We start from the raw sequence: 72,089 nt of genomic DNA, 5'->3' as shown, positions 1-72,089 counted from the left end.
TTTTTTAATTGACTAATACACTGAAAGCAATACATTTTTTGTTAAATACATTAATTTCTGGAACCCTGGTATGGGGCGGATTTTTTTTAAGGAAAGGTGAGAGAAGTGAACCAGCAAATTATAGACCAATTAGGTTAATAGATCACCTGCAAAAAATATTTGACAGACAGTTACTTGTTAAGCTATTAGAGTGGATGCCCAGGTTTTGTCACCTTATCTAGCAGGATTCAGGAGTAAAACCAGCACTATTGACCAGGTATTTAGATTGTCTTAATATGTTGGGAGTATTTCACATTTTAAAAAGGCACCTTTGTATGAGGCCTTAGTTGATTTTTGGGCTTCCTTCGATCTTGTACCCATGAACAGAATTTAAAACAGCCGCAAGTCAATGGGCATCCCAGCAAATATCTTAGATATCAAAATCGTCCCCATGAAAACGTTAGTGCTCAAGTGCATTGGGGCATGCATTTAACTGACATTATTCCCCTAGACCGTGGTGTAAGACAGGGCGTGTCTTAGCCCCAACCTCATTTTCTCTTTATATCAATGAAGCTATTGGCTTTTTAAACAACTGTGTCCATTATGCTTCTAAATTTAACCCCTTCTGTGCCACGCCCTTTTCCCCTCCTGTGCCGGGCGTTACATTAGTGGGTGGGGTTCATGACGAGATAGTCTCGTCATGGGCACAGCGCGACCGTGCCCCATGACGAGACTATCTCGTCATGGGCACTGAAGAGGTTAATGGCAAACCTGTACTTACGTTTATTTGCGGATGATACTCTTCTCATATCACGTGCCCCATTTACTAGATAAATTTACTGTCTTCCGTGCTCTAAAAGGGTTGGAAATGAACGTCAACAAAACTAAATACAAACACAAATACTTTAGGAGGAGAGTGAGGATGGGTGGATAAGTGTTAGACAGGGTTGATAAGTTTGATTATTTGGGGAATATGATTGATAACTCATTCCTGTGGAGTGCCAAAGTGCAGAAGAGTAGAGCATTGGTGAGAATCTGACTATAGGCAAGGACCATACGTTGCTGTGGAGTGCCCACGTTAAATCTTGGATGAACGTTTTCGGTCTGGTAACAGTCCGGTATGATCGGTCATTGATTACAGGAGGACTGAGGGGATTGTATTTGCTGCCTTTTGGAATGATGAAGTCCTTTGTTGCCACTGTTTAGTGATGAGCGTCAGTTTAACTAATACATTTTGGGTCAATAAACCAATCCCATGTTTTGAAAACTTTATGGATGACATCTTTCGAGAACAGTCCAAATTTTTCGTTAAGTTTGGATTTGGGCCTTCATCAATATAAAACAAAAAACGGCTTAAACCAAACATATTTTTGCCCTCAAAAAGCATGTACTGTCATAGTAGTGCCTGGCACTACTTTGTTTGTGGACGTGCTCCTTCTAAAAGAGCTAAATGCTGTCACTGACAGTGAAGTTAACCAACAGCTGAAGCGGGCTGACCCCCTGTCCCAGTCTGTATCCTATAGTGGACAGACGAAACATGTAAAGGATACAACAGCACGCTAATGGTAGAAGAGGGCCGGATGAAAGCCTCTATAGGAAGGGCCACAGGAATTATGCGATTCTACGGCCTCTGCGTTTTCTGCATAATTAGGATTTGCTGCATTTTTTGCATAATGACACATGTTTTGAATAATGATCTGCTGCATAATCTGCAGATTTTAACAAAATATTTGTTTCTAACTCAATGGGAGCCAAAGTTACAAAAAATGAGGCAACACGTGCGGCCGTGCAGTGAAAACCTCTTTGTAAAAATGGACTGGTCACCTTTCAGTTGATTATTGCTGTGTTTGGATGTTAAACTGATGCTAATTATGTGAAACATTTGCCCAAACAATGTTAACATGTGTAAAAATGGCAAAATGTTGATGAGGCTGAGGTTCCACCTATAATTTACTCTGGAACACTCTCTGGAGGATGGACCATTGGTTACTGCTTGGTAGTGTAGAGGGAAGAGATATACTAAAATCACTATTTACAACACAATTCGCGGGCCCAATAATTCATGACTCCTAAGGATCACAGACTCCAATTTCCAAGTTAGTTGATTTATTACAAAACCAAAAATAGTTGGACAAACAGACACCTCAAGACAAGGCTGTAGAAATATATCGGAACCAATACAAAGCCAAAGCTACGCGCAAAGTTGACTCGATGAAGTATAAACAGAATGACAACTTCTACAAACAGAACACAGACAATAAGTGCCTCCACGTCTATGTCAGACTTCATCAAAGGTTCATAAGTGAAAAGCATTAATCTAGCCATTCTCTATCACTAAGGTGACTTCCCTACTTAACATTTCCCCCAGCAAATTAGGAAAAAGACAAAGGTGTCAGCGCGTGAAGACTTCCTAATAAGTACACTCACGTTGTATGGGTCAAGTAGCATAAGCTACGGAGCTCGTTCTAGGATGCTCCTCTTCGTCTAGTGTTTCCTGCTCTTCCACTCACTCAACCCCCGGGACTCTGTCCCTAATTCAAACTTCAAGATCACAAAACACGCCCATTCGGTTCTCCTCATCGACCCATCCCAGTGGGTACCTTCTCATAGGTGAATTTCCACTCCACCTCTGCTCTGCCAGCTCCTGGCATGATGACCTTGCTTCCCAGGCCTGTTCCAGCGAAAAAGAACACCGTCTCCTGATATGAGCTTCTCATATGCTCATGGTATCCACTGCTCTCCAAGCCCAACTCCTAAACAAAAGCATTATTCTAACTAACAATGATGAATTCACCAACTGTAAATTGATACTTGTATAGCGCACTACTCACCCGCAAGGGTCTCAAGGCGCTTGTACGAATACCGCTGTGGAACCCATCCTGGCTTTCGCTGTGAGGCGTCCACTCCTGGGTACCCCCAAGGTGGAGGCCAGGCATCCTTAGCGTTGTGGGGGCCGTTGTGCAAGGGAAAATGGTGAGAAAGAACAAACTCAACATGCACATAAGATTTAAACCTACACGTCAAATCCCTCTAGAGAGCTACCAGGGTAAAATACATTTTCAGGCCTACAGAAATCGGCCTCATGAAATTACACATAAATGGATGCTTGCTAAGCACTTTTAATTCACCACCTTACATTGGCAGATCAAATACGTGAATAACTGTAAGTAGGCATACAGGATTCTCTGCACATTAGGCTTTCAGCTGAGCACAACTTTTATAATGCAACATCTTTCACGTTCATGTAAATACAATTGTAACACAACACTTTTTCATGTTATTACGGTACATTTCTAATACAATTTTTTTAATACGACAAAAGGAATAATTGCAGGTGCACCCTACTCGTGATTATAATGCACCCCTACAAATTAAACAGCATATCTGCGCTCTGTCAATGACAAAATAATGAAGTAATATTATCACAAGATGTGCCACATTATGCCACATAATTTGCTTTTTCTTGCTGTTTCAATTAGTCAGCTCTGCCATATAATTTGGTCCTCCTCTCCCATGAAATGCCAGCGTCTCTGCTTATACATAAGCACATTATACATATAATTTCAGTCAAATCAAATGTTCTAGGTTAATGCCACACCTAAAAATAAATCCTGGCTGGGCGTTCACGTACAGAAAAATGCTTTGGTGTCAAATCTATCTACAGTGCTGTGTTAAGGAAATTTGAAAGAAGAGCTGTACTATTGTACATTTGTCAAAATGACTGTGACCCCTGCGGGTCCTCTTTCAAAACACATGCAACCCTCCAACCATGTGCTCCACTGCAACGAGAAACATTCTCTAATCAAAAAACCATCCAACGCTCTCCTTTCAAAAGGATTTAAGCCCATCTATGTTTGATGCTGAATATTTATGAGCTAGAAGAGGAAGTCATAGGGGCTACACATAATTCATATTGCACAAAATCTTAATGGAAAATGCTAAGGGCACAGAGTCCCCATTGACTATCCAGGTGACGTCCCCTGCTGGCTCTGGTGGCCAGCCGTGTGGGCCTGAATACTGGGTGTAACCAAAAGTCACACCCTGTGCCCTAAGCCCTCTGGGCATGGCTAAAGGACTTTACCTGCTTGATTTTAGTGGAGTGTACTTTGCACAGATTATGGCTGTGGCAGTCATGGATCAGAAAACCAGGTGCAGATCATAGCAAAAGGCAACATGGGCTATCACTATGGGGCTATTTACAGTAGACAATGAGGACTGAAGAACTTGGCTTTGCCCGAGAAGTCACATCTTATGCCCAGAGGCCACTGAACAGTGCCATAGACCATATCCACTGGACCCTGAGATACAGAGACTGGGTGCACTCAAGGCCACACGATTCGCAAAGAACCTGCTGGGCATGACTGAAGAGTATGAAGAAAATGTGCCTACAATCTGCTACATAAAACCTTAAGGCTGTTGCTTGCTGCCTTTGGTGGCAGTTGGACTGGGCAGATGGCATGGCCAAAGTCCAGGGCCTGTGCCCAGAGCATTTTGTTCATGGCAGTGGTACTCGCATTATGGGCTATGAACTCATTGGAATAGGTCAGATGTTTTTCCAAAGGGCACGCTCTGTGCCAAAGTCTGCTGTGCATTGATGTAGGCCAGATGCAGTGGGGTTTTGGGGAAGGCACTGTGCTCCCAGTGCACAGTGGCTTCTTGGATTATGGGCACTAGACATGCCACGCCCTGCTCCAAGAGCCTTGGATATTCAAATAGGGGCAAAGTATAGCATTCCAACATCTAATAAACTAACTAAAACAAGTTTGTCTAAGAGAATCGGTGGCCATTTACACATATTGTAAAACAACGCTCATTATTAAAACACATTGAGCCCGGTTCACAAACTGCACTTTGTAATAACTTACACTTTTATAGTAAGCACCTACCTCCATTATTTTTTATGGGAGGGTGTTGCAGAACCAGTGGCTGGCACTGTAGTGCTAGTCTTACTACAAATGTCTAAGTTACTCCAAAGGTGCAGTTTGAGAATCTTGAAAAGTAGTAAACTTACTCAAAAGTGTAAACTTGCTCAATAGTGTAAGTTACCTTTGTGAATCAAGCACATAGAAATTCCAGTAAAAATGTTCAGTAGAACAACTTTATGGTTGCAATGGAAAACAAACCTAAATGTCACCTGCTATGATTAGCTATCCCCCTTAATGCACCACTCTTGGATTCACAAAATAACATTATGAATGACACTGACAACGAGAGATAACATTTGTAACACAAAATGTACAACAACCACGGCAGCCAACTAGAGAGCCTGACTTGCATTATATCAAGAGTGAAGGCGGATATTCCACCAAACAGATATCCTCGAGGAGGGGAAGGGGGGCAAAGCGAATAAAGCCCGGTTCACAATTGTATTATTCATTTGTACTAGATAATGTATTAATATTTAATACAAATACCAGAAGTAAATTACTTTTCTGGTACATAGTGCACACACACACTACGTACCTAAATTGTGGCTCATATTTCCTTTATGGTTGATGTTACACAAGAAGATATTTTTCAAGGAACTATTTTGTAGTGTACGTATTCCACGATCTAGTTTGAGCATACTTTAGTGCACCTCTAATAATGAGTAGGGTTCTACTCTAGCCGCGCTACTCGCCGGGATAAAAACGAGGCATAGAGAAATGGAGCTAATAGGTACGGTGGCCCTTGGGGGTCATGTCTTGTGATGAAACGTCCCCTGGGCCGCGAGGGCGCCCACCCCCTGCTTCGCCTGGTGCGCGTGAGGTAAGCGCAGCGCTTGGGCAGTTTGCGAAGGCATGCGCGGATTACAATGAGAAAGGGCTGGTCGCGTGGCTCAGCTGGCGCGAGGGGGGCAGATGATGGATAAGCAGCTCCCTCCCTGCCTTTAAAAATACACAGAGAGAAAGAGTGGGGAGAAAAAGGATCGCAGATCATCTGCCCGACCCTGATCTCCATGAGAAAAGGAGCTGTTTACCTGGCCGGCACCGGCGGGGCATGCCTTTGTCTCGGATCAGATTACTGCTCCCAGCTGCTCCCGAGCAGACCGGCCCGCGGCCCAAGGGGAGACTGCACGCCAAGCGCGCTCGGTTTCACGTGTCCTGCGTCCAGGGTCTTTTAAACATACCAAGAACAGGGACACTGGCTGGAAAGTACGTACATAGATTTTTGGGCCAACTGTGGAATTCAAATAATATAGGAGCTACGCAACTCTTTATTTCTTGTATTTTATGTCAAATGAGCAGCGGTAGTGAATGCATGTGCCCTTGTATATAATTGGGCTTGCGTAAGTATAGGCGGATCATGCGGTTGAGCCTGTAAACACGTGTGTGGTGAGCCTGTGAAAGGATAGTGTGCACGTGGGAGAGTTAGAGTCGACTGTGTGCGTCAGTGTGCCTGTGCACTATATGTGTTAGTGTGTGCCAGTGTGGATTGTGTATTACGGTGTACAGTTTTGTTTACGAGTACGCGTGCAAGCAAGAGTGCGTGTGTGTTTTGTAGGCGCGACTGTGTGTGTATCTATGTGTGCCATTGTATACCTGTGTGCTTTAGTTTTTGTGTCGGTTGTGGTTTGTTTCCGCACGAAGTTTCTGTCTCCGGGTCTGTTTCTGTGAGAGAGTTCATATGCACCATTAAGTGCGTCAACGGTTATGTATAAACACTCATTATAAATAAAAAAAATTCTATTGGAGTCTGTGTGCTTTTGTGACTGTGCGTTTCTGTGTGTTTGAGTGCGTGCAGGCATGGGTATATGAGTGATTGTGTTTGTGTGGCTTACGTGTGTGTGTATGTGCATACATATACATCGTGAGTGCGTCTGGCTGAGGGTCCATTGATTATTCCTGCTAGGGTGGAGGTCAGTCGCGTGCCGATGTCTGCCAGGGAACATCTGTCGGCCCCTGGGGGCACACGCAAGCAGTGTGATGCGCAGGATTACAAATACCTCCGGGCCACGGAGAGAACAAAACCCGATGCCCCCTGCTCCCCGCACACAAAGCCGCCATGACAATGGGCTGGCCGAGCTGCTGCGCCCTCCGCGCCCCCTCCGCAGCCGCTAACAGATTGCCATCGACTTTAGGGAGGGCGGATGGAGTGTGAGCCGCCCGGGACGGCTTTCACACGCCGTGTGTGCACGCTCCCCCGCTGCGGGACATACCTCCACTCCACACAGCCCTCCTTAGGGACGCACTGCAGGGCCTTTTCAAACAGCCGAGAGCGATGGAAAATCGCTAACCAAGCAGCTTCACTTAAAGTGCGTGTACAGGGCCAGAGCTGACGACTTTGGAACTGGAGAACCACGTTCGAGTCTTGTAGTAGCTCAACATGATGTGATTCTGGGCAAACCGTTTAAGCTCTCCGTGCCCACACAAAAAACAAGCATTGACAAAGCCAATGGTTTTCGTCTAGTGAGAGCTATTTTCTTTGCCACTGTCTATTCACCATCTTGTACAGCAGTGAGGAGTGTAGTAGAGTGGTGTGGCGTACAGTGGAGTCACATAGAGTAGAGTGGTATGGTGTAGAGTGGAGTGGACTGACATAGAGTGGTGTAGAGTTGAGAAGAGTGGGGTAAATTAGAGTGGACCGAAGCTGCATGGTATAGATTGAAGTAGAGTAGAGTAAAGTGGCACCGTGTGGAGTGGCATTGTGAGGCGAGGGGTAGAGTGGCATGGCGTGGAGGGGCGTAGAGTAGCACAGAGTGGAGTGCCGTGGCATAGAATAGAGTGGGATGGAGTGGCATAGAGTGAAGTGGAATACAGTGCAGTAGTGTATCCAGGCCGTGCTCCAGAGTTTAGGATCAGGGAGTGCCATGGAGAAGCACGGGTGGGCCAGAGTCTCCCAGGTGTCTGAGAGCTGGGTCTGGGCATGCAGGATGGTCTTATACGGATGTGAGCTGCATACCATACCAACTGCAAGGTTCGGTCTGATAGTTTTAACTGTGTATTTTTGGAGGTTTAAACCTACAGGCTTCATCTCTTCTCCTCGCTCCACCCCACCCTTCTTTCTCTCCTGATTTCAACCAGCTGTCCTTTACTTCCTCCAAACTTCCTCTTTTCCTCTCATGCTAGTCTCTTTCCAATGAATCCACTTGTTTCGCTACTGTGCCTTACTCTTTCTCCACTTTACCTCATATTCCTCTCACCTCAACGCCTCTTTCCACCTCAACACGAGTATCACTCTCTCCTGACTTCGCCATCCTCTCACTGTGCGTCAGCTTACTATCACTCCACTGCCCCTTCTATTTCCACCTCACCCTTCTCTCTTTTCCTATTTGTCCTCGCTTCCTAGTCTTTTCTCGCTTCTTCACCCTCCTCTCACACTTGCTCACACTCCTCTGTCTTTGACCCACCTTCTCTCTCTCGCCATTCCCTTTATTTCCTTACTATCCTCTCTGCCTCAGCTTCTACCCTAATACCCTCCTGTCTCTCTGCTTTACCCTCCTCTCTCTTCACCTCACCCTTCAATCCCTCCACCTCACTTTGCCCGTTCTGCCTCAACCCCTTCAGTCAGCCTCACCTTCAATGCTGCTGCTTAGGGGCTATGATTTTGTGTATGTGAAGGATGGGCATTTTGATAAAAAGGTCTCTTGTAGCTTGTCGTGTCCCTGAAGTCATATAGAAGGTCAGCCAATAGATCATTGTAGTGCAGTTCTTTGTCCTGGATAAAGGGGAGCCGCTCTAGTCCTACAAGGCTCCTCTAAGGTCACAGACAGCAGGTCCAGTCCTCTTCTGATCTTCTACCGGTACAGTTTTCTGAGGAGGGTGTCTTGGGGTGACACATTTATGATTGGCTCTAGCTAGTGGGTGGGGGTTACTCCTGGGTGAGGTAAAAGTTGCCAGGTGTTGGCCTATCTACTTGTTTCAGTAGTTCCTGTTTTCCTTACTGCAAACACGGCCAAAATTGTATCAGGGTAATTCTACAGCAAGTAAGTCTACAGCACATTAAGCTTGGGCACCGATAGCTGTGTGTGGAGTGTGCTATGGAAATGACTATTGTCCTCCCACATATGACACCGTTTAAAAAAAGGCTCTGCACCCACAACAAAACATGGGACAGAAGCCTGGTAAGACAAAGAATGGTCCTTCAGCAATCAGACAGCGGACACACAAGCAATATGATCTGATCCTTTTTGATCGCTGTCAAGGGCGCAACATGTTTACATGTGACTCGGATAGGCTCCCAGGCAGGATGTAACACTGTGTACCAACAGAAGGAGCAGTAGCCTTCACCCTGAATGTCCAGCTGAGCTCAGAGAAGTCATAACTGCCCCTTCAGGTGGACCTGTCTGTCAAAGGGGTCTGATGTTTGGCTCCTTGAAGGAATTTCACACCTCATTAAAAGCAGAGCACCGGGTAGGCAGCTGAAAGAGAGCTAATGCAAATTAGCCTCCAGGAGCTCCAGACATGGTAAATGTAGTTTCAAGAAGTAACCTTTCCTTAATACTTATTAAAAATCCAACTTTACAGTTAAATTGGAGTTTTAATAACTATCTGTTTAGGACAGCCAGGCCTGCCAAAGTGAAAATAGCTTTTTGGGCCTTGTTACTTCCTATGAACATGGTGACATTAATTTGTTAGGTATCCCGTTTTCAGAAATTAATGTACTCGACCTTGTGAGCTACTAGGCTTACATAGAGGAGACTCTTTCCCATTTAAAGGGAGACCTTTGCCTGTCAAAAAGGGTTATTTTAACAGGTTGCATCGCAGGTTTTACTCTGCAGCAGTCAGGCTGCAATGGTAGGTTTGAAGCCATGTTTTGCAGGCCCACTCTATGGATTGCACCATAGGTGATGTTGTCCACAAGTGACATTTAACTGACAGTTAACTTCCAGGCCCTAGGTGGATTTTCTAGACCATATAGTACAGACTTGTAGGCAATTTAAATGGGTCAATTAGAAATAAGCTAATTTAGCCATGTTTAAAAGGAGATCACAGACACTTTACTCCTGCTTAGCAAGGTACGGTGTACAGAGTTCAAAAAACACAAAATAGTTTCCTGAAAAAGGTACAAAAATTTGAAGTGACCATGCAGAATAGGCAGATTCTCAACACTGTTGCATTCTTTTTTTCTTCCAGAAATGGAAGGCTGACTTGCAAGGTTTGACCTATTGAAACCACAGATTGTAGAAAGATCTCCACAGCAAGTGCATGATCCCACTATATTATCTTATCAGTTTAGGACCCGACGGGTAACAGCTGCACTCAAGGCCATTGGAATTATGCAGGGGGAGGACCACCCTATATAGCAGGGTTGACTACGTTATGTAACGTAATGTGGGGTCGTTTTTCATTATTATTTTGTCATTTTTTACACGTTAAACTGTGTGGAGCAAAGTTTAATTTCATTAGTACTAGTTTAAAACACAACTACAGCAATAAGCAACTAAAAGATGAAGAGTAAGTAAACATTTGTGAAGGGAGTTCACTGTGCAGCAACTTGTCATTGCGTTTTTAGTAGCTTTTGATCTGCTAATTGTGGCTTTTTCTTAAAATCTGTAAATTATGAAGCAGATGACAGATTATGTCACAAATGTGACCATCCATATTTAGGCATAAAAAGCTGCATCTGCAAATTACATAATTTTAGTGGCCCTGACTGTAATCCATTTCTGTCTATTTATGTGACAAAATGAGAGAATCTTGTGGGAGAGAATAAAAGCGCAGTCACCCGCACCCCAAAGTGTGGTGTCTGTTCTTTAAATGTGTTCTATTTATATCAGAGAAATCTGCCTTCTGCGAGCACTTAGGGTGTCTCAGGTACCCCTTCAGTTTATACGCGCACATTAATAGCAGCCACCCTCCTGTGACCCCACTCCTCTCTCCAGGCACTTAAAGTAGCCCTAGACATTAGCGCTGTAGATTAAAGTTGCACAATTACACTTTGATTGCAAGTCTGATGGTCCGTGTGATTTTTTTTTTAACTAACAAAAAGAACAGAAGACGTTTTCTGCTTGTGCATGGGCCTTGGGGCTATCTTAGGTCGGCCTGGCCCACCCTCTTGAACCGGGCCTGAGTGTAGAGTGCAGTGTTGGGGTTTGCAGTGGTGAAGAGAAGAGTGGTGTTTAGTGCACCAGGGAAGAGAGGCATGGTGTAGAGTAGAGTGTGGTAGAATGCACTGGAATAGAGCGCAGTGGTGCAGAGTAGAGTGGTGCAGCAGCATAGAGTTCAGTGGTGCAGAGAAAAGCAGAGTGTCATAGAGTGCAGTAGTACGAGTACAGTTGCGTAGAATGGTACAGAGAAGAGTAGTTGCATGGAGTGCAGTGGTGTAGAGTAGAGGGCCATAGAGTGGCTTAGAGTGCAGTGGCATATAGTGGTGCAGAGTAGAGAGCATTGGCCTAGAGTGCAGTGGCATAGAGGGGCCCAGAGGTGTCTAGTGCAGTTGTATAGTATAGTACAGTGTGCAGTGGTGTAGAATAGAGTCCAGTGGCATAGAGTGAAGAGGCTTAGAGTGGTACAGAGAAGAGCAGAGTGGTGTAGAGTTCAGTGGTATAGAGTGGTGCAGAGTAGAGTGCAGTGGTGTGTAGTGCAGTGGCATAGAATAGAGTCCAGTGGCCTATAGTTCAGTAGAGTAGAGTAGAGTGGTGTAGAGTGCAGTGGCATAGAGTAGAGTGGTGAGTAGATTAGAGTGGCATAGAGTGCTGTGCTGTAAGAAGTGGAGTAGAGTGGTGCAGAGTAGAGTGGAGTTGAGTGCAGTGGCACAGAGTGCAGTGCCGTAGAGTAGTGCAGAGAAGAGTGCAGTGGCGAAAAATGCAGTTTAATACAGTAGAGTGGTGCAGAGTAGAGTGGCAAGGAGTGCAGTGGCACAGATTAGATTAGTGCAGAGTCATAGAGGGGTGCAGCAGAGTAGAGTGCAGTGGTATAGAGAAGAGCAGAGTAATGTAGAGTGCAGTTGCTTAGAGTGAAGGGGCGGTGAATGGTGCAGAGTAGAGTGCAGTGGTGTGTAGTGCAGTGGCACAGAAAAGAGTGCAGTGACGTAGAGTGGTTCAGAGAAGAGCAGAGTAGCATAGAGTGCAGTGGCATAGAGAGAAGTGGCATAGACAGCAGTGGCGTAGAGTAGAATGGAACAGAGTAAAGTGGTGCAGATTAGAGCGGTGCCGAGTAGAGTTGTTCAGAAGCGTAGAGTGGTGTGACCGCATAGAGTACAGTGGCGTAGCGTGGTACAGAAAAGAGCATAGTGGAGTGTAATGGTGTGGAGTGGCATAGAGTGGCGCAGAGAAGAGCAGAGTTGCATACAGTGTAGTAGTGTAAAGTGGAGTGGAGTGGCGTAGAGTGCAGTGGTATAAACAGCAATAGAGTAGAGTGGACTGGCGTAAAGTAGTGCAGAGTAGAGTGCAGTGGTGCAGAGTACAGTGCAGTGGCATGGAATGCAGTGGCAGAGTGCTGTGGCATAGAGTGGTGCAGAGAAGATCAGAGTGGCGTAGAGAGCAGTGGCCTAAAGAGCAGTGACGTAGAGTAGAGTGGCGTGGCATAAAGTGGTGCAGAGTAGAATGTATTGGCGTGTAGTGCTTTGGCATTGAATAGAGTGCAAGGGTACAGAGCAGAGTTCAGTGGTGCAGAGTAGAGTGCAGTGGCATAGAGTACAGGGTAGGGGGTGGGAGGGAAAAGAAGCTGCACAGAAGGGGATTTGAGAGATGGACTGAAAATAAAAGCACTCACACGGAGTGCTTTAACACAAAGAAAAAAGTAGCCCCAAAAACGATATCAGTGGATGTACACAAGTACTTTGTCCTAACTCCAATGGAGGGCCAATCGTAAGAAGAAGACGTGATGCCCGCATGCCATGAAAAATTGGGACAAAGGAAATTAGAGCGATGCTGCAGCTAACAAATGGTAAAAGCAAATGGGTGGGCTGGAATCCCACTGTGTGTAACAACATGTCTCGTAGAGACAGCGCCTGCACTGTCTAGGTAAAACCTAAAAGTGAATGAGTCCTTGTGTAATGTAAGTGTGGCTCGTGTAAAGCGCTCCAAATCCTTCAGGCCGAGTTTGCACTATGTAAAATTGCAAACAAAAAACTATGTTTGCATAGTTTGGCATGTACCTGAAACCCAATTCATCACATAGTGAGATATACCTCTTTCTGTTTTGTTTCTCTGCATCCGCTCAAAGACTGAATAGACAACTGTGTCACATGTTTGTGCAATGAAAACTGTTTGAGCGGTTCCAGCTCTGGAGCTAATGGGGAACACTCCACACCACTCCTTTCCATGAAAAGAAACACTTTAAAGAACCAAGCCCTCATGACTGAAGTCTCCTATACCTAACTGAGGTAATTAAGTGCTTGCCTACATAGGTAGCAAGCTACAAGTTGCGTGTGGTTGGGAAGGTGTTGTCTCAGTTTTGATCCTTTGTGAAAAGTGTTTTTATGCCATACATAATGACTGGCGGGGTGTTGTTATCATGTTATAGGCTGCAGCGCTTAACAATGTGATGGATTAAAGACATATGAGCGATGGGCACACAGATTATGGTTTTCAGTAAGCTGACAGGCTTGATCAGCTCTGCAAGTCCCTTTATGGTATTTTTTATGATCATAGTACAATAGCTTGTTACCTAAAGGGTTTTCAATTCTGGGCCTGAGCAGGCACATGTTGGAGGGGAACATGATGGGGAGATTTGCTGGGATGGAGTTCATCGCAATCATTCATTTGATGATTGTCATGCAAGGTGTCACAGCATGACGATTCTCCAATTAATATGCAAAGAGAATCTTGATTTTATTAAAGACAGGCGGAGGCTAACATTATGCAAATACTTTTATTTGCTGCCCAAACATGCAGCCCTTTAAAGAATGTTAATACATCATAAAACAAAGAACGTTCATAACATCATAAGAAGACAGTGCACACTTCCATCTCCCTTATGGGCTGCGATGACACCAAAGAATGGACACAGCCTGGCATTCTGATTGCTCCTAAGCATTATTATCTGAGGACCAAAGGAAAAAAACACTGTATAGTAAAGATATAAGGAAAGGCTATACTAAAGCAGTAATAGAAAAGTAATTAACACAATTTTCATCAAAAGTAAAAATCTGTCTATATATCCAAGTCAGAGAAAAGAACAATTTCAGTGAGTATTACATTAACATAAGATAAAAAGTAATACCAAGCCCATACTCCTCAGGGAGAGGAGGGTGGAATAATGTTAGCATCCGTCTGTCTTTAATAAAATCAAGATTCTCTCTTCATATTAATTGGAGAATCGTCATTTCATTACAAGACCGGAGGCTACCATTATGAATGTTTAAAGCCATGAAAGGCCACACTACTAACATGCTCTATTGGTTTCAAATAAAACTTAGAGAAGGTACTTGAATTTGACCAATTAGCAGCTTTAAGTATTTCAGGTAAGGATCCACCCGCCCAGAATACTTTACTAGCCATTGCGCCCCTAGAGGTCACGTGAGCGGAGCTCAGAGCAGAGCAACAGCGGGAGCGGAGGAGAGCTGGGGGTTGATCTGAGCTGCGGTACTGGGATTGGTTTGAGCCGACAAACACCGGCAAGCACACCCGGCAAGCACACCCGGCGCCGGAATTGAGCTGCGCCGAGTTCTGCAGTTGCCGCGTGTGTCCCCTATTGACGGCACCGCCAGTGGCAGGCGGGTACGGCGGTTGCCGCGGACTGTCCTTAGCGGCAGGGAGCGGTGGCCGGGTTCTATCCTGCAGCTTGTATCCCCCCGGGAAGAGCTTTTGGCAGCGGGAAGGCAGCATGTTGTCCCAAATCAGCTACTGGTCCACTCCCACTTGCTGACTGCGGATCGTGAAGACGCCGGGAGGAGCCTCGCCGAGGAGTAGCACAGCTTGCAGCGGTCCGGAGGAAGCGACTGGAACCCAGTGGTGACTGGATTCGGCGTTGGTGCAGCTGAGCTCCTGTGGTAAACTAAGCAACATCCAAGCCATTCCAAGGAGCAAGCCTCCAGGTACTGAGACCATCGCCGGAGGCTGCACGCTGATACAGGGTCCTGGAAGAACCAGCAAGTAAGGCAAGTAAGGCGCGCAGCTGAGGGGGATCGTTTTGTGCCCGTCGTTTTTTGGGAGCTACACCAATTCTAAGACACCAGCTAATACCAGCTAATACTGAACATAAGCGACTGCGGAAGAGTCGAGTCCCCTCCCCCCTGCTTCAGAACAGATTCCGATGCCGGCTGCCGAGTTAGGAGACGCCGAGACACAGAGTCAATATTGAGGAGGCTCCTTCTGCTCTTTCTGCTTTTTGACCCAAACGGACTCTCGTGTTGGAGAGGGGTCTGTGGGAAGGAGAGAGTAAAGCGGATTTCCAGAGGATACTAAGCGCAACTCGAAGATCCAGGAGTCCCTGCTCTCATAGGCGGACGCGCCCACCACCAGCCACGCCCCCCGCCTGCAACACTCTCCGATTTAACGCTCTGTCAGGCGCTCTGCGGGACACGAGCCCGAGCAAGAGCAAGGGCGGGCAGTCAGGGGCTGTCAAGGCTGGGCTGGGCCACGTCCCTTTCCTCTCTATCAACGGTGAGTGCATACGCCCGGTGTGTGTCCCTGTTCTGTTTCCCGAAACCATGTCTACTCGTTCTGGAAAGCTTCTTAGGAGAGAAGGCGAAAGGGGGCCAAATGCCGCAAGCCCTGTTATAGGAACTATGGACCGCTTTATCACCAGGGTGACGGCGGTGATTGAAAAGGAGATTGCTATGTCTGAGCGGCGTTTATCTGAGGTTTACCTCCCCTCAAGACGTTCATCCTTGGGGGTCGCCGCCCAATCGCTTACACCGGCCAGTGTCCGGGTTCAATCTGTTTCCCCTCCTAGTGTGCCTGGTGTTTTCATAGACCCCCCCCAGTTGGCTGGTATAGAGCAAAATATAGGTAGGCTGGAAAATCTGGCCGCTCTTCTCCCTATAGTTACAGTGGAAGACGGTGGCCTTAGTAAGCTGTCCACACCATTATCACCATTATCACCTAATCTCCCAAGCGAAGCCATCAGTGATCCTGAGCCCCCAAACCCGCTCACTCCCTCCATAGTTATATTAGAAGGGGAGTCAGTTAGGGCTTCCCCTAACACCCAAACTTCCGATACTAGGCAGGAGAATAGGCCCTTAAGCAGAAAGCCACGAAAACGCAAAAAGGGTTGGCTAGTGAGACAGGCCGCTCTTTACCAAAGAGTAAGAAAGCCTTCGGGATCTGGTACGAGAACCATAAGGGGTATGCCTATAGTGAATGAAATTGACATAGAAGGGGATGTGCTGATCTCTCCCAAGGGGCTACACCCAGACGCTAACACTGCCAAGGTCTCAAAGCTCTCTGACTCAGTAACAGTTGAAAATATCTTTGAGAAGGTATACAGCCTCTTGAAACCGTTACTAACACAAGTCAAGGGTCTAGGGGAGAGGATAGACAAATTAGAGCAGTCAACCCTTGACGGGTTTCACTCACTCAAAACAACATTTAAACAAATAACCAGAGTGACTGAAAATAAGGACTTGGGCGCAAAGGGGAATGAACCACCATCTCAGAGAGACCCTAAGCCCCCAATTTGTCTAAACAAAGTTGTTCCTAATAGTCCATTAATTTCAGCTCTTAAATCTCCTCCCTGTCCCAAAGCAGGGCCAAAACATAAGTGTCCATCAACACACTTAGAGCCTGACAAAAATAAGCCTAAGCCTCTTCCACAAAAGCAGCCACAGATAGCTAGTGGCAAAACGGAAGACTCCCAAAAACCAGGGGCACGCAGCAAATCCAACGGGTTAGCGACAGGGAAAGCTCCTAGGTCTGTATCCCATCCTATTGCCCCATCTACCCCCTCACCGGCCCCCAGTAATCCAGTACGACGGATCCCCCCAGTAAACCTCCCACCAGACTGTCAACCTTTTGTTGCTGTCATGGTTAATGTGCCTCCTTTAAAGGAAGGCCAGTTGGAAAACCACCAATCACTCAAGAACAAGTGTATCCACTGGCTGAAGGCAAACAAGCCAATCCCGTTGGGTGTGGATGGTATTATTCTAAGTGTCCGCAGAGTGGGTTGGGTAGGGCAGGGGAAAAAAACGCAGGAGGGGGATTGCATAATCATAAATTTCCAAGACCCAAGAGTAGTACCATCGATTTGCACTCCTATTAAAAGTATGGGGGCTCTGGGGGTTAAAGTGGTAGATCTTTCTTATTTTTACCCCAGGCAAATTGTTAGCCCAACTGGAGGAAGTTTAAGTTCCCCTACTTTTGGTCAAAACTGGGCTGGGGTCTCGGGGGGTACTAGGGAGAACCAATTGTGGGCACCAGGGCCTTACTGACTGGAAACTGGGAGTAGAGTAGAGCCAGCAGGAGTATTACCCACCCAGGCAAACCTTGCAAGTGGGATAGGAGTCTCTATAGCCACCCCACAGGATCCCTGTTCCCCTCAGATACCTCCGAGGAGGTCCATAGACAGGGGCATTCTAGCGCCCAGCGACACTTCAGCTGTGACGGACCTAGTCTTTAAGGTTTTCAGCTGGAATGTTGCAGGGATTGCAAGAAAACTGGCTCTACCGGATTTTACTGCTTGGGTTGATGAGCACTCCCTGTGCCTTTTCCAAGAGACATGGAGCTTGGTGCCGGTCCATAGGGTGGGTTTTTCTTCCTATTCCTCCCCTGCGCAAGTCTCGGAAACAGGGAGAGGCCGACCTTCGGGTGGCCTTCTCATCTGGGTCGCGGCTTCTTTAGACTGCAGAGTAGTGGAGTCTCCCACAGGTTCCCCTGACATACAAAACATCACCCTAATAGATCAAAGGGGAAGAATTGTCTTAAATGTTTATAATGTTTATGCCCGGGGAACCAAGGGCGGGAGAAAGTCTCCTGTAATATCTCTCCTCGAGACCTTGCTAAATAATACTCCATATAAGACTCGTACATTGGTTGCAGGTGATATGAACTGTACGTTCGAGCCCTTGGGCTCGGACGTCTCCCTCGACCAAGACGAGGAGGATACCAGGTTGGGGATCCCGGTACTGGAAATCCCACCGATAAGAAGGTGGACAGAAGTGGCGCTCCAGATATACTCCCTGAGCCTCGAATTCAACTTAAGGGCAGCTAATGGGAGGACATCCTCGGATAGGGGGGGTGCCCACACGTACAATAGACCAGGACACACCTCTAGGCTAGATTATTTCCTAATAGATGTATACTTATGGTCTTATGTAAGGGACATGCAGGTGGTCCCCTCAACTGAAAGTGATCACAATTCACTCTCCTTAAGTATGGTCCAGTGGTGGCGCCCCTTAAGGAAGGACAACATTAACCTGGTAGCCGCACCCCCGGATGAGTCTGAAGTCTCCCCTTGTGGTAGACGAATAAAATGGGCGAAATTGGTTTTATCCGAGGCAAAGGTAGGGGAAATTAAATCCCATTTAAACCATGCGGTAACAACCCTCGGAACCTCCTTAGAAGGGTTGGGTAGAGCGAGTGGGCTTTTTGTCTCCCTGGTAGAAGCCTTAACTAACGTGTTTACCTTATACCCTAACAAGTCGGGCAACAAAGAATTTAAAAAACCAGTCGATGGTTGGTATACCCAAACATGTAGGGTTCACAAGGCCAAGTTAGTTGAGGCGGTTAAACTCAAGTCCCGTAGTGTGATACAGGAAGCAAGGAAGGCCTATAATAAGTCCCTTAAATTTGCCAGGAGGGAGTGGGAAGACAAATTCTGGGAAGACCTGCTCCAGGCTAGTAAAATCAGGGATTCAAGGGCCTTTTGGAATCTCATAAGCACACGGAATAAACCCGATGCATCTGTGAGACCCTGCAACATCCCGCCTCAAAGCTGGGTAAAACACTTTGGGACCCTATACCTCCCCCCAGATGGGGAACTGAACGTGGGGATGGACCTTACACGAGCAATTGAACCTCATGCCTATGATCTCTTCACTCCTTTAGAGATTGAGGGGGTTATAGGGTGGGTATCGCCTCGCAAGGCAGCGGGCCCAAACGGCCTTCCGGGGGACCTTATGAGAGCATACCCAGCGGAATGGGCAAGGGTCATAGCAGCTCTCCTAAACGATATCATGATGGGAGGGGCTGTGCCAGAATCCTGGAAAGGGGCGGTGGTGGTCCCGATTTATAAAAAAGGGTGCAGGGAAACACCGGGGAACTATCGCCCTATAAGTCTGATAGACTCCACCCAAAAGATAGCTGGTAAAGCTATCCTTGGAAGGATTCTCCATTGGGTGGAGGAGAATAAAATCCTATCAGACTTTCAGGCAGGTTTTCGGGCTGGTATGGGGACAATAGAGCAGGTGTTTAGGCTGGCACTATTGGGGTGGAAGGTCGTGGAACTAGGCAAGGGTAGTCTTTATTTGGCCTTTATAGACCTGAAGACTGCCTTTGACCTGGTCCCCCGGGAAGAGCTTTGGAGGGTGCTTTATGAGTTGGGATTACCCCCTTACATCTTGTCCCTTCTCATTAGCCTTCATGCCCATACCTTTGCACAGGTCCGCTGGGGTAAAAATGGAGAGCTCACCGAGAAGATACCAGTGTCCCGGGGCGTAAGACAGGGCTGTGTCTTGGCACCCACCCTATTTTCACTATATGTGAATGGGGTGGTAAAACATCTTCAACAAGAACCAGCCGACGCCCCCTGTCTCGGAGGAGTCCGTATCCCCACCCTGCTTTTTGCGGACGACACGCTCCTGATCTCGAAGACCCCACAAGGCCTCCAGAAATTGCTAACGCGATTCCAGGAGTTCTGTGCTGCAAAAGGCTTAACAATAAATGTGGACAAAGCAAAATACCTAGTCCTAAATCCTCCTAAGAAACTGGGCCGTCCACCTACCCTTAACTCGATTCCCTTAGAGAAAGTAGCCGAATTCGATTACCTCGGTATTCGGATTACGGATAGGATGTCTTGGGCAAATCATATTGACAAAATGGTCCTCAACCATAGGAGAGTAGGAGGAGCTCTCATGAGGGAGTTCAGGGCCTCACCTAGGAGATCACTTACCCCAGTAATCGATATTTACAAGGCCAAAGTAGTGACATCAGCCTTGTATGGGGCTGATGAACTGTGGGGCCACTGCCGATTGGACGCCCTAGTGACAGCGGAGAGCAAGCTACTGAAATTCATTATATCCATTCCACTGAGCACACCATCTGTACCAGTGTGGTTGGACACGGGCTGTAAAAACATCAAAGATCAGGCCCAGCTTCGCCCGCTCCTGCTATGGACACGAATTTGGAGGGGTGAAGAACTAAAATCCTATGCTGATGCCCTGGGGGAAATAATGAGTCTGGGGGGTTGGGCTAAGATAAGATGGTTAAGAGAAACTAAAAAGCTTCTGGAGAAGATCGGACTAGGAGACTGTTGGTCATCACGTTCAGCCCCTCCAAAAGAAGTTGTCAAGGCGCTTTACTGGAAATGGACTGCGGAGCGTCTAATTACAAACCCTAACCACTGCAAGTCCACTGTCGCCTTTTTACAAATCAAAGACATTGTGGCTTTTGAACCCTACTTGGACCTGATCACCCTCCCCTTTGACCGAGCCCTTTATTTTAAATTTAGAGTTGGATCCCTCCCCCTAGGTGCTGTGGTATCGAATTGGACATCAGCGGCCCGTACTTCTCCCAACTGTGCATGTTGCCTGAGTAGGGTTGAGTCCATTGCGCATGTCCTATTTGAATGCCCGGATTATGCAAGGCCTAGGAGTTTTTGGTTGAAACCTCTTTGTCGAAATATGGGCACACGTAGCCACCTAGCAGCCTTGCGTATCCTAACCACGGACACTTCCCCCCCTATAGTGTGTGGAACAGCAAAATTTTTAAAGCAGTTTTGGCTTATTCATTGTAAGAGATTGTCAGTAGCTGTTTAATTCCTTTTTTAGCTAATTTAGTAACGGGCATTTCATGTCCTTTTATCTTTTTTAATGAATTTTATACTGGCTTCTTGTAGCAATGCTTTTTTTGTACACTGTAATGATTGTATTCTAATTGTGCTTATAAGATATCTTGCATATCGAATAAAAGCTTATGATGATGATGACATGTTGGAGGGGAACATGATGGGGAGATTTGCTGGGATGGAGTTCATCACAATCATTCATTTGATGATTGTCATGCAAGGTGTCACAGCATGACGATTCTCCAATTAATATGCAAAGAGAATCTTGATTTTATTAAAGACAGGCGGAGGCTAACATTATGCAAATACTTTTATTTGCTGCCCAAACATGCAGCCCTTTAAAGAATGTTAATACATCATAAAACAAAGAACGTTCATAACATCATAAGAAGACAGTGCACACTTCCATCTCCCTTATGGGCTTCGATGACACCAAAGAATGGACACAGCCTGGCATTCTGATTGCTCCTAAGCATTATTATCTGAGGACCAAAGGAAAAAAACACTGTATAGTAAAGATATAAGGAAAGGCTATACTAAAGCAGTAATAGAAAAGTAATTAACACAATTTCATCAAAAGTAAAAATCTGTCTATATATCCAAGTCAGAGAAAAGAACAATTTCAGTGAGTATTACATTAACATAAGATAAAAAGTAATACCAAGCCCATACTCCTCAGGGAGAGGAGGGTGGAATAATGTTAGCATCCGTCTGTCTTTAATAAAATCAAGATTCTCTCTTCATATTAATTGGAGAATCGTCATTTCATTACAAGACCGGAGGCTACCATTATGAATGTTTAAAGCCATGAAAGGCCACACTACTAACATGCTCTATTGGTTTCAAATAAAACTTAGAGAAGGTACTTGAATTTGACCAATTAGCAGCTTTAAGTATTTCAGGTAAGGATCCACCCGCCCAGAATACTTTACTAGCCATTGCGCCCCTAGAGGAATGAGCCCCAAATCTAGAGAGATCCACACCAGCTTCATGCATAATCAAACAGACCCATCTGGCTAAGGTGGCTGAAGAAACAGGACTAACGTATGATAGGAGAAGTTGGTCATTGTTGACGGGTCTGAATGTTGAGATTTTACTCTCATAACACTTCATACAATTAACAACCCACAATTTTTCACACTGATGAAAAAAGGGGTAGAAGATAGATTCTGACATGGTTTTTGTTCTTTTCCAAATATCAAAATGGACACCTTCAAAGGAATAGAATCTATTGAAAAGTTCTAAGGGTTTAATGTCAGAGACCCTTCTAAAGGAGATTAGACACAAGAGTGCCGCTAGTTTCATAGAGATTTGTTTAAGCAAGAGTAAAGGGTTATTAGGCCAGGCCAGTAAGAGATTGAAAATTAAGTTGGCATCCCATAGGGATTCGTAGCATGCTTTAGGGGGTCTTCTTAGTCTAACTCTTTTCATAACTCTTCTGATTAGGGATTGCCACCGATTGCAAGATTATTAATCAAGGCACACACGGCTTGTTGCCTCACCGTTTGTGCCCTGCTCGACAGCGTTTCCCCCACCCTAGTCCACCTAGAGCCAGTGACTCCTCCCCCATCTAGAACACGATAACCCTCCTGCCCCTAAAGCAGGAATTACCAAAAGTACTGCCTGTTAAACTAGATGAAGACAACACTCGGCAGGGCAATGAGGTCAGGCAGGACAAGGAAGAACCCACCACAACCTACAAAGCGGAATAGCAAGTCCAAACAAAATACCAAAGGACCTACATCTCTCCAGGGCACCTCACCCAATCTACTACAAAATCACGGAGCCGCACTTATTTCTCCCACTAACTCAATCTTCGTCTCAATAAATCCAAGTGGTAAATTTACCTTTTTAAAGGACCCACCCGCAGCCATCTACTCAATGCCGGAAAAGGTAAATGGCCTCTTAAAACCACTGACGCCACACAAATTAGCCTCCATCCAGAAGGAGGACAAAAAGTTCATGCGTCACACAAGGGGACGGCCACACACACGAAAGATGACCCACACATCACAGGGAACAAAGAAGCTCCTCAAGGGATTGAGCGTACTGTACAAAAGGTCAAAAAAACGTACTGTCGGAGCAACAATACTCAAGTCATCCAAGCACAAATACATACAAACACAGAAGTGCACGCCAAGGAGGAAGCCTCAGCTCAGACTAAGAGAACAGCCGCCACCCCGGGGATCGCGAGGGTAGGCCAAACCGAAATAACATAATTTTGCCAGAGCAGTTCGAATCAATTAGGGCAAGAGCATCTTTATCTGCACACTAAACAGGATTCAATGCACAGGACAGACGCAGGACCCCTCAATAGCTCAAACACCACAAATGACACAGAAAAACCTAAAAATCAATCCACACCAAGACAACAGCAAAACAATAAAAATGAAGATAGCCACAACACAGATGAATTCAGTGACTCCTGGATGGAGTCCCAATCAATACTGAACAACAAGAAGATACTGAAAGCAAAAAGTACACCATCCAAGCCCCTAAAACAAATCCGCAACACATCGATGCATCAACAAGGTGAACAAATAACAACAGAAGAAACATCAAGTTCACTAGTACAGGCAACAGTCAGTACAATAAATCAAATAAACAATAGTACCGAACAATCAAATAATAATAAACTTAGCAATCAAGCAACAAATTTAAAGGAAGACACAAAGGCCCAGCACATAAAGACAACACATGCTACCTTAGCACAAGGAAAGGGTCTGTCAGATAAGAGCCTAACAGAGGGTCATCAATGGAAAAACCTAATGTCGGTATCAATAGAGGAACAGCAAACAATAATACACATATCTAGTTCATCGGAACAGTTTGGAGACTATACAGCCGAACCAATCACCAAACTACATAACAAAAATAAATTCAACACTGATCAGAGGACTCGTATGGACAACGCAGCTGACAAAATCAGCTCTGACCACCTACCCAGTAACACCACGAAGTGGAACCACCCGGTATACAACAACATCACTGAATACCTAACAGAGTTGAAAACAGGAATCAGAAAACAACCTGGAAGCTCTTACAAACCTACATGCTTCACTAGTAAAAGCACTGCAAACCTCAATCAGCACCCTTAACAAGTAATCAGCCAAACTCGATATCCAAATCAATCTAATGAACGTAATTGCTGAATACATCTCCGGTATAAATGCTAAACTTGACTCCATGATGGGCCTGTTACCAGTTACCAACAAAAATGCAAAAGGAACGCAGGTGGAAGCTTTAAACTGTGCTTGTTGTCTCATTCTGGACAAACTAAGGGATTTGCCAACAATATTATCAAGCATTCTTCGTGAATGTAAACGGGCAACTCAACACCCTGAAATAAATAAAGTAAATGGCAAAGAGCCACTAAGCGGGGAAAGTAGTTCCCAAAGCTTGGTTTTACCTAACACCCAACAGCAAACCCTTTTGCCAACAGAACAAAAGTAAAAAAATGGGGAACCAAGTGATGATTCAATCATCGTAGATTCACCTTCATCGCATCCCGCAAATAGCCGCACCTCACAAACTCAAGCGATTCAAATACCATTCAATCAGACAAATCAAACAAACAACCATCCTCCTGGTCGAACAAAAAGACAAAAAAAACGCGTCAGGAAAGCCAGAAACCACCTGCACAAGAACAAAACATCAAGAATACAGGTATTGGACAGCTACCCAATCTTCAATTTCAATGACGGTAAACAGCCATCGTTAATAACCGCAGGGCAGCATCAAGAACTCAAGCAGGAAGAAGAGGCAGGCTGCTCGGATCAGTCGGGGACAACCGACTCATCACATCCATCGCAAAGGGCTTTGCCAGCACCAAATAGCCCAGACTCAACAAACTTGAGTTTCGAGACTAGTGGCCTTTCTTCACCCAGAAAAAATAAAGAAGTACCTAAATCAGGTGTGAGTAGACAGGGTCACCTAGCGGAGATGATAAAGAAAATGTCCGCCCCTACAGGAACCCAGGTTCCATCCTACAAGTCCACAACAGGGACAACAGAGGAGATATGCAAGTCACCTCAAGCACAGGGCAACAATCAGGAAGTGCCAAGAGAGATCAGTTACTGATTAATATAAAAACTCAACGCGACAATGTGAACAATTCAGAAGAACCAACTAGAATCATATACCCACTGCAGGTATCAACAACCCACCCGCAAACTAAGGAGCTTAAATTAAACTTAAACAATAGGATCCTTTTCACACCACACTATTCCTCGCAAGGACCACAAGACTATTTAAAGAGAGGGAACATCATGAGCCTCATGGCAGTAATTCCAACATTAAAACATTTAGCAGGCACAGATTTATTGACAATAGAATTCATCAACCCAGAAAAAGTAGAGGAAAGGAAAAAACCTTGGCAACTTGGAAGATGGAAGAAATAGTGTCAGACATCTTAAAATAGGCCTCAAAATTTGAATATTGGGGAATATCACTTACCACTCCATCGGCTAAACGTTATCCGTCACCTTTCCATTTAATCAGCACATCCCCAAATAATAACCCAACGGCAAGCATAATCCCCTCGGTCCTGCGTGATGCAAAAGGTGCAGATGGTACATATATACAACAACAAACTCTGCAAAAAACAGCATACCAAAGTCTCCACACATCCGATCAGAAAGGAGAATGACGTACCATTACTCCATGCACAACAGAGGACCCCTCAATTAAAATGTTGTCGTGGAATATAGCCGGAGCAAAGGGAATCCTACAGGAAAAAGGGGCTTCTGAAAACTGGGATAATTATGAAATTGTCGCACTACAAGAAACATGGTTGACAGCTCCATTAGAGGTCCCACGCAGGATCCTTCATCATATGAACGCAATACGAACACGGCAATACGGAAGAACTAAAGGCGGATTAGCCGTCTATACCTCAACAGCACTAAAAATGTCGTCAGCTCAGCTATTAACAACCACATCAGCCATGCAAATAATAAAAATGGAGCTGGGCTCACAATCAGGGGTCAGTACTCTCTTCCTAATTAACATCTACACTCATCCGAAACAAAAGATCAAAAAAGATCTATTTAAAAAACTCATTACTACTATCGCAGAATTTCGCTTTGAACAACCAACTTGGGAAATTATTTTAACGGGAGACTTTAATTCAAATCTATTATATACCCAAGAAGAGGAAGACAATATCACTGCAGCAAACGCAATCTGGGAAGTACAAACGTAATCTTATCCCAATCCAAAAAGTATGGATAATGCAGGACGGCAACTAGTAATGGATCTTGAACATCTAGGGATGCATACATTAAATGGGAGAATAAAACAGGATAGACCCGCTGCTTCCACGTATAATGGTCCTCGCTCAAGCTCAGTTCTGGATTACACAATAGTTACTCTCCCACTCCTAGGACAAATAGAAAGATTTCAGATCAACTGCTCCTTCAACAGTAACCACTCGGCTCAGCATATCGAACTCAAAATGTTATTTCAAAGACACATAGAAGTCCCAGTAGTGGAGGGGTCAACATCGACAATAAATTTAAAACGCCTGCGATGGACACGCAATACACTTCCGCAAATACCTTCACAGGCAAAAGACCTAATGCAGACCCTTGAGTTACAAAAAAACTTGACAATTGAAACATGGACCACCTTCCTGGCAAATCTACCAATAACAGGGGCATCCACTAAACAGTCAAATAAAAAGCGGACAATCTATAATAGTCATCTTAGTCAAACGGCACGCACCATATGGAAACAACTAAGAAAGGCCTCAGGATGGCACATCATCAAAGCCTATCCTCAACAACATGGGAGCAAGTACGTCAGTTAAAGAAAAAATACAAAAATCAAATCTGGATCGATAAAAAAACTCAATATAATTACTTTTGGACAAAGTTACTATACAACGCTAAGAAATCAGATGCTAGAACATTCTAGGACCAAGTGAATTCCTTGAACCGAACCTCAAAAGCCATCAACATGACCTGTGTCACGGAGCCTGCCTGGGTACGACACCTAATCACCACATTTTCAGCACCAAACGCAGGTGGGCTAAACACCACAGTAATTAGTATAAAGGGAGAGCAAAAAGCTTCAGCATCAAACAAGCACAGTACCAGGAAGGACAAGTTCTCTATAATTACCAAAACAACAGGAAATGGAAACAGCATGAGGCCACACCACAGTCATACATTCCGTACTCTGAAATAGAAATTTTACAAGTTATAACAAAAAGTAGGCTTGATGGGGCACCGGGTCCTAACGGCGTACCACAAGCAATTTACAAGCAAGATCCCAATTATTGGGCAAGCAAGATGTACTGCTTGTTTCAATTGATAGGCGCATCCAGTCGCATCCCGGAGAGCTGGAGAGGCGCAATAATCAATCCAATATACAAAGGAGGAGAGCGTACAGACCCCGCTAATTACCGTTTGATCGCGTTAATAGATGCTGAGGGCAAATACTAAGCATCCTTGATCTTAGCAGACCTGATAAGTTGGTCCGATGCGAACAAAAAAATCCCCCTCAATCAGTCAGGATTTCGACGGGGCACTAGTGATAGGGCTAATCACTGATAAAAGCCTACGACAGCGACAAGAACTTCATCTATGCTTCGTGGACTTTAAAGCGGCATTTGACCGTGTCAGTAGATGTACGCTGTGGGCCAAACTAAAGCAGGGCGGTCTACCGGATTCAATCCTGAAACCAATGATGGATATCTACACTGATACTTGAATGCAGGTCAAAATCGTCGATGGTTAAAGGCTTACCAGGAAGATTTATACCAACGAGGGATTAAAGCAAGGATGTGTCCTGGCCCCTCATCTGTTTAATCTATTTATGGCCGACTTAACATCAACGCTAGATGGGGGTCAATTCACACCCACCGCGCTTGGGCACATTGACACACTTGTCCTACGTGGACGATATTGTCCTCTTAAGTCACACGAGAATTGGCTTGCAAAGATCTATCCATGAGTTAGCTGACTTCCCCAAAACAAATCTGACGGAAATAAATACAATTAAAACAAAGTTCATGATCATAACTCGCAGATTACGTAAACAAATGACATACACAATTAACAACTCAAGGTTAGAGGTGGTTAACAGCTACAAATATCTCGGGATCTATATGGATCGAAGGTTCTCCTTTTCAATGCAGCACGGGGCCATACAAAAAAGGGGTAATGCTCTACTTTTTGCATTTTGTAGTTTATCTAAAACTTTAAAAGGCCCACTGTTTACCCCACTACTGGCAGTCATCAAAGCGAAATTGCTTCCAACCATCGCATATGGAAGTGTAGTCCACCACGGAAACAACGCAGTAATTCTAGGCAACATCCAAACGCGAGTGTTTAAAGGGGTATTTCGTCTGCCATGCAACGCCTCAGCAGCCCAGGTACGTTTAGAGTTTGGCCTGCAGCAACAGCAACTGTACAGAAGGTATGAGGCAATCAAAACCTGGTACAAAATCTGGCTGAATCGTGGGCTTGAAATTAATAAAGCGCTCTGGGACGCCCTGCAAAATGACCCTGAGTCTCATCATGCTAAGTATCTAGACGCCTCACTACAAATAACCCGTATGGCAGACCTCTGTCATCTAAAATTACCCTTGGCATCATTCCAACTAATCATAAAAAAGGCGGCAAAAATGCATTCGCTACAAGACGACAAAGTAACGCTAAGCCGACGAGCTCACGCATGGATGGTATTACATTCTTACACTAAGCCGGAGCCAGCGGCTTACCTGGGCCTTGCCTTTTCCCCTCATCTAAAAAACAAGTTCCTAGAACTGCGTATGGGTAAGTTGCCCTCCAACGCCGACCTTCCCAGCTGGAAGTTCCAAGGCTCAAAAGCATGTAGCATATGTGGGGCACCAACACAGGACTTTATACATCTAATATTTATTTGCCCAGCCTTAGGACACTATCGCCGTCATTTGTTGAGGAGACATTTTAATGAAAGAGACATCTGCACCTGCAGATCTGCCATACTAAAAAGTCTGGACTCAAAGGACCCACAATTAATCTGCCAACTGATAAAATATTTAATTTGTTATAAGAAATTAACGACACAGTGATACCGGTCATAACGCTGTTTAGTGGTCTCTCCCTGTCTTTTAACAGTCAAAACACTGTAAATAGTAATAATGAATTAGATTTTAATGTATTGAACAAAAACGGTGGTATTTTTGATGTTTAAACTAACTTTTAGTTTTTTGAAACTGAGATATTCGCAAGCGTATCATATTGCTTCAATATATCTTATGTACTGGAATATTGTGTGGGTTTTAATTAACTATATAATAAAGAATTTCAATAATTTTAAAAAAAGGCATGACCTAAAGAGATTGCCGATCTGTAACAATTGATAGATCTATAAGAGAGACCTGACTCAAAGAAACGAGCTAGATAGTTGGCTATGTGTTGTAAAGAGCTTTGTATGGGATCGAGATCCCTTTCCATGCACAAACAACTAAATTTTCTCCAAACACCTCTATATCTTTTTCTAGTTCCTGGTGCCCATTAATCTTCCAGAAGGCTTTTAGCCTCTCCCAAAGGTCAGATTATCTGTCAGAACTCCTGAAATCTTCCAAAACAAGAAGGTTCATTATCCCTTCTAAGACCAAAGGATGTTCCTCTCCGTCCGGACCTTGGAGTAGACCCAAAGATGATGGGATCAGACGTGGAAAATTCACCGAAAGTTCCATTACCCCAGGAAACCAAACTTGGGATTTCCAAAAGGGGGTTTCTTAAATGATGGTGCATGACTCAAGTCTCTCTTTCCACAAGAGTCTCTGAATGATTGAGAAGGGTGGAAATGTGTAACCCTTGATCCTTTCCCAGGGTTGGAGAAAGACATCTACCCCTTATGGGGAAAAACCTTTACAACGCAACTTTTACAACGCACTACCATTACAACGAAACTGTTACAACGCGAGTGCATTGACAACGCAGGACATTACAACGCAAGTCTTTACATCGACTTGCACTAGATGGCATGCTAACATTAAAAATAGTGTAGTTTACTATCCCAACACCTTCCCTACTGTTACGTGGACTGGAGTTGGAATAGTAAATTACACTTTTTTAATGTTAGCACGCCATCTAGTGCAAGTCGATGTAAAGACTTGCGTTGTAATGTCCTGCGTTGTCAATGCACTCGCGTTGTAAAACTTTCGTTGTAACAGCATGCGTTGTAACAGCATGCGTTGTAACGTCATACATCCACCCCTGATGCATTGGGATCCGGTCTCTAGCCGAAATACTTTCGGACTTGGTAAGTTAGTCTGTGTCGGGCAGCGCAACGTGACAGTATACAAGAAGGGGGAATAACACTAGGTAGACATGTTAGACACAGAAATAAGGTCATTAACACAAGTCTTCTGCTCTTGTGGGGCCTCCCCGTTCCTCGGGGATCGTCCTTGAGCCTCGTACTCCTCTTGCTTGGCACGGAACAAAAAAAAACCAAAAGAAAACCAATATCAGACGGGGGAAGACAATGCTGCCTGGTTCAGGGAAGGGAGTGTGAAGGGAGTATCACCTGAATACCTACACCACGTGTACTACAGAGTGGCCTCCCATTAAAACGTCCCCGTCCCCTGCCAGTGCCCCGCAAACCTGCGGATCTTGGCCCGTACCTTGCTTAGCCAGCCCCCTCCTGGAGAGTGCATGGTCCTGTTGACCTCCTGGTGTTATCTTCTCGTCAGGGATGGCGTTTCCGCAGGCGTTCCTCTTCTCCACCCAGGAATAGGCGAGGTTCAGCGATTCTCCTGTCTCCCTCATCTCTCCGGCTCTCCTTCTGCTGGCTTCCGCGCTCGTCACAGCATCCGGGACTCTTCTTGGGGCTGTCCCAGTTTGCGATAGGCTTATTGAAGGAAGCATCACAGGCCACTCCCCTCTGGGCTCCTCCTGCTGGCAATCGAGGTGTTGTTTAAAGGGCCCATCCCATGCCTGTATGCAAAGGGACAGTACGTCAGTTATTATCTCCTTAGGGGAAAATGGCACTGTAGTTAGTTTGTCGTCATCGGTCCCCTGACAGTCTGCTTGTTTAAAGGTCTATCTGAATTGGACCCCATAACTTCTGGATTAGTGCAAAGGCCTCTGGATTCAATTTTCAATCGCTGGAATCGTGGAGGAAACGAGAATTCCAGTCTGCCCTGATATTTTGAATTCCCGGAATAAATTCCGCTCTGAGTGTAATCTTTTGATCCCAACAAAGATACCATGTCTGTTTTGCAATATCTGAAAGAGTCTTGGATTTCACTCCCCCAGACGGTTTATATATGAGACAGCAGAGAAGCTGTCTAAGCAGATCAAGGTGTTAGAGTTTTTTAGATACTTTTTGAAACTCATAAGGGCATTTAGAGCTGCTAACATCTCTAGGGAGTTTATGTGTAGGGATTGTTCCTCTAAGGACCACCTACACCCGGTTTCTAGATTGTTTAGGAGGACTCCCCAGCAGTGGTTGCTCGAATCTGACTCTAGGGTAAAGTCTGGAATGTTTCCGAAAATAATCTTCCCGTTCCATGCTTGTAGGTTCTTTAGCCACCAGAGTAGATCCTCTCGAGCGTCTTCTGAGAGGGGAACTGAGTGTTCATACCATAAACACTTTCATAGACCTAAAGTCTTTAGTCTTTGGAGACCCCTGTAAAGAAGTGGACCGGGAGAAATAGATTGGATAGAGGATGACAGCAGACCTAGGACCCTGGCTAGGTCTTTTAAACGTATTGACTCTTTTTTTTGGACAGAAGATACGTTTCTTTATCTTGGTAACTTTTTTGTGAGGGAGAATCAGATTGGAAAGGATAGTATTTAGCTGGAATCCGAGGAATTCTAACTCTTGTGTCGGAACCATGATAGATTTCTCTGTATTTATGATGAATCCTAGATTCTGAATAAGAGCTACAGCCATTTGTAAGTGTGTCTCTATTTTGTCTTGAGACATAATGAGAATGTTGTCTAGGTAAATAATTAGACAAACTCCTCTCTCTCTCTGAGGTAGCTCACAACTGGACAAAGGACTTTGGTAAAACACCAAGGGGCTGACGACAAACCGAAGGGAAGACAAAGGAACTGATAGATAGTTTTTTTCCAAGTAAGACAGAGGTAGTTGTGGCTGTCCTTGTCCATTGGTATTGTAAAATAGGCATCTTTGAGATCTAATTTTACAAGTCAGTCCCTGGCTTGTAAAATGTCTCTCAAGAGATGGATCCCTTCCATCTTGAAATGTCTGTAAGTTAAGAACTTGTTTAGGTATTTTAAGTTTATGACGCCAACCCTTGTCCTTCTTTTTGACTAGGAAAATTGTACTTATAAAACCCTTTAAAATCTCGCACAAAGGTAGCTTTAGGAGGGCTCCCTTGTCTAACATCTGGCAAATCTCTAGATCTATTAGTTTTGAATTAACCAAGTCCAGAGTCATCTCTCTTGGAATCTTGACTTGAAATGGATGTTTCCAAAATTCTATTTTGAAGCCAACTATAGTTTCTAGAACCAAAGGATCTTGTGTAATCCTTGACCAATTGTGTGTGAAGTGTTTTAATCTCCTCCCACCTTTGTATGGGAACAGGAAGTCGGGCTTACCTTGTTAACTTTGATTTGAAGTTCTGGGTCTACCGCCACGGGATCTTGAGCTCCTCCCTCTTTAGGGGTAGAAATAGGAATTTGTGCGAAAGCCTCTGTTAAGATGAGAGGAATCTCTCTGGTCTTGGGGGTAGAAATGGGACCCTATAGGTGTTACTAGTGACAACCAGTCCCCTCCAGTCAGCCCTTCCAAAAAGTGGGCATCCCCAAAAAACTCCCCACATGCTAGACTGTGCTTTGCTAAAAGCAGTACATGTGGAAAAATACTTGCCCAAAGATTTCACAAAGTTATCTCCAAATAGGAGTCCTTTAGTATCGCCCATCTCCTCCCTGGAGGACAGATCAGCTAGTTTAGGGTTCATCCTTAAAAGAACCGTTTTATGACATTCCGTAATTAGGTTTGCGTTGGTTTACCTAAGAAACAAATTGCGCATTCCAACCAACCCCTTAGAAGATCAATATTGACTGGAATGTTATTGGCCCTTGCCTCTTCAGTCATATCCAGAATCTTGGTTAACGGTCAAAGGACATCAAGGAGTTTATCCTGACACTATTTCAGGCATTTCTCTATCCCTTTCCTGGGGTCCTTACCGAATTGAAAAAGAAATGTTATCAATTCTGATCGAGGTTGGGGGTGTTGCACACCTCGTCCTCCGTGGAGGGTCTAGGACACTCATTGCGCAAAAGGTTGCGAGTTTCTCTGTCCAGAGATTTCCTCACCCATTGAGATAAATTTTTATTAACGTGATCCATTGGCCACCATTCAGAGCTGTGGGGATATCTGATAAATGTAGGGTTGAACATTTTCCCTCCGAGGGGGTCCTTAATGGAAGAAGAAGTGGAAGGCTGTTCCAAATCTTGGTCAAGATTATCAAAGGTATCTTGAGGATCGAAAATAAATTTGTCCATGTCCTACTCCTCATATTCTAAGGATTCAGATTGTAAATTAAAGGAATCATCAAAATCATTTGTACCATGAAGGTTACTTCTTTCTCTCATGCCGCTACAGGCAACTTTTCTCAATGTCCCAAAATGTTGGGTTTTATCTTTTGTGCTGCTATGAGCACCATTATCTATTGCAGCGCGAGGGCTACCAAAATTGTTAGCATGGGTGGATGCTTCCTTCAAGTCTTTCTTCTTCTGGGAAACCTTCCTCCTCTTCAGGGGTCCAGAGGTAGTAGGGGAGTCTCTGTCAGAGAGAGAGAAGTAAATCTCCTCAACAGGGGACACCCTCTTCCTCTTAGTTAATGTGGCATCCACCGCCTCCTTAACGGAAGATCTAAGCTCTTCCTCAAGGAACCTCTTAAGGCTCTCTCCCATAGCGCCTCCTTAGGGGGCTGTTGTGGATTATTGATGTCCATTTTTTAAAAAAAGGTTAAAAAAAGGCTGTATTAAACCAAAAGATGGCCTTAGGGCTCACTCACCATTATAATGCCAAAGGAGGACTTATAAAAGGGGGTTGCTTTCCCTTTGTAATTAAACTGCAGGGATATTACCTCCCTTTAATCTTATATTTTAAATTCTTTTTAATATATATATATATATTTTAAATAACGAAGATAAGTATTTGGGCCCACCGAGAGGCGTTCGCATTGTGGAAAATTTATCAGGAAACACAGGAAGCGACCGACTCTCAGCAGGCACCGTTAGGAGCTCGAGCGAGGAGCCGTAGCTATGGTAAAGTGCCTGCCGAGACGGAGAACTCTCGGACCTCTCATCACTAGGGGCGCGTGTGCTGGCAATTTGGTAACTTGGAAGGAGTGTCTCTCGCGTCTCCTAGGAGGTTGCTAGGAGACGGGAGTAAAAACATATCATGCTAATATGACTCTTTTTTTTGGGGCGGGGGAATAAATTGAGTAAAATTAAGCCATGGACCGGGCTTGACTAAATTTAACTGGCCAGCGGGAAGCTACGCGGCATGGGCATGGGCCGGTAAGCAGTCTGTAAACAAATGTACTTTGACAAATTGCCAAGAGCGTAGCAACGGCAAGAAAGTAATATACAAAAGCATCTATGGCAAAGAAATAAGACGACGATTAAATCAGATACCTGCCAGTCCTCGCCATAAATTGGTCAGGGTTAGAGTGTAACTAAAGGAAAAAAAGGTTAATACAAGTATTAAGTAAAGGCTAATGTCAAGACAAGTTGTCTATGCATAATATATCGGAAAAAACTAAGCAATATATCAGAAAAACAAAGTTATTCTAACAATATTATAATAAAATAGCAAACAAATGTAGAGAGATACTTAGCTGTGTCAGGAGCAGCGAATAAAAGAGGAAGATGGGAGAGTGAACTGTCTTCTTATGATGTTATGATTGTTCTTTGTTTTATGATGTATTAACATTCTTTAAAGGGCTGCATGTTTGGGCAGCAAATAAAAGTATTTGGATAACAGTAGCCTCCGGTCTTGTAATGAAATGGTCATTTTTTTTTTTTTTTTGAAAACCTTTATTAACCGCAGTTGCGTCATTTTACAATGTACGTTCACTAACCAAAGTGTCGGATCAGCGAGACAAAGACACACATGTCCGGATGGTGAGACACAGCCATTCAGCCGGCAACCCGGAGGTCCGGCGGCGATATACAGGTGAACATTTGTATAGGAATCAGGTGCGTACATTGTGTAAAAGTGGGTCTATGGTGCTTTTCTGTATTTTGTTGTGGTGCATCTGAAGCGCATTACCTGCAATAGAGGATGGCGCTGTGTTCCAGCCCACATTGCGTTATAAAGACAATCGGGTGACCCTGTGTCCCTCAGAACCTGGGTATAAATGATAAGGAAGACAATGGTTCTGTCGGATATAACCAAACAATCACTTTGTTTACAGTAATTAATAAAAAAAGGTTTTTTGAGGATGATTGCAATCAAAGGACCACATAAAGCTAACAACAAAAATACGGTATAAATCACAAAGACCTCCAATTGGCAGGGTGGTAAAATGTTCTTTTATATATAAATTACTTCATTTATATAAACACCCATAACAGTCTTCTTGCAAATTAAGGCTGCCAAAGTTATAAACATTGAGGTGAATTGGTGAACAAGTGACAAAGTGATCAAAGTGACAGGATTGATGTGCAATATATACAAAGTGAGTACAAAATATTTTTTATATACAAAATAAAAGTCGGCCAGTATTTGAAGGGGTACAATGACGCCGTTTCCCGGGGATTTCTGATTCTATGGGAAAGCGAGTCTTGGACTGGTCCTAGGTACTGTCGACGTTTCGACCCTTCATGTGCGATCTTGTATCGTCACCTGGGTCTTCATCAGGACTTAAATGTTAACAGTGGCAACCTAGCCAAAAGGTCTAGGATGACCCAATATTCAAATTTTGTGGATCCGTTAGCAACGAAAGGTGGACTGAGACGCGGGAACTAGCACCGCGTTGTGGATAGAAGTCTGTTACTCTACTCCCAAATGCAGTCTGAGTCTCCCAACCGAATCACCGGTTGACGTACCGTTAAACATTTCCGCTCATAATTTCCAGATACTCCGCTGGATGTATACACCGGATCCACAAAATTTGAATATTGGGTCATCCTAGACCTTTTGGCTAGGTTGCCACTGTTAACATTTAAGTTAACGGCGTCATTGTACCCCTTCAAATACTGGCCGACTTTTATTTTGTATATAAAAAATATTTTGTACTCACTTTGTATATATTGCACATCAATCCTGTCACTTTGATCACTTTGTCACTTGTTCACCAATTCACCTCAATGTTTATAACTTTGGCAGCCTTAATTTGCAAGAAGAATGTTATGGGTGTTTATATAAATGAAGTAATTTATATATAAAAGAACATTTTTCCACCCTGCCAATTGGAGGTCTTTGTGATTTATACCGTATTTTTGTTGTTAGCTTTATGTGGTCCTTTGATTGCAATCATCCTCAAAAAACCTTTTTTTATTAATTACTGTAAACAAAGTGATTGTTTGGTTATATCCGACAGAACCATTGTCTTCCTTATCCAGCCCACATTGCGGCGCCTTCGGTTGACACCCAGGCCCGTAGGGGGAGTCGCACAAGGCACCGAGTTTTACCCCCAAATGCCAAGGTCTCCGGGCAGCGGAGCACTGGTGTCCTGTTCATGGTGTAGGCTGGAGCGCGACAAGGAGGTTGCAGTATAGCTCACAAAGACATATATGTCAGCGTTTATATCCGACGAGCCCAGTGTGCAGCTTCGCAGTTCAGTTCTATGTGCGCAGTACGTGGCGCGCTATCGTCCCCCCAGCGGTGTGCTCCCCAAGCCGCCGAGTGCCGGAGTATGTCTGGTATGCAACGCTGTGCGCTTCGAGTGGGATCGTTCCGTGTTTTCCGGGCGAAACCGCCTCCTGCGCGTAGTGCGCGCCATTGCTGCCTCATCAGTATTATGCAGGGCACGCTAGGTAGGGCAGCGCCGCGGGGGCGCCGGATAACACTTCCAACAATTGTTTTCTGTGGTTGGATAGGGATTCGGTCAGGGAGTGTAACCAACAACCAAACTGCTCCCTGTGTGTGTAGTACTATGGGAGGGATCAGGATTAGGGTCATAAACTCGGGTGGGGTCAAGGGTAAGGGGGGAGGGGGGAGGAGGAGATCATTCTGCGTTAGAGTAGGAGGGGACAGCAGCTGCCAAGTGGGGCACAGCTGGGCCACATGAGAGGCGCGTTAAGCAGCAGGCCGGAGGGGGGGGAGGGGGGAGGGAGAGGAGGCTGTCAGAAAGGCCGAGAGCCCGCAGCGTCTGCGTCCGCAGTCTTTTTCCCGTACGGATAAGGCGTTCCTCTGTGTCTAGGAGGGAGCTTCTGAGTAGGGTGGAGTGATCATATCTTCCCGTTTGAGCCCGTATCCGGGTACTGTGCGCGCTGCTTCAGACTGCGGCAGCAGCAATCCCCGCGCGCGCGCCATGGTCGCACCGCAAGTGATGTCCGGCAGCAGTCTCCTGTAGGGCAAAAGTGAGAAGCGCTAGGGGGCAAGCAGAGGGGGCCGGGAGCCAACTCTGTCATGGGCTCAGGGATGTCGCCACCCAGCCAGCAAGGCAGTGATGTCCTCCAAAGACTCAGGTTATCCCTCGGTCCCGGCAGGCCACCTGAAAGGCTGTGAGGAGGTCATCCCAAAGCCGGGCGATGGGGAACTTCCGGAGCCCTGCAGTTTCCTCACGGAGAAGCACCGCACTCTCCGCCTGCGCCCAGTTAACGAAGGAGGCCTTCCAATGTCTGATGTGCGGGGGGATCGCTGCCTTCCAATGTTTGGTGAGCAAGCGTTTGGCCGTTATGAGACCCATGTCCCAAAAGCGTGCCTGTGCTTTGTTTGCTTTTGTGCGCTTATATAAGCCTAACATGCATGCATCCAACGTGCGTGGTAGTCGTCCATCAGCACCGCGCTCAAGTAGTGACAGTACGCCGTTCCAGTATGCCTGTATACCAGGACAGTGCCATAGCATATGTAAGAGGTCCGCTCCCGGTAGCGAGCACCGCTGGCAAAGTGCGTCAGCCCGCAAGAAATATCTGTTAATCTTTTCAGGTGTGAGATATGCACGCTGCAGGATGTAGTATTGTATAATTTTAAAGCGGGGGTTGCGTGGAATGTTGGTCGGGCTGGCCAGTATCATTGCCCATTCCTTGTCTGTCCAGTCTCTGCCCCTGTCCGCCGCCCAGCGCTCCCTCAGTGCCAAGGTGGATGGTTGCGAGTGTGCCTGCAGCGCCTGTGCTAGCCAATGTATGACGTGCGCGCCATTGCCCATAACGTGCAAGTATTGGATGAAGGTATGCGTCGGAGGTTCCACCGCCATGTCGCCCCAGGAAGTCGTGAGCGTGTGCATGAGGGAGGCATGTAGGAGGAACTGCCCCGCCGGGAGAGCCGTATCTTCAGCCAGGGCGGCGAACGTAAGCAAGTCGCCATCTACATACAGATCGCTTAGCGTGTCCACTCCCGCCTGTTCCCATCCAGCCAAGTGGGCCTCCGTGAGCGGTCCCATCGGGCCGGGCATGCCCAGGAGTGGCAAACCCGGGGCATATGGTTTAGTCGCGCGCGTGAGGCGAAGGCTCCGCAGGAAACATCTGCGCGCCACCACCAGGTAGACCTGGGAGGGGCAGGGCGTGCGGGTTATCGGGTGGAACAGTGTATTAATTTGTGTTCGCGTCCAGGCAGCCGCATGCGAGGTAGTGTCCTCAAGCTGCTTGCCGCACAGCCATCCCGCCACCCATTGCATCTGCGCCGCGAGGTAGTACAGCTCCATATTAGGGACTGCCAAGCCCCCGGAATCCGTGGGCATGTATAGTTTAGCCAACGCTACTCGCGGTCTCCCCTTGTTCCAGATGAGGCCGCGCAGCAACACCTCCAGGTCGCGGAACAGCTTGGCGGGAACATACAGAGGCAGATTTGCAAAATAATACAGTAAGCGGGGCAGCACTATCATTTTGGTCAGTGCCACCCGACTAGGCACATTAAGGGGTAGGGTGTTCCAGAAGCCAACTTGTGCTCGAACAGATGCGATCGCTCTAAGGAGGTTCCCGTCCAAAACGTCTGCTGGGGTTCTGTAGATTCTGATCCCCAAGTAGCGGAAGGTGGTGGGATGCCACTGCAACCTGTCCCCTCCCAGCCGGACGTCGCATTCAGGCGTCGTTGGGCCAAAGGGATAGGCTCCCGACTTGGCCCAATTAACCCTCAGGCCCGACATCTCCTCAAAGGTGCGGAAGACGTCGGTGAGGGAGGCGGGGATGGCAGTTATGTCCCTGACGTACAGCAGCAGGTCGTCTGCATATAGAGATACCGCATGCAGGCCATCCGCCAACGGAATTCCCCATTCCAGTCCGTGCGCCCTGAGAGTCGCAGCCAGGGGTTCCATGGCCAGCGAAAACAGCAATGGCGACAGCGGGCAGCCCTGGCGGGTGCCTCTGCGGACCCGGATGGCATCAGAGAGGAGGCGGCCCGTACGGACTCGGACAGTCGGTCTGCCATAAAGTAGGTCAATCATGGCGTTGTATCCCCCCCCCCAGCCGGTATTTCTCTGCAACCGCCCTCAGGTACGGCCATTCGACGGAGTCGAAGGCCTTCTCCAGGTCCAGTATCAGACATCCCGCCCTCGGCCACTGTTGCGTGGCGTATTCCTGTACCCGAAAGAGGCGGCGGATGTTGTAGGAAGTGTGGCGTGTGGGGACAAATCCATTTTGGTCCCGGTGCACTAGAACGGGTACATGAGGGGCCAGCCTCCTGGCTAACGCAGAAGCTAGGATTTTATAGTCCGTGTTCAGCAGGGCCAACGGACGGTAAGAGCCCACTCGCATGCTGTCCTTGCCTGGTTTAAGAATAGAGACCAGTGTGGCCTCATTTAACGTTGGGGGCAAAGCAGCTCCCTCCGCCGCCGCTGCGTACATTCGCAGTAACTCCGGGACGAGGATGTCCGAGCCAGCCTTGTAAAATTCAGCCGGTAGCCCGTCCGGGCCCGGGGTTTTGCCATTGGATAGATTAAAGATGGCTTCTCTGAGCTCGTCTGTCTCCAGCGGGGCTCCAAGCTCGTCTTGCTGCGCAATAGTCAGTTGCGGCATTGGCAGGGGGGAGAGATAGTGGGCTATATCAGAATAAGGGACTGATAGGCGAGAGCGATACAATGCGTCATAGTGGGTAGTGAAAGCGTCATGTATGCCAAGTTGCGTGTACACTAGTTCCCCCCCTCCCCCTGCACGGCCGTCACCGGGGTTGAGCGGGCGTCCCGCGAGATCAGCCACGCTAAGAGTTTGCCTGGTCTGTCGCCTAGGTGATGTGTTCTCGCCGAGTGCGCGGCGTAGTTGACATTCCGAAGTCGCTCCAAAAGGCGCGCATGTTCCGTGTGTGCCTCGTGTAGTGGGTCCCCGTCCCCATCCACAGCCCCCTCCTCCCACGCAAGCAAGTCCGATTCCAGCCTAGTTAAGTCTCTCTCCAGCTGGTGTCTCACATGCCCCTGGGCATGCAGGCAGTGTCCTCGGATCACTACCTTGAAGGCGTCCCACTCCACCCTTGGATTGGTTGCCGTACCGGCATTATCCTCAAAATATTGCGCGGCGCGCTCGAGCAGGGCATCACGGAAAGCCGCGTCCAGTAACTGTAGGCGCCATGTAGGCACGGGGGTTGTGGGCGGGCCCAGGCTATGGACATGAAGTGTGGGTTGTGATCCGAGTGTGTGCGGCCCATGTACTGCGTGTCTATCACGTGGGGCAGGAGGTCAGCGGACGCCATGAACCGGTCCAGGCGGACATGCAGGTCGTGGGCGCCAGAGTAATAGGAGTACGTCCGCGTCCCCGGATTGCGCTGCCGCGAAACATCATGTAGATCCCATTGTGCGGCCCATTCCAACAGCGCTTTCGTGGCTACCCTGGTAGAGGCGTTAGCCGGGGCGGGGAGGAGCGATCCAATGTGATGTCTAAAGTGCAGTTATAGTCACCCCCTATTATCCACGAAGTTGCATGCCAAGTCGCCATGGTCGCTGATAGCCGCGCCAGGAAGCCGCCCTGATCAACATTTGGGGAATAGAGGGATATCAGTGTAATAAACTGGCCATCCAGCCTGCCCTGCGCAGCTGCATATCTGCCCTCCCGATCCACTACAGTGTCAGTGGCTTCCCACGGGGTCCCTGGGCGGACCCATATCAGTGTTCCGCGAGCGAATGAGGAGTATTCCGTAGCATACAGTAGCCCTCGCCATCTACGATGGAGCGCCCGCACCTCAGCTCCGTTCAATTGTAATGAAATGGTCATAGCATGTAATTAGTTGGGATATGTGCTGGTAGACTAGATTAGAGTTCTCCAGTGGCCAGCTGTATGTGGCTGGTCTCTTTAGTTATTCTGTGCCCCTTCAAATGGTGATAAGTGGTTTATTGCTCGGGACTGGTAAAGTACCGAGTGACAGACATGACCTGTAGCAGATCTGTCTTATGTGAGTGTAAAAGGGCCAAGTGACATAACGGGATTATGCAGCCTGTTTGAACTACAATCAATTGCATGACAGCTGAGTGTTACAGTACTAGCATTAGTGTGGGGCAGGTAGCATTCTATATGAATTTACATTACTATATAACACACGGGCTGGAAACAGGTTAGGCCTTCATAACTTGCCTAGACATAAAAAGGTGTTAGATTCTTTGCCAACTTGAGAGAGTGTGCTGGCCATGCTGTACCATATCTGTGGACTTTAGATTGTACTTGAATGAGCGATTATTATTCAGGGTACTATCTCAGGGGCGAAGGGATGGTTTTGTTTCTTGGAAACATCACTCTTCTGAACTGTGAATACTCCTGGATGCTTTGAGTCTTGGCTGGTAGTGAGTTGCAAAGCTTGGCGGCTTGTACTGAGAAAATGGTCCCTTTTTTGGATTGCTTATAGTAAGACAGTTTGATGATATGTGGTACAATCATGGGGTGCAGTCTTCTATCTTGTTAGTATTGCTTTTATATAGTTGGGGGAGAATATGTGGCTTAAAAACTAGAGCGGGTGACATTGGACTCGTGCACTACAGCGATTCATTGTTCAGGTCTTTGGTAACACAGTTCCCATAGTCAATTGCCAGTCATGGTGGGTCAGGATAAAATGGGATTGGTACAGGGCTGCTTAAACACAGTGGGACACTCCATCCCAAACTGGGTGAATAGAAGGAACCTCAGGCCTGGTTGTCTCCTGGACCTGGGAAGATCAAACCATGTGATTTGGCACCCTCACACAAAACTGTCAAAAACTCCAAATGACAAGTGTGTGGTGCACTAGTTGCTCTGGTATAGGAAATGGCAGCTTAATCTCCCTTATGACCTTTCTGGCATGCACACACACTCAAGTTCATGCTTTAGATTCCGCACAAGACCATCTGCTATCACATATGTCTGCCAAATACCCACCTGCTCACCTACACAGGGAATCACTTGTTGCATCCCTTTTAAAACTGCTTTCTGCACTGAAAGCCACTTAAACTGGCACAAGTTAAATTGTTAAATATGTAAATGGAAAGCACCATTAAATTAAACCTTTAAAAAAAAGTATTATTAAAATACTAACATTCAGGATAACCAATCATTCAGGAGTAAAAAAGGGAAGGAAATTAAAAAGACATAGTTGTGGAAAAAACACAAGCAACTCTTGGAGAAATAAACCTTGTGGTATGGGGAGAACCTCAGTTCATAAAATGACAAGTGGACTCTAAACATCTTTCAAAAAGAAAATAAAGAGGAGGAAAGGGATAGAATCAAAAGAACAAAACAGAGCAAGATTGTGAGATAAAGGAAAACAAGGTTTCAGCTCACCACTCTCAGCCCATGTTACTTTTTTCAGGCTAGCTGTTTGGTGGATCCAGTGTGTGCCTCTGCATCTTGGAACATTGAAGATTGTGCCAGTCACAACCTCAGATGACAACTGCATTGCTCACTTACACATCACGATAAGGCAGTAGGGCTGCAGGCTGTGTGACTTAAAGCCACTTCACCTCTGTGGCACTCCATACGTTTGGCCATCAATACAACTTCACACCAACATCTACTTCCCAGAAACACATCCAAACCCTTAAACTGTAGCACTGGATTTTGTCCCTTTGATCATCCTGAAGGCATAAAAGGGCCAGAGATGCAAAAGATTACCCCGGCTCACTCCAAAGCATAATGCTGCAACTCCGGCTTTTCTCACGCCAATCAGAGTCACCCATATGAATCCCCAACTACCCAAGAACGAGGAAAGATGAAGACAACCAATGTCATTATCACTTCACTTGTATCCCATGGCGAAAGACAGCACTTTTGGTGGCACAAGTATTCCCCGTGTGTCCAGCCTAGAAGCAACATCCATGCGTTATACTGTCATTTTGTTGGGCATACTTAGAGTTTCAATAGTCCACTGGAATCTAAGTACATGCTTAGTATGAGAGATGCTGTTTGTCATAAGTGACACAGACTCCAGTGGGCCTACTCAATCAATTACCAGCTAATTCCTACTACAGACCAGTCTCTGCATGATTAAACTAACCAGCGGCAAATGTTGCCCAGTTGAATTCATGTATCAACATTTAAGTTCCACAACCCTGCATCACTGAAGAGGTGAGTGTGAATTGTCTTTGGGTGCCAGTCCTACATTGAGGCAGCTACATACTAAGAAACTGGATGCTGTCTGTAACAGACATTATCACTCTACACAGACTCAAGAACATGCATAAACTCAAGCCACAGGCATAGAAGTAGGCTCAACCACCTCACAATGTACACTGAATTATATAGACTGTGCCAAGGAGTACTGCAACCTGCCACCCCCAGCCAGGAATGTTAGCCAGTACATGATGTGACATAAGAGGACAAGCACCAATGCATCTCATGTTATGCTTCACGCATAACCAGCCATACCATAAATGGGGTAAAATTAACTGATTTAAATCAGTCTTTCAGTTTAGATTCACCTAGAAGAGCCTTTCGAGGAAGACGTGATGCCTCCAAGTTAAGAACCAAAATTACATTTACATGACATCATCAAGCTCTTCAGATGCTGTGGTTTCATAAGAAATGAGAGCAAATCTATCGTAGGAGGAGGAGTTGAGTCAGTTTTGGTACTAAATGCAGTAGAGATTCCGTTCGTGCACATAAAGTTGGTAGATTCCACATTACTAGGGCTGGTATCAGGTGGTTTCAACAAAGAAAAAATGTGTATAAGTTCCCAAAGCAGTCAGGGAAAAATGTGTTGAGGGTTGTGGATCCGGTCAACAAGGTAAAATCTGTGCCAATTCCAGCAAAAGCAACAGAGGGACAGAGAGCTGAGGGAAGTCTCAGATCTGCCCCTAAGTGACTTCCGATAGGGTGAAGAAAGCACAACAGCAACCCAATCAAATCGGTATAAATATGACACGTGCTATGGAATATGGCCCGTGTCCAAAGATTGACGGCATTCCAAATGCTTCCATGGGATTCATTAAAGCATAACAATGAAGGCCAAATTATAGTAAGGGGGACCGATGAAAGTCAGGTCACTCGAATAAGCAATCGGTGCTCACAAGTGGTACATCATCACAGCTTCCGCAAATGATGCATACTTTCTGTGACCTCTATGAAGAATGGGCGTCATGGTCATAAAGACCAATTACTGCCAGTATCCTTCATCTCAGTAGCTAGGTTGGACAGTTGCTGATCATGTGGTACCACTTGTTGCTACTATCAGCACCATGTGGTGCACCCAGGGGCAGTGCATCACTCTCTCAGACCTCAGGCCAATGAAGAACTTGAAACTTTATGCAAACTTTCAAGAAGCTTTGTATAGCCCTAGACAATAAATATGTATACCCATTAGCCATCAGACAGTTTCTGCGAGCATACAAGACAACACATCATAACACAATCCCTCTGTGTTGTGTTTAAGGCACTGCATGGTTTGGGTCCCATACCATTGCAGAGTAAATTCTGACTAGAAGAGCTAAGCTGGGGAGACAAGCTTTCAGTGTTGCCGCTGCAAGACTTTGGAACAAACTACCCATGGAGTTGCGACAGATGAAAGATCTTTTATCTTTTCGTAAACAAATCAAAACCTGGCTCTTTCCCAGAGTTTAACATCTTCTTGCTCATGTCATAGTCATTGTTACTGTCTTTTTCCTCTTTAACGCCAGGATGCCCAATGGGTTGCAGTGCGCTCTATACATTCTTTTTACATTACATTACATTACATTACAATTTTGGTGATCCTCCTCCTAGGCAACACATTCAATCAACATCCGACAAGTGTAGAAACTTTACTGATATGTTGACATCCGAACTGCAAATGATTAATGATGCATACGTATTGTAACATAATGTACTGCTAGACATAGAGTTATCCAAAGTTTTCTTCCCTGTAACCTGTTCCTGGAATGCACCCAAACCATGTCCACAAACCATAAACTACCACATGGGCTAGGCACAGGAAAATTGGTCCGATCAGCATGCTCTGATGAAAGAAATTTAAAAAGAGACCTCAATGTATTTTGGTTATGACAGACACCATGCAGTCCACACAAATCATGTCGCCTAATACAGACATATAAGGCCCACTGGCTTACTTCTGGCAAAGGGAGGTGACCAGCCAATCAAGAACAACCGATTTCGGTGCATACAGGAAAAGCTTGACTGCAACATCACAGCAACACATGGCTGCGGACCACAGTTGAACAGACTTGGCAGTACCAGGTAGGACATGTCAGTTCCCGCACTACCAGCAGAAGTATGTTGCTTCAGGGAAAAGAACCGAAAGAGAACACAGATACAATAAAGAGTTACATGGCTCAGTTACATGGAGAAAAGTAATATAGCAATGCACAATACCCGTTGCTATCTAGGCACAAGAAGCTTGATAAACAGGGGACATGATCATCTCTGGCTCTCTTCTGCACTAAACTTGAGCGATGTCTGATTATTATTTGCTATAATACCCCCCATTTAAGAACCTCTTCTGTTCATGCTCCTAGTGTCTTTCAGAGTACCCACAATAGAAATGGCAGGGTCCCAGGGGAACAGCATTAGCAAGACAAGAACCTCCGACTCCCCTGGATAAAAGACACAGAACCCAAATAAATATATATTTGAAAAGTATGGCTCATATTTACAAAAGAAACGACAATGCTTTCATTTTTACAGTGCACATTATCCTCATCCTAATGTTACCCTAGCACTAAAGGTTTGCTACCCTATGTACAAAGAACTATGAAAATGTTAAATGTGTTTTTCTTCAATTTTATTGGATGTGTACTGCTCTGTGTACTTATGGTAAAGCTGTGAATGTTAAAAATTTATTGTTTGTGTTTCTTTTTGTAATAAACATGGCCCTCTTCCCAAAGGAGCTGTTGTCTGTCATTGACTCAGGTGGCTTTGGGAGTGGGTCTGGCACGGCTTGGGGGCTCCGGGTCCTCAAAGAGCGATTGTCCGTTATTTGAGATTAGAGGGAAAAGATTGTCACATAACAGTGATAGTCCAGCTTTATCTCTGGGGCAGGCCCTTAGAAAGCACCCCTCCTAAATGCAGAGGTGAAATGGGGACCGGGTTGAATGCAAACCATGAGTTCACCAAACGTTGTTTCTGCATAGAGAGGTAGTGGGTTGTAAGGGACTTGATGTCTAGTTGACTATGTTAAAAAAAATGTGGATTTTTGTTACTATTATGTAAATTGGATTGATGTGTAATCTGTTTAGTACAAAGTTTTTTAAAGCCTTTTTTTAATCAATATGGCCTGAGATTGTGATATCTCTATCCAAACTAGGTATTTTGTCTCAGGCTGTCTTTAGGTCTCGCCTGACCCAGCGCATGCGCTGGTCTGGTGGGACATTTTGTGAGGGCTCCAAAAAGTGCTACCAGGCCTGCCTAGAGCTACAGTGCATGTGCGCGGGCGCGCGCGTCTCACTTTGCCGCGATTACTTTCACTTTCGCGGCCGCTTTGATGTGAGGCTTCATTAGATTGCAGCAGTTGAAACAAGCATTGGCATAGCCAATAGGTCTCGCTTTTGGGACCTTATAAGTGTTTAGTTATGCAACTGTTGCATGGCTAAACACTTATAAGGTCCCAAAGGCGAGACCTATTGGCTATGCCAATGCTTGTTTTAAAGGAGGGATCTCTCTATGGCTGCCCTCTTGGTTGGTTGGGCAGACAGCACGACGTGTCTCCTTCCATGAAATATGAGTCACCCATTGCTCCAACCCAGAGGCAATCTCATAGATTAAATAATTAAGGCTAAATGCTTGATATCTCTAACTCCCGGACATAAATCTGAAAAAAAGATTGCTTTTGACTGTCCATGCCACCCTTGGACTCTGGGGTTGATGCCATGGTACCGCTCCTAGGTGCCCCAACATGGACTTGATCCCTGTTTTCATGCCATGGGCCTCCAAAGCTGGGGACACAGGGCCAGACGCATGGACCACCACTCTGTGTCTAAAAAACTACCAACTCCCGATGGGACAAACTTCATCATCAATATTCTGCATTCTGGGAGTTGTAATTTCTCATTCTCCATTGAACCTATGGTTCCACGAGTCACAAATTGCGAAAAGTTTCTTTGTGTATTTGTGGATATGCGTATTTGTGGGAGATTCACTCCCTGCGTGTGTTTATCGGTGTGCAAGCAGTTGTTTTTTTTTCATCCTGATTTTGTATTGTCATTGTTATGGACAGTCTTGTGTAGTGAATTACGAATTGAATATGAATTAAATGTGAGCAGATGCATTATATCACCAAGGAGACCGTGTGCCTCATGTAATCCATCCTCACACACCTGTCCGGTACAAGGTAATTTATACATCCACTCCTGTCAGGGTGCTTTCTCGTCCCAGTTTCTGAATATGGGAGAGCTATGTGTGTTAAGAGAAACCAAACTTCCTCTGATGCTCAAAAAGATTTTTTTTTTTTTTAAATCTTCCAACTTGCATTCCTCCCTGCAGCCAGGAAGCCCCTAAAGGTGATTCCGTTTGTGGTTTTGCGCTAAACAAGGCTCCTTAATCAAATGGCAACTGTAACACCACGCCTGCTGAAGTGCTTGAACGACCGCATTACCACGGGGTTTCACCGACAATGTGTAATCAACAGGGCCATTTAATGCTAACATGATCCCCAGAGGCCAGGGCATTTAAGGAAATGCACGCCTACACACAGTCCACATTTTATTGTGTGCTATTTCTGGATTTAAACCACTTTAATGACTGGAAATGGAATAACTTCGGGAAAGAATATTCATACAGCATGACATTGGATGCAAGATCATGGAACCAAGATTCGAATAAACAGAGCATTTCATAACTCTACTTTCTGTATCTTTAACAATAAACTTTTTTACACAGCAATGGCTGTCACAATTTCATGGCCTTGAATAGGAGAACAGTTTGCTAGTTCCTGCTTCAAGTTACTCCCTCATTAATCGAACTGGTGTTTGAAGCTGCAGGGTGCATCCAGCTCTCTGCAGCTGGAACTTAGCCTGCTGAGGTATTTCACTGGAACCTGGCCCCGCAATTTGCAGATCTCTGCATCAGAACGAATAACTCGCTTGCCTATGTTATTGGGATTTGAGCTAGTGACCTACACATTTTATGCAGTTGTTTTAACCAGCTGAGTTTCTTTAGATTGAACATGTGATCTAAAGGCCTAGAAGCCCTCTATAGACAGGCACTCTGCCTGGCTAAGCTGGGGAAACAGCCTTTACCACGAAGGCTTTTCTACGCGTTACGTTTACAACGGTACACTTACCTCGTAAACGTCTTTACAACGCGTATTGCTTCCACGACCGTCTTTACCACGCAAGCAACGTCTTCACGGAACGTCTTCTTCCTCATCCGATTCAGTCCTTTTTTAGTGTCGGCGAAGACGTGAGAGGAAGGCAAAAAATAGAAAAAAGGGGGCTTGGGGGGGTTTCCCCCCCCCCAAAAAAAATGCGTGGTAAAGGAATAATCGAGGTAAAGGAAATGCGTAGAAAAATCATTCCGTTGTAACGCATGTGTGGTAAAGGCATGCGTTGCAACGGAATGCGTAGTAACGACATATATTCGCTAAGCTGTCGCACTTGGATTTTAACTCGTGACCTGCACATTACACAGAGATCGATCCGCGGGAGTTGTTTTAAAGGTCTGTAGTGATTTACAATCGAACCTGTGATCTACTGGTCAACACGACCTCTGATGGAAGGCGTTTCTACTCACAGCACTATCTGATTAGGGTTTCAGCTGGGAACCTCCACAATACATCCCTCGAGCAGTCTTTCAAACCATCTGGGCTACCTTGCTTTTGAACCTAGGTTATACAGACTTCTGCAGCAGCCGCATTAACCTGTGATCTACACGCTGTGCACCAAACTCAACTGCAAGTCTCTTTAACTCGCTGGACTATCTGAGTAGGCTTTGAAACGGATTGCTGCACTATACAGACTTCTGAAACTTTTATGCTCAAAGAAGGAGAAAGGGACCTAGTGGGTGCTCTCTCCAGTTCTTGGCCTTCTCACCTTTTCCTCTAGTCCTCAGATTTTTAATCAGAGTTGTCAATGATTCTGATTGCGCCTCCATGGCCCGTCATGCTGATATCTTCTCATAATAACAATGATGGTTTGATCAATCAATCCATCAATCAGGGTTGGTAAAGCACAACTACTCACCTGCGAGGGTCTTAAGGCACTGGGGGAAAGAGGGAGGCTCCGTTGAGTGCTGCGGTCATCCACAGAGCCAGGTCTTGAGGTCTTTCCTGAACTGGGCTAGTATGGGGTCTTCAGCTTCCAATATTGCCACCTCCTCTACTTTTTTTCTATCGCGTCATTACCTGTCCGTGGTGAGGCTGAGGTTGACAACTTCGGGGTTGAAAGGTAGGGACTGCGGGAATATGGACTTTCAGGCGCTTTACCATTGAACGGTACAACCTTCCAGGACGGCTTCCACCCTGAAATTCTATAGAAGGCGTTGGTCCAACAGTTAGTAGATGCTCTGAGTCTAGGGAGGTTGAGCCTCAAGAGGTGAATCTGGTTCAGATCCTTTCTTTCCTTCAAGTTGAGTTCCTTGTTGGCCTGAAAATCTCCACTTTGAGAGCCCTAAGGACAGCCAACAAAGCTTTCAAAAAGCTCCTGGGCTAATCTGTCAGATGCCCTTAGGTTAGTCAGAGGGTTTTGTATTTTGAGACCTCCTTCTAGCACTCACCTTCTGCCTTGGGATTTATTTATAGTTTTGGAGGCCCTCAATGACCCTCCTTTTTGAGCCATTGAAATCAGTAAACATTGAGATTCTGAAATAGAAAATCATTTTTTTTTGTGTAGCAATTACATCTGCCAAAGGACATAGTGAATTTGGCTCGTTGTTTTATAACACTCCATTTCTTAGCGAGTTTTGCAGACAGGATCATTCTTAGATTGCATCCTTCCTTTATCCTGAAGATAAATTGTCAATTTCATAGAGATCAGGAAATGGTATTACCAGTGTTTTTTCCTAACCTTCAAGGTTCCAAAGAGGGACGTCTGCACTCGCTAGATGTTAGAAGGACTCCTATTTGCTATGTAGAGAGAGTGTCTGGATTCGGGATCTCATCTTCCATTTTCATCAATTTTTGGCCTGCTAAAAGGGTGCAAAACCCACAAACCAGTCTTTCCGTAGGTGGATTAAGTCTCTAATTTCCTTAGCCTATAAGGCGTGGGTTCCTTTCCCTCTTGGTATACAGGATAGGTCAACCAGACCGATGGCAACTTCTTTGGTAGGAGCGCAAGGAGCTTCCGTAACAGAATATGCAGAGCTGAGACCTGGGCAACTCCGTCCACATGTGTTAAGCAATATAGAATAATGCAGGGAGTGGACATTAACACTGTTTTTGGTACAAAGGTTCTTTCCTCTGTGGAGTGAAAAGGGGAGGATCACCTTGTATGTGTCAAATTCTGAATATGCAAATCTTAGATGTCCTGGTTTATTTGCTTTAGTAGATCTTACCATGTGATCCCTTTAAGTGAGAGGACGGTAGGGGAAATGCTTCAGTAACTCACTAGGCCATCTCAGTAGGCTTTGAAATGTGGTCCTACACATTACACATATCTGAGCAAACTTACTTTCGAACTTGTTACTTACAAGCCGCACATCCTTATGCAGCAGTAGCATTAATTCAGTGATCTATCTCATCTGCTTTCAGCATTCTCCACTTGTCAAATAAATCACTTATCAGGACATGTACTGGTATGTTTACTGTGCTTTGTGTCACAGTTTATAAGGAGTTTAATAAATATGCCTCAAATGTACATCGTGTCTCTTTCCTCTCTCTACTCAGCCCTCCGGCCCTCCCCTCCCCCCCCCCCCCCCCCCGCGCATACACACCAGTATTTTTTTCCAGCACTAACTTTTACATCCTGGCCAAGGGGTGGAGGAGGCAAGGGGAGGTTGTTATTAGAGTAAGTGTTGCAGAAAGTGATTTTGAAAAGAGGGTGGGCTGGTCCGGGGCGTGCCCGGCTCCCCCTCTCTGAGAGCATCTGCCCACAGAAGAACAGATGTGGGCACCTGCAGTGACAGGCCGCATATGCCGCCTCCCATTGACGGCCATTCACAGGGGCCTACAATGGCGGCCCTTTGTGCTCGCCGAGTCACTAAACATATTAATCTGTGCTCCCAGGGGCACGCCATGCGCGCTCCCTTCTCCTCACCCTTCCCTAGCAAGAACACCAGGACCTCTGTAGCCTGGCACCGCCTGACGTCACACAGTTACAGATGCTACATTTTACATATCACAGACGTTACCACAACAACAACGGACAGAAATGACGACATTTGTTGATAAACCTGTTGCCATTTTAATGAACATTATTTTCATTTACACAACCACAGATGAGAGTCCAACATACTTTGCTCAGAGTGGGATTGTGAGTAGTTTGAAAGGGATGCGTTTTTTTTTAAACAACCCTGGTTGCAATTTCACCCGAGTCTTCCAGCTGGTCCCCGGTGCCAACTGATGGCATTAGTTTGTTTCAATAACTTTTTTTGTATTAATCGGGCGATATCTTCCCGGTGCTCTGCTGGTCATCTGCTGTCCCGTCCGTAAACGGGCGCCTAAAATCCCAACTGTGCTACTAGGCTCTTACAGTCATTTAATAACTTGTCAACTGGAATCGCAACTTAAGAAGTGGCATGAAAACCACAATGTTGTGCCAGCAAACGTGCAATAATTATTATTCAGCAGAACCCCCTCCCCCCCCCCCCCACCCCCGCTACATGGTGCCTCTGGGAGGGGGGCTAATGTTGCCCTCCTTGCATCCCTAACCGCTCCCATCCCCACAAACAACGGCCAATAGGCCAAACAGGCAAAAGGTAACCAACCTCTCGGCTGTGAGACTTGAGATTTTTTTTTTTAACCAATTCTGTTCCATTCCTCTTTTCATGTTCGGCATCTCTTTCTCCGTTCTGCTTTCTTTTCAGGCACAATAGGCCTTTGGTTCCATTGTGGTCGGCATAATGCCCCTGGACACCAGGCTGTGAATGGAGACAGAGGCGGTTTAAACAAACTGGGCCCCTGCAACCCCCCCCCCCCCCTCCCCAATTGTTAAGTGAATGGGCCTTCTGCATGCGGCTGCTAGGAAACACTGCCAGTGCACGTCCAGCGGTGGGGGCACTGCACAGTGGCACGGGCTCTTTGAAAGCCAGGGCCTGCTTCCAGGCAGCCAGGGAGCCCTGCTTTGTACACACCAACCACTCAAAGGGAGACAACTCTTTAGCATATGTTTTATTGTGTATAATACGGTGCACTCTACTGCACTGCTGGGCTGTGTTATGCCACGGTGGGTTTCACGGTGGCGTCTTATGTCTTGGGATATTTGAAGTGCTCTGTTTCTATCGGAACTATTATGTTAAAACGTAATGCTGCGTAATATTCTTACATTATTATTTATGTAGGTTTTATATACGATTAGTGTTATCCTATACTTTATAGCAGGGCTTGAAATGGAAAAATGGAAGTGCAGGTACTCTGTATCAGAGTGCCTGCTTGTTTCTGAGAAATGCCTTTACTCCAATTAAAAACAGTATGTCTCACTTGAGAAGTGCAGGCACTTCTCTCAATATAGAAAAGTGCCGGTACTCAGTACCCGATAGTACCGCCTCATTTAAAGCATTGCTTTATAAGAGATGTTCTATGATGTAAAGCTGTTTATCGTTATGTAATGTAATTTTCTTACCGTGACGTAAATAATGTTGTTGTTATGTGTAGTATTAGAGCAACGCAATCTTAGCAAACTACAGGGTGTCTAGATGCAGGCAGGCAGCGGCTGGCACAGGGAAGGTCTGTTTTGTTTCTGGTCGTGAAGTTGGACTTTGACGGAGGTCCGGAGCCGAAGGAATCTGTGCTGCGGTTGGCTCGGAGGTCGCTTCTCTACTGTGCTGCGGTGTTGTAAATGTAGGTTCCACACTGGATGGCTGAAGCAGGCAACAGGGCGCAGGCCTGGAAGGCCTGACAGTGAACATTGCCATGTCTTGGTGTTTTGGGGAGGGAAGTTCGCCTGGAAGTTCAGGAATGGCGTATTCCCCGTATGGGTTCTCTTTTACAGGGTCTCTTCCCACTACCAGCATGTGACGTGATTATGTGTGCGCCCACCGCTTGCCCCACAGCGGAAGACATCAATTCATTCCAGGGCGTTTATGAAACCGGAGTTGTGAAATCGTCAGAACTCCGTCACTGGCCTTCCTTAACAAAAAAATGAAGCGACCTTAACTGTACTCATAATGTTTTTGGTCTCGAAAACCACGACCGACACGTCGGAAGTCAATTTCTTTTTACATAAAGTAAGTACACTTGTGTTTATTTAGGACAGGTTTCAAGTTATACCCTTATCATTTGTGATACTTTTTTTATTTTTATTTACCCAACAGCACTTTGTATGCTACGGGTTTTGAGCGCATACTACTAATGGTGGGATTAAAAAAAACAAATGTCCTGGCATGCAAGGTTCTCTCGGTTAAAAGACATTTCTTAAGAGGCAGATATTTCGTAAGCATTTGCACGAAATTTATTTTCACACAGCAAACCAGTCTCTACATTTAATACTTTCCACAAAAGGAGGTCTCCATCTTGGTTTCTCGAAGAGACAGCATACTTTAGAAGACCGTCGATTAAACTCTGAGACGCTTGTTCTATGAATGTTTGGGCCCAATGTCACACGCAACAAAGATCTGCAATCAGATATACTTCCAGGCAAAACCCATAGAGGGCGCTAGTGCTTAATCCTTCTTTTACAAATTGATCATCGCGGAAGGGCACGTGGTATTGCTGGACAGAGTCATATGACAGGGCAGAGGGGTATAGCGTTACGATTCGAGGGAGCGCTGACTGCAGTTGCTAACAAGTGTATGCGTGTGGCAAAGGGGGCATGTCAATAGGAAGCCCTTCAAGAGAACACCTTTTGGTTAAAAGCGCATCTTTTGGGGGCCAGGTGGGATTCAAGAACATGCTATCCCCTCCGGGGTGTTTTCTGGCAAGTGGCGCTGACCTACACAACAGGTGGCCATTGGTGGTGATGAAGCAGATAAACCTCCTAATCTTTCCAGCTGTCACTTAAAACTGATTTTGATACCTTTGAGAGAAAAATGACAAACGTGCACAAATTGTGCTAAAAATACATGGGACAATTTTGAAAAACAGATCATGAAAAAAATTAGGGCATGATTACGAGTCGGGAAGTCTTGTGACTGCCAGACTCGCGGTGGTGCAGGTGTGGTGGTCCAAAGTTTTGCCGATTACAACTTAAAAAGTCGTATTGGCAGTGGACCGCCTGCTGCACCAGGGAAGTCCTTCACTGGCGGTGGGGCAGGAGCACCACAACGCATTATGCTGAGCAGGGACTGGCGAAGTCCCACTCAGCATATTTGGGACTGGCGCAGTCCTGCTCAGCATATTTTGAGATCTTGCACTGCAAGCCTTTTCATGGCGGAGCCCCTCAATAAAAAAAGATGGTGTTGCAATAACAAAGGGAGCCCTACAGGGCCCCATCTCCTCCATGCCATGGGGATACATTCAGGCGGGCACAGCATGTGCCCCCATCTGTATTACCCCAGTTCCAGCACGGAATGGACGTCACCGTCCATGCCGTGATGCAACCCTTTGGCTTTTCCCATTGCGGTGCCTGATTTTAAGGCACCGCCATGGGAACGGCCAAAGAACTGCCCACCGTATTACGAGTTGCACATTTTCAACTCATAATACGGTCGGCAGTCCTTGCGTTGAGCCAGCGCCGCTGCGCCAAAGTCGTAATCAGGACCTTAGTTACTGCATGGTAAAAGAATGCAGAAGAGAGTAGGCTAGATAAAATAAAATAAATAAGAATGGAGCAGGGGACCTCCAAATCAGGATGATGCTCTGACCATAGAAAGTGGCACGAATACTGAACAACCTGATACCCCAACCAACACCACCAATGCACCTGGCAGGAAGAGTTGTGGTAAGGGGAAATGGAAGTCCAAAAATTTAAAGATTCCTTCAGATGCGTAAACAGCCTTCAGGAGGACCATGGGCAGCCTTTATTCGAAGCGCAGTTTAACTGGAACAGCAAGGAAGGAGACCCGCTTGTGTTTGATCCTGTAGGCAGTAACAGGGTTAGGTTGTATTCACAGCAAGATATTCGTCTGCTACAGTCATATATGGATGCTGATGCCGATGAAAACTTCTACACCTGTGCCTGAACATATGACAGTAACACCAGTCACCCGCTCCTTGCTGTGGCTGGGTCAAGGGGCATCATTAGGATAATAAATCCTATAACTATGCAGTGTGTAAAGTGTTGTTGATTCTCTGATGACCCAGCACTTGCCGACACTTGCTTCCAGAGCCAGACTTCAACGCTCTACTGCCCGCATTCTTCTCACCAGGAGCTGCATTAAAGCAGATGCGAGGCCCGCTGCATCGGACCTAGCACTTGCCGACACTTGCTTCCAGAGCTGGGGCAGGAGACTACAGCCCCCAGGCTCCAATGCTCTACCACCCCCATTCTTCATGCCAGGAGGCACATTAAAGCAGATGTGAGGCTGCGTAGCGCGGGACCCAACACTTGCCAACACTTGCTTCCAGAGCCGGAGCAGGAGACTACAGCCCCAATGCTCCAACGCTCTACCGCCCGCATTCTTCGCGCCAGGAGGTGCATTGAAGCAGATGCGAGTTCCCGCTGAGGGGACGCGCGCAGGCCACGCCCAAGCAAAGCCCGGGCCAAGGGCTGGCCCGTCAGCGCCCATCATAGCCAGGAAGAGGCTGGGCTGGGCCACCCTACTGATATCTTACTCCAACAGCTCTTGTCCTGACATTCACGGCAATAAAAGGTACCGTATTGAGATAGTGCCCTTCTGGAAGTAGCCTTCGGTTTCCCCCTTCAAAGCCATTTGCAGGCCAGTTGCAGATCGTCTTGTATAGTTTGCTCCCTTTCCTTGTGTGCTGTGGCTCGGAGCCATGATGGGAAAATGCAAAATTGCTGAGGGAGGCTCAAAGAAAGCTTGCACAAAAAAGGTAAAGAAGGCAAAGAAGAAAACTCAGACACTAAGCTCAGTTGCTGGGGAGGGGTACTTGATCGCATTGATAGCCTCTTATATGAATGTGAGGGCCTCCTTGCCCCAATCCCCACCAAAACGTCACCTAAATCAACTTATGTACAGCTTTCTACAAGCCCCATACATACTGACCGTAAGCTATGTTAAACAAGCATTGGCATAGCCAATAGGTCCAGCCTTTGGGACCTTCTAAGTGTTTAGCCATGCAACAGTTGCATAACTAAATACTTATAAGGTCCCAAAAGCGAGACCTATTGGCTATGCCAAGCGGCCGTGAAAGTGAAAGTGATCGCGATCACGATCAAACATCAAAGCGGCCGCGAAAGTGAAAGTAATCGCGGTAAAGCGCTGCGCGCGTGCCCACACACATGCACTGTAGCTCTAGGCTGGCCCGGTAGCACTTTTTGGAGCCCTCTCAATAAGTCTCGCCAGACCAGCGCATGCGCTGGGTCAGGCGAGACCTAAAAAGGCAGCGAGTAGGAATCGGGCATTTGACCATTCTTTCCCATATCCTAATAGACCTGCAAGTGGGGGCGTTGAAGCGCGAGAGATTGCAAAGACTGCAGTAGGCTTGTCAGGCTTCCCTTGCACTAACAGTTTTTCTCCACTCTTAGAGTATGTAGAGTCACAGGACTTGCCCACTAGTTTGGGTAGTGTAGCGCAATAAGAGGGCATAGAGGCAAGCATACACCCAAACATGGACGATAATGCAGTAGTAAGCTCAGCCCCGAATATAAATAGTCTAGACACCAATAGTAAAGATAGCCTACCAAATAACACAAACAGCACAACAAACGAGGCACCCACTCAACAATTGCTAGCACTGCAAATAATGGACATAGTGCAGGAAAATAGAGCGCTTAAAGCAATTGTTGGTAGTCTTTCAGATTCCCAAAGCAAGGTAAATACTGATGTTCAATGCGTTAAGAAACAACTAGGATTCCAAGTAATTCACTCAGTTAACGTCCAAGGGGGAACCGACTGTGTGAGTCAGCTATCAGGGGGCTCCACAAGACAAAATCTAGGAAGATTAAGCAGAGAAAACATAACCTGGAGTACTAAAGTCGATTCCGTAGACCCTAGACATCTTAGAGGGGTAGGCCAGCATGGGGCTGGCTCATGGCAATCTACTAATTCTAGTAAGGCACAAAGCTCCCTACCTAGCCCTGTCTTTCATCAGGTAAACCTGACCCAAGCTTCATATAGCGCTGACAAGATCCCAGACATGAGACAAACAGTTCACCTGGTTAATATACCAAAGCTCCCCTCCCAACTTATATAAAGAGGATGTGGGTTCCCTAATAAATAAGTGCATTCACTGGAGCCGGCGAGTGAGAGGATGCCGGTCTGTATTAAGGGAAGACATCACTGGGGCTAAAAGACACTCTTACCAGGGGGGTGCCCCTGATGCCATTGCACTTACCTTTTTGCATCATGCTTTTGTTGAAAACCTGGTGGCTTTTGATATGCATACTCAACATCTTACCAAAACCAATATCCATTTTAAATATGACCTTCCGGTGGTGGTTCCAGTGATGAATCTAGTTTATCATGTACCACCCCAAATTGGCACGTCACCACTATGAGAGATGGATTGAAGGTCCCTTTCACCCCTGCTGTTAGTATCCAGGCCACTATTTCAGCATTTATTAACGATCTCTCGGCATCTCATCTAGAAGTAAAACTTCTTGTGGAGATGAGCTGCCCCATTAGTGCAGTGAGTGAGATAGATTGCACACTAGGGACTATAGTTCCTAGGGTTGGGCCGACTTCAGATTCATATCTAACACCATGTAGACTAGCGCTTTTATCCTGGAATGTTGCTGGGCTGAGTTCTAAGGGAGTGTCCCCTGACTGGAATATCTTTGTTGGAAACTTCGATATATGTGCTTTCCAAGAAACCTGGTCAGTAGAACCACTTCATCACCCGGGGTACTTAAACTATTACATCCCAGCTATCCAAGGTAGCAATGGTCGTCCCTCGGGGGGGTCTCACAATATGGGTTAGACAGGACATTGGTTTCAAGATACAGGCACTACCAACAGAGAGCAACAATATTCTTGCCATCTGGTTGGTGTGTGGCCCTTATGGCATCATCGACATTTATAATGTATATGCTAGAGGACACAGTGGTGCGAAGGTCGGAAACCATTCTTAGCTTAGGAGAGCTCTTAGACAACCTCTCCTGGGCTGCCTCTGTTGTTATTGTGGGGGACTTAAATACAACTTTCGAGCCCCTTGACAGCAGGGAATAGGATCTGACGGGGAGGAAGATGAGCAATGCGGTATCTCACACTTGGAAATACCCCCGATCAAAAGATGGACAGAAGCAGCCATTCAGTTGAAGGCTGTAAGTCTAGAATATGGCCTAAGGGCGGCCAACGGAAGAACGGCTTCTGATAGGCAAGGTGCTAACACGTTTAATAACGGCCACCACTCAAACCATATTGATTCTCTTTTAATAAGTCTAAAACTATGGCATACTCTTGAGGATATGGTCGTGGTGGACAGAGTGGAGAGTGATCACAATCCATTATGCTCCACCTTTGTATTTAGGGAACTACAAGAACAAACGCATATCCATAATCCACTCATCACAGGCGATTTGCTACCGACTAATGACCTGCAGCGCTTTTGTTGACCTTAAGTCAGCCTTTAACCTGGTCTCACGTGACAAACTCTGGGGGGTACTTCAGGACCTAGGGATGCCTACCGACTTACTCTCGTTAATCGTTCGCCTCCACGAAGAAAACTTCTCCCAAATTCGCTGGGGGGGCACAGGGGAGTAAGATCGACCCCTTTCCTGCAGAGAAGGGAGTACGCCAAAACTGCGTCATGGCACCCACATTATTATCACTTTTTACTAATGGACTTGCTAAATTTTTATCCTCTATCCCCACAGATGCACCAGTTTTAGCAGGTACAAAAATTCCGATCATAATGTTCGCAGATGCCACGCTTATAATTTCCAAAACTCCAAGTGGGTCACAGCGTGCACTGTGACGTTTTGAAGAATTCTGCTTATTACGAGGCTTAAAAATAAACACTACAAAAACAAAGTTTATGACCTTCAACCAGCATAGGTCGTTCAAGGGTAGCACGGTAATGGATGGGTCACTCCTTGAGCAGGTAGATGCATTCATTTACCTTGGTATCACCTTGCTGAAGGGATTGAGATAAAGGCCACATATTGATGCTATGGTATTAAATCACTGGCAATTAGACGGTGTCTTAACCAAGGAATTTAAAACATCGCTGACTAAGGGCCAGATGTAGGTAAATGTGAAATACCGATTCCTTAATACCGAATTTTACCGATTCGGTATTAAGAAATCGGTATTTCCTATGTAGGTAAGGATTCGGTAAAAAATACAGAATCCTTAATATTCCTTATTACCAAAGCGGTAATTGAGATCCGGTAATAAGGAATACCTACCCATTCATTTATATGGGCTTGGAGGCCCATAGGAATGAATGTGAAGACATTCACTATTAGCGATTCGGTATTAATAGCGGGAGGTATTTCAAAGGTGCCAGGGTGTCCAAAGGACACCCTGTTGCACCCCTGAAATGTGCATGTGTGCACATGTGGCGCACATCCATGCCCTAAGGGCATGGATGTGTGCCACATGGCACATTAAAAAAAGCAAAAAAGTGCTTTTTGTAAGGAAATCGCTACTTACCACCAACTTGAAGTTGGTGGTAAATAGCGATTCCTTAAGGCTGAGGTGCACTGTTTTCTGTGGTGCTTACTGGAGGTATCTGGTGGGCTAGTTGGCCCCAAGGGACCCTCAGTATTCAAGGGGAATTAATTCCCCAACTAACAATGCGGCAGGGGATGCGTTTGCAGAGTGGTGAAGGGAGGAGGCGGGGCCTCCGGTGCAATGCCGGCTTTTAAAAAAATATTTTTTTTAGAAGGGGGGCTGTGTACCCCCCCTTCTTTTAGCATTTCTGGGGCCCTGGGGACCCCATCCCCCAGGGCCTGACCCCTTTTTATAAAAAAAACCCCAAAAAACAGGAAGGGGGCCGTGTGCCCCCCTCCCGAGGCCAATTTAGGCCCCAGGGACCCCATCTCCTGGGGCTTGGCCATTATTTATTTTATTTTTGAGGAGGGGGGCCGCGTGGCCCCCTCCCCAGACCCGGCCATTAATTTTTGTTTTTTTTAATAGAGAGGGGGGCCTGGCCTCACCGTTGGGGACCATGAGGGGAGCACCAATGCCCCCACGGTCCCATCGGCCCCCCGCCCCCTGCAGGAGCCGGCATTGATTTTGCATAAGGGGAGCTGTTGACATGCAGCTCCCCTTGTGCAAAAGCAATATCCTTTGGTTTTTGGAAGCTCTCGCGTCTAAAAACCAAACCAGAGTTTGCTATAGCAAACAGCAATGTCCCGGGGGTGGGCACCCTGGATCATTGCAGGAGCTGGCCCTGGGGAGTGGCGGTCCCCAGGGCCATCAAGGGCTCCTGGACGGTGGGCCGCGTGGCCCCCCTCCCAAGTGTGTAAAGCCCCAGGGAGGTGGTGGTCCCCGGGGCCCCAGTGCCCCCGGGGCAGTGGTGGTCCCCAGGGGAGTGTGGGGGGCTCGAGCTACCCCAGACACTTTATGTATTATTTATGTTAGCGGAGGTGGCGGTCCCCGGGGCTTGGGGGGCCCGTGATGCCCCCCAATGGTATTTTAATGAAGCACCAGGGAGGTGGCGGTCCCCGGGGCTTGAGGTTTATATTTAGCCAAGAATTACATTTTTAAAAAATGTGAAGAGTTTGATGCTGAGGGATGCACCTATACCTACTCGTGAAGGGGTACCCATACAACATGAGGGTACAATAGCATTGTATATGACCCAAGTGAGAGGATAACAAACTTGTATATGGCTTGAGAATTGGATGAAATGCACTGAAAATGATGGACCATTAGCTTTCCACAGTATGGAATGATTGATGTCAGAATTCTTGTAAACTTGAGGAGACAATTATAGGAGATTAAGTCGTCTCTTAGACCCATGCAGTTTGAGGGGCTTAGTGAATGGGAGCACACAGCTCATCAAACAGAGAAACAGAAAAATCAGGGAAATACAATAATACTTTAAACCAATATGTTGAGGCTAGATGAGATGCCCAACAGAAGGCCTGGAGAACAGATATAGCAGAGGGCACTAGAATGTATTCCGTCATAGTGGCAGAAAAAGAAAATGGAGGTAAGCGTAAGGAAAAGACAAAGCATCTTGAAGAGTCAAAATCGTTAGATCCAACTGGAGATAGTGATCATGAATCTGATGACGAATTACTAAATGAATTGTTACTGAACCGTCCACCACCTTATAATGAAGACCAATCCCAGAGTTTGACAAACTCTTATTCGGGAATAGTTATTGATGCACCTGCTGTGCCCATAGATCCAGTTCCACATACCCCTTTCGCCCCAGAGGGTGGACATACAGGGATCTGATGTGGACAATCAGATTGTTTTGAATGCACCAGATGCTTTGACTGTCCCAGTGACTATAGTTCCTGTTGTTCCTTTATATCAGTCTGGTAATAAAGGGAAAACTGTACATACTTTGACTGTCCCTACTTGCAGAAATGGTTTAACTTTTACCCCTGCAGATTTAAGATCGAGACAGCCTACCCAGGCTCCAACTTCAGCTGGCGTCTGTGGTGGAGCTAGTGCGAGTTCAAGTGTGCATTCCACTCGATTAAATTCTTCTAGCGGAAGGACGGGACAGGCCCAAACCTATTATGACCTGAGAATGATATGATAACTCCACTAAGGGTAACCCAGAATTCTACAGGAAACACTCTTCTGATGGAAACGGATCACTGACAGAATATCGACGGACCAAATATCGACCTACAAGAATATCGAATCTAGAATATCGATGGACAGAATATCGACATCCTATCCTTAAAAAGGTAAGTGCAAAAATATTGAAACCAAAATATCGTTGTTTAAAATATCGTTTTTTTAAATGTCTTAAAAATAATATAAAATTAACTAAATACTAAGGAGGCCATTACGATGTCGGGCGGATCGCCACCGCCCAACCGGCGGTGGCGATCCGCCCGACATATTACACCGCTCGCCCTCCATACCCCCGCCGCATTACAATGACGGGGAAGACAGACCGTCCGCCGCATTTCCGAAGGAAGGCAATCGTTCCGATTGCCTGCCGTGCGGTCCTGGGCCATACTATGGTGGCGGTGCCTAGCAGGCACCGAATGCCATATTATGATGTGTGGGAATTTTTGCCTTTCGGCATGCGGTCTTTGGCTGTGGGGGCCCATTGCGGGCCCCCGAGGGGGTGGTAGGGGTGGCGGCTGCACTTGGGGGGTACCCCCCTTCTTTGGCATGCACAAGGTGGAAGGCAACGCGCGGTGGCCTGTCACGTTGTGCATGCAAATACACAACACACATATTTTACATTGTGACGGGTGCTGCTTACAGCACCGCCTGCCACAATGTTAAATATGCAGGGTGGCGGCCACATCCTTGGGCGGTCGGTCCCGTTTACCGTTACGGTCTGCCCACCATAGTAATGGGCCTCTAAATACAATTCATAAAAACATAGTTAGAATTTTTTTTAAATGTTAAAAATGATAAATAATAAATGTAACATTAAAAAAAGTAAATATATATATTTTTTTGTTAAATATATATCTTAACTTAATAATATTAATAAATAATGTTAGAAACATAATAAAAATTATAAATACATATATATGTACCTGTCATATAAATATAAAAATAAAATATATATATATAATACAAATATTTACATTAATAATTATTTGTAAAAAAATATTTTACACTCCATTAACTATAACAGTAAATAAAATGTTGGATAGTGTAGGGGATAAAATTACTATTCCCACTCCAGAGAGTGCAAAAGTAGGGAAATTGTTGGATAGCAAAGGGCAATAATTTACTATTCCCACTCCAGCAATTGCAACAGTAGGGAAAGTGTTGGATAGCAAAGGGGTTACAATTACTATTCCCACTCCAGTAATTGCAACAGCAGGGAAAGTGTTGGATAGCGGGTGGGTAAAAATTACTATTCCCACTCCATTGAGTGCAACGGTAGGGAAAGTGTTGGATAGCGAGTGGATAAAAATTACTATTCCCACTCCAGTGAGTGCAACAGTAGGGAAAGTGTTGGATAGCGGGTGGGTAAAAATTACTACTCCCACTCCAGCGAGTGCACCAGTAGGGAAAGTGTTGAATAGCGGGGGGGGGGGGTAAAAATTACTATTCCCATTCCAGTGAGTGCAACAGTAGGTAAAGTGTTGGATAGCGGGTGGATAAAAATTACTATTCCCACTCCAGTGAGTGCAACAGTAGAGAAAGTGTTGGATAGCGGGTGGGTACAGATTACTATTTCTACTCCAACGAATGGTACAGTAGGGAAAGTGTTGGATAGCAGAGGGGTAAAAATTACTGTTCCCACTCCAGTATTTGCAACAGCAGGGAAAGTGTTGGATAGCAGGGATGTAAAAATTCATATTCCCACTACAGCAAGTGTAACAGTATGGAAAGTGTTGGATAGTGGGTGGGTAAAATTTAATATTCCCACTCCAGCGAATGCAACAGTAGGGAAAGTGTTGGATAGCAGGGGGTTAAAAGTTACTATTCCCACTCCAGTGAGTGCAACAGTAAGGTAAGTATTGGATAGCGGGTGACTAAAAATTACTATTCCTACTCCAACAAGTGCAACAGTAGGGAAAGTGTTGGATAGCGGGTGGAAATAATTTACTATTCCCACTCCACCAAGTGTAACAGTAGGGAAAGTGTGGGATAGTGTAGGGGAATAATTTACTATTCCCATTCCAGCAAATAAAACGGTAGGGACAGTGTTGGATAGCGGAGGGGAATAATGTATTATTCCCACTCCTGCAAAATAATTAATATAAATTACCAAATAATTAATTTTTCAAAAATAATTTACCTCCCACCATATGCCCCTATAAACGACACCACCAATATTGTTAAATATTACACAATTAACATAATTAATTAACAATGAATTATTTAACTAATAACAATTAACAAGCAATTTAAAAACCATTAACAATAAATTAGTTCACACAATTAACACTATAAAATAACTTGAAATAAATATGATATATAAAATGAATAACATTTTTATTATAATTAAATTACTTCCTACCATACTCCCCTAACAACCCACAACCCGCCCCTAATACAATTACACAATTAACATATTTACCAGTTAATCATTAATAATGCATATCTAATTAATAACTAATTAATAACAGTTTTAACACAATAAACAATATAAAATATTAATTACATAACTATTAATTATTAAAAATATGAATGAATTATTTATAATTTAATTACTTCCCACCCTACTCCCCTATCAACCCACAACCCGCCACTTAAACAATTACACAATTAACATATTTACCAATTGTTAATAACCAATTAATTGTTAATTAATAACAAATTAATTAACACAATTAAGAATATAAATTATTAAATACAAAAATAGTAAAATTATTATTTAATTAATTTCAATTAAATTACTTCCTACCCTATTCCCCTATAAACCCACAACCCGCTACTGAACTAAAACGCACTTTTTAAAAAAATGAATAACTTCTAAAAAATTAATAATAAATATATTATAATTAAATTACTTCCCACCCTATTCCCCTATAAACACACAACCCGCTACGGAACTAAAATATGCAAAAATTAATTAACGTAAAATATTATTTCTTAAAAATTCTAGCATACATTAAAAAATAAGATATACTTTTAACACATATACTAACATACAGAAGACTAAAAAAATGCCGCTATTATAAACAATGATATTTTTACTAACGATATTATTAACTTCGATATTCAGTAAAATGATATTTCTTACCTGCATGTCGATATTCTTGTTGACGATATTCTTGCAAGTCGATATTCTGTCATATCGAGATTTAAACATCGATATTGTGGTATATCGATATTTAACACCTGTTGCTAGAAAGGAAGGTCAAGATGAGGACTTATTAGGGATTGCCGCACACAGACAAACAGGTCCTCCTTCTCAAGAATTTGATGATTGCCTTAAAAGCATAGCTATTTCTGCAAATACACAGGTACTGGAAATAATAGGACAAATGCCCAGGGAATGAAAAAAGATAGGTCCCTTGATGTGGCAAGACTCAAGGTGGAATTGGAAGAAAAGATTATAGAAACCATAAGCCCTGCTAGGTTAGTTGCATATCAGGATGATGAGTTATTGTTCGTCAGCAAAGACATTACCAGACATGCTCGAAACACAAATGAAAAATGATGTGAGTTGGCACAGAGATATGGAGTGGATGTACAATGGTCAAAAACATTGCAAACATCTTATAGACTAGATTTTAATGACAAGGACATCGAATACATAAGACCCTCAGGAATGAGATTGCAGTTTAAAGAGTTACTGACTAAAGAGTTACTAAAATTGAGAGAGCCAGAAAAATGGGAAGATAGATGGGCTAACAAAAAGGAAACAGAGAGGGTCACTATGCAAATGTTTCCGATTATCGAGGATGATGGAAGCGAGGGAGTTAGAATGCTTCCGATGAGAGAGGTGCCTGGAGGAGGATATGTGCATTTCCCTTGGACCAGACCAGACAAATTGTCCTTTACAAATGATTTCCCGAAATTGAGAGAGAATCCTGTTGAATGGTATAATCAAATTTAACGGTTTGTAAAGGTTTCAAAGGTTTTGCTGAAGGATTTAGACACCTTACTTGACATTGTGGTCCAGAGTGATTTGTGGGCGGAATGTAAAAACTGCTGTTGATTGGCCTGACATAAAACCAGCACGCTGTCATGGGGTGAATGCTAGCTCACCGTTCCTCTCGTCTCTGTCCCTGTATGCCTGGAGCGCATGCAAAGTGCCTCCTGCGGGAGGTGGTTCCCCTCACTTCCGGTCCCGCGTAGGTTAGCGGTCTAGTGTGCCATGCCAGAACCGCCCTGACGTCAGCGGCGTTTCCGGAAGGATTTGACTTTACCTGCGTCTTCCCCCCGGTGCGGCGCTTTGCATCGACGCCAGACCAGATGCCCCAAGACCGTGCTGAGACCTGGAACCTGCATGACAGTTCCGCGCAGGAGCGCAACGCCTTGCCCTTGAAAGGACTGTTTCTGAGGTTTGCGTGAGTACGGCGCTGGAGCGATTCGGGCCATTGTACTGTGGGGATTGCGTGAGTCCGCGCTGGAGCGATTCGGGCCATTTTACTGTGGGAATTGCGTGAGTCCGCGCTGGAGCGATTCGGGTTTAAGTGACTCGTTCCTGTAGCGCTTCCTGTTGTTGTGAACCTCCCACGCTGTCACGCTTCTCCATATCCTATGACTTGCCGTTTGTTGCTTGCCTGTTGGTAACTTCTGCGCTAGTGCGCTTTACCCTGGTTGAGGTGGAGTGCTGCTTGTTAGGGCGCGTTTATTTCCGTTTCTGGCTAGGTAGCCAGTGGTGCTGCAGGATTCCCAGCACGCCACCTTGATGCTGAACCCCAAACTCAGGGGCTACGTTGTTTTCCTTTCCCTTCACTAGCCATTACGCAGGAGCGCTTGTTTAATTTAAGTTTCCATGGTGGATAGCGCAGGAGCGCTGATACTCTGTATTAAAGCATCATGATGAGGTACTAGTGGGCTCCTGTATGAATGTGTACTAGTGTATGACATACAACTGTTGTATTGTTGGTAACAGGTGTCCCCTTGTTTCCCTATTCAGCTGGGGCCCAGGGCATCTCCACCAGAGGGACGTCCGCTGCTAACACCTACGCCAACCAGTCATCCTAGGCTACCTTCCCCACTTCCATATCTATCCTAGCTTGTTGTTCACTCCTAAGTGGGATAGAGTGGGCGAGGGGGCGATAGCTCTTGTCGTCCCTGTGAGATCACTCCGCAAGAAGCAAGTACTTGTGGGGCCCTGATAGTATGCGAAGCCCAAGTTAATCATCTCACCCAGACGACATGAGCGATACCGAAATCACCCTGCAAGACATAGCGGCTATGCTTGCGAACATACAGGCCGAAAATCTCAGTTTGCGCCGAGACATGACAGCCTTACAGGGTCAGGTAGCGGCTGGGGTTGCGGGTCCCTGGGGTCCTTCTGCTAGTACACGGCCAGAGGGAGTGCTCCGTCCACCCGTCTTTACCTTTGAGAGCGCTTCCACCTCCCCACACCAAGAGAGCGCCATACATGTCACCACTCCCCACACAGTCCAGCTAGCTCCGCCTGAACGCTTCTATGGCGACAGCACCAAGTATAGCGTTTTTCTGCACCAGTGCCATCTTCACTTCATGGCTAGAGCTTCAGCCTTTCCGGATGACGCTGCTAAGATCGCTTTCATCCTTTCGTACATGGGTGGTGACGCCGCACAATGGTCCATTCCCCTGGTGGAAAACGACGACCCCATGCTCTACAACCTGCCGGTCCTCAAGGATGCACTACGGCAATGTTCGCACGTCACACCTTTGTCCAAGCCGCGGATAACGAACTCCTTAACCTAAAACAAGGCAACACGGACTTGCTTCATTATATCACAACCTTCAGTAGGTTAGTCATAGAAGCTCGCTGGCCTGAGACCAAAAAGATATCTGTGTTCTACCGGGGCCTACGCGATGACCTAAAGGACCTGATTTCCCAGATGCCGGATCCCCCGGAAGAGATCGGTCCCTTCATCGATTTGGTGGTTAAGGTCAACTACAGGCTACAGGAACGAAAAAACGAGAGAAGCAAAGGCGGCGAGAACCGATTCCTGTCTCTCAGGGAGAAAACCAAGGAGGAGCCAGCCCAGTCCGGCGATACGCCAGAACCTATGCAGATAGGAGGGATACGAGGGCCCCTCACCAATGAGGAACAAGAGAAAAGAAGAAGAAAGAACTTGTGCCTCTACTGCGGAAAAAAAGGACACTTCGTAAGGGAATGTCCCGTGAAACCCACCCGAGCCAAGGGAGGGAGGCCATTTGCTCTGCCTGTGTCCAAGGTAGAGAAGGCGGGAAACGGAGAAACCCAGTAGGTAACGGGGTCCAGCTACTGGGTTCTTCCTCCTGCAATTCAACGACCCCTGCCCGTTTGGATGGAAACCACCACATGGGAGTAGAGGTGGTCCTGCGAGCCAAAACAGGGCAGGTATGGCAGGTAACCGCCCTCCTTGATTCAGGAGCCACTGGCAACTTTATAGACACCCAGTTCATGACTGATCTGGGTATGACTACGGTGGCAAAGACTACACCAGAGACCGTCAAGGCAGTGGACGGAACCGGTCTTACCTCTGGCCTCATCCGGTTTCAAACAGAGGATCTGAGTATGGCATTCAAGAACGGACACACGGAATTCATCGCTTTCGACGTAATCGATGCCCCCCAGTTCCGCGTTATACTGGGCCTTCCTTGGTTGGTGCGCCACAACCCACGAATAGACTGGGCATCCGGGATTCTGGTCTTGGACTCCGCTCACTGCGGCATCTCTTGCTATGAGTAGACCGGCTCTCCTCTTGTACATACCGTACAGGCCCACTCCCTCTCCATAACAGAAACCGGCATGACGGAACAGAACAGCGTACCAAAGGTATACCATGACTTGGCGGCGGTGTTCGACAAAAAAGGAGCCAACACCCTGCCTCCTCATCGTCCGTTCGACTGCCGGATTGACTTGATCCCCGGATCCACGCTTCCTTGTAGCCGGATCTACTCCCTCACGGAAAAAGAGAATGAGCACCTCCGCTCCTACCTGAATGAATATCTCAAGAACGGATTCATACGTCACTCTAGGTCCCCAGTGTCCTCTCCTCTTTTCTACGTGGCTAAGAAGGAGGGGGATCTTAGAACATGCATTGACTATAGAGCTATGAACGCCATCACCGTCAACAACAGGTACGCACTGCCGTTGATCTCCAGTCTTTTGGACCAGGTAAAGAACGCCTCCGTGTTCACCAAACTCGATCTCAGGGGGGCGTACCATCTTGTCAGAGTCCGAGAGGGTGACGAATGGAAAACGGCATTCCGAACCAAATTTGGCCTCTTTGAATACCAGGTCATGCCTTTCGGACTCTGCAACGCCCCCGCGGCCTTCCAGTTCCTCATCGACGAAACTCTGAGAGACTACATCGATATCTTCTGCATCGTGTATATCGATGATATACTGATCTATTCACAGACCATGACAGTCCACGTCCAGCACGTGCGTGCAGTTCTTCGACAGCTGGAACAACAAGGGTTGTATGTGAAACTGGAGAAAAGCGTTTTTCATACCAGGTCCGTGGAATTCCTGGGACATATCATCACCCCAGCTGGCATTCAAATGGATAACAAAAAAATAGAAGCCATCCTGCACTGGCCATCCCCTACGACGGTGAAACACATACAGCGATTCCTAGGGTTCGCCAATTATTACCGCCGTTTCATCACCGGCTTTTCCGAAATCGTGACCCCCCATCACCCGCTTGCTGCGGAAGGGGACTTGCTTCTGTTGAGACACCAAGGCCGAGCACGCCTTCCAAGACTTAAAACAGAAGTTCACCACAGCCCCCGTATTGAAACACCCCGATTCCGAACATCCATACATCGTGGAGGCGGACGCCTCACAGGAAGCTCTGGGAGGAGTGTTGTCACAAAGGGACACCGAGACAGGCCTCCTACACCCCGTGGCATTCTATTCAAGGAAGCTCCTACCAGCCGAACGCAACTACACCATCTCGGATCGAGAGCTCCTGGCTATCAAGGCCGCCTTCGAGGAGTGGCGTCACTATCTGAAAGACGCCAAACACCCCGTGGTAATCTACACGGACCATCGAAACCTGCAGTTTCTCCGTTCGGCTCGTGCCCTCACTGCTAGACAACTACGATGGACTCTGTTTTTTAACGAGTACGACTTCCGCATCACCTATCGTCCAGGAAAGGAGAACGCCAAGGCCGATGCTCACTCCCGCCTGGAGGACACCAATGATCCTGTGTCACCCATTGACCCCGTTCCCATCCTCCCGGAACAGTGCTTTCAGGGTGAGGTGCTTTCTTCGGAGTTCCTCTCCCAGCTCCGTGACAACGTAGCACAGATAGATCCGTCTTCTTTGCCCCAAACCACAGAGAGATCATCTCTCAGAACGGGTTCTTGTATAAAGAGGACAGGTACTACCTTCCGCTGGCTACACACCAACAGCAGGCCCTGTGCATATGCCACGACCACGTCTTATCAAACCATCCGGGTTTTCACAAAACCGTAGACCTGGTACAGAGGCATTTCTGGTGGCCCACATTGGAAGAAGACACCAAGAACCATGTTGCACGTTGTGCAGTATGTGCTCAGGGTAAACAAGTGCCCGGACCACCTGTGGGGTTGTTGCATCCCATCCCAGTTCCGCCTCGTCCCTGGCACACCATATCCATGGATTTTGTAGTAGAATTACCAGCCACCACGTTGGGATACACCACCATACTCACCAAAGTGGATCACCTCACGAAAATGGCCCATTTCGTACCACTGAAGAAATTGCCTTCGGCAGCCGAATTGGCTGTGGTTTTTCTGCAAAATGTGGTCAGAATGCACGGTATACCGTCCGTGGTGATCACGGACAGGGGGTCGCAGTTCGTGTCACGTTTCTGGAATGATTTGTGTGCGACCATGAACGTGGATGTTCGCTTGTCATCAGCCTATCATCCTCAGACCGACGGTCAAGCCGAGAGGACGAATCACACCATGGAGCAATATCTGCGTTGCTTGCTTCTATCAGCCGAACAGGAATGGGCGGACACGCTATGGATGGTGGAATTCGCCTATAATAACAATAAACATTCTGCTATTGGTATATCTCCCTTCTATTGCCTCCAGGGCCAACATCCTAAAACCATGCCTTGGGAGGCACCGCAGACCAATCCCTTGCCCACAGTACAGGTGTATCACGCCAAGCTCTGCGCGCTCTGGCAGCAGGCCCGATTTGAGCTAGCCAAGGCCAAAGAGGACTATAAACAGTACGCAGACAACCGCAGGGCTAAGGATCCCCCTTACAAAACAGGTGATAGGGTGTGGCTTTCCATCAGACACCTCAACACACACAGTCCCAAGAAGCTGTTGCCCCGCTTTGTGGGTCCTTATGTGATAGAGAGGGCTATCAATTCCGTATCCATGAAACTCTTGCTGCCTCCTCAAATGAAGGTACACCCCGTTTTCCATGTGTCCCTTCTGCGTCCCGTGCACCCCGATTGCGTGGTGTCTACCCCCCCTGCCCCGGTTCTTAGGGATGATCATGTGGAGTATGAGGTCCGGGCGATCCTTGGTTCCCGTCGTTGCCGGGGGAGGCTGTTCTACCTGGTTGACTGGAAAGGGTATGGTCCGGAGGAAAGGTCCTGGGAGCCCTTGTCACATGTTCGCCACGCTTCCCGGCTGGTGCGTGCCTTCCATATCAGTCATCCTTCCAGTCCTCGCCCCGCCACCCCTGTGTGATTCTGCTGTTGCGGGGAGAGGGGTTCTGTTTTGGACGGGGGTGCTGTCATGGGGTGAATGCTAGCTCACCGTTCCTCCCGTCTCTGTCCCTGTATGCCTGGAGCGCATGCGCAGTGCCTCCTGCGGGAGGTGGTTCCCCTCACTTCCGGTCCCGCGTAGGTTAGCGGTCTGGTGTGCCATGCCAGAACCGCCCTGACGTCAGCGGCGTTTCCAGAAGGATTTGACTTTACCTGCGTCTTCCCCCCGGTGCGGCGCTTCGCATCGACGCCAGACCAGATGCCCCAAGACCGTGCTGAGACCTGGAACCTGCATGACAGTTCCGCGCAGGAGCGCAAC

This window comes from Triturus cristatus, chromosome 6, assembly GCF_964204655.1.
Source record: "Triturus cristatus chromosome 6, aTriCri1.1, whole genome shotgun sequence".
NCBI lineage: Eukaryota > Metazoa > Chordata > Amphibia > Caudata > Salamandridae > Triturus > Triturus cristatus.
The sequence above is the reverse complement of the archived record's forward strand: the minus strand, read 5'-3'. Positions refer to the sequence as shown.